Here is a 72,089-nt window from a genome sequence, read left to right as displayed (position 1 = left end):
CCAGGGCAGCAGTCGAACATTTTCTGTATCCAGAAAGGCCCATACAGGACCTGCAACATGCGGAGGTGCATTATCCTGCTGAAATGTAGGGTTTCGCAGGAATCGAATGAAGGGTAGAGCCACGGGTCGTAACACATCTGAAATGTAACGTCCACTGTTCAAAGTGCCGTCAGTGCGAACAAGAGGTGACCAAGACGTGTAACCAATGGCACCCCATACCATCACGCCCGGTAATACGCCAGTATGGCGATGACGAATACACGCTTCCAATTTGCGTTCACCGCAATGTTGTCAAACACGGGTGCGATCATCATGATGCTGTAAACAGAACCTGGATTCATCCGAAAAAATGACGTTTTGCCATTCGTGCACCCAGGTTCGTCGTTGAGTACACCATCGCAGGCGCTCCTGTCTGTGATGCAGCGTCAAGGGTAACCGCAGCCATGGTATCCGAGCTGATAGTCCATGCTGCTGCAAACGTAGTCGAACTATTCGTGCAGATGGTTATTGTTTTGCAACGTCCCCATCTGTTGACTCAGGGATCGAGACGTGGCTGCACGATCCGTTACAGCCATGCGGATAAGATGCCTGTCATGTCGACTGCTAGTAATAGAGGCCGTTGGAATCCAGCATGGCGTTCCTTATTACCCTCCTGAACCCACCGATTCCATGTTCTGCTAACAGTCATTGGATCTCGACCAACGCGAGCAGCAATGTCGCGATACGACAAACCGCAATCCCAATAGGCTACAATCCGACCTTTATCAAAGTCGGAAACGTAATGGTACGCATTTGTCCTCCTTCCACAATGCCACGAGGCATCACAACAATGTTTCACCAGGCAACGCCGGTCAACTGCTGTTAGTGTATGAGAAATCGGTTGGAAACCTTCTTCATGTCAGCACGTTGTAGGTGTCGCCACCGTTGCCAACCTTGTGTGAATGCTCTGAAAAGCTAATCATTTGCATATTAGAGCATCTTCTTCCTGTTGGTTAAATTTCGCGTCTGTAGGACGTCGTCTTCGTGGTGTAGCAATTTTAATGGCCAGTAGTGTATGATGCAATGTTTCCTTTTCCTTGGGCATGCATGCGTGTCGAAAGGAACTGTCGCTGCGGGAATGGGCTACACTCAGCTGTATAATGGAATGACGTAAATGAAAATTTGTGCCACACGGGGACCCAGACGCCGATTTCCCGCTTATCGCGAGCGGTCGCCTTATTATTAGGCTATCCGAGCACACTTCACGGCCAGACCTAAACTTCCGTATGTCGTCTACCTTGGGTCTACAACTTGCGCTCCTACACCCATTACGTTTATTCCCATGCAGGCGAGACATTTTAATTGAAAGTCGCTTGCCCGGTCTCAGCAGATAAATACGTTATTTCAGTGCCTTGTTCAGAACTACGGCGCCATGTTCCTTGTGTCGACACCGGAAAGACAACTTTCTCCACTGTATGGCAAAATGCACATCGGATATACGGGTGCAGGTTGTAGGCACATGGTAAACAACATTTGGAAAATTTGGTCTGGCCATTAAATGTGCTCGGATAGCCCAATGGTAAGACGTCCGCAAGCGATAAGCGGAAAATCGGAGTTCGAAGTCCAGTTCACACAAATTTTCATTGTTGTCATTCCACTACGCAGTCTATGCTTGTCCATATTCGCAACTGCGAATAAATTTTACGTATTTCGTAATGGCTGTAGCCGCCGCAGTCCTTGTTCCTTCAGACATGTATACATGTCCAAAGGAACTTTGCTCGTACTTCTCAACAAGGCACTGCACTATAGTATTTAACCGCCAACATCGGGCAAGCAACCTTCAACTACAATGTCTCTTCTGTACAGAAATATAATTAATGGACGTAAGAGTACAGGTTTTAGACACGTAGTAGATGACATCTCGAAGTTGTGGCCGTGAAGCGTGCTACGACAGCTTACTGCTAAGGCAAGGATCATTTTCAAGCATATATCTTAAGCTCCACATCAGATTAGGAAAGGATTTTGTAAGGCAATCCCAGTGAATTTCTTTGAAGAAAGTGAGTAACAGCGCTACTAACATATAATTCTAACACTCGGTCTAGTCATTAACTTCATTTATTGTTACCTGGACTACGATCCTGTAACTTTCATACTGTACTATAACCGAGCATCGTTTATGAATTTCTCATTTACCACTTATGATGGTATGGCAGATTAGTTTCGTTTGAAAACGATTTAAATTGCTCATTAATAAAATTTCAGTTAGTCAGCTTCTTGACTCAGTATTTATATCAGAGATAGCGCAGACCGTTACAGTTTGAATAAAACCGCTTTTTGAATAAAACTGCTTCTAAAGTAACAATAAAATGTTTTAAAAACAATAATATTGACAAACTAAAATCATAATTTCTTGAAGTTTTTTTTTTGTTTATTTCATGTGATTCTGTGAAAGTGTTTTCGATTGTTTTTAGTGATTTTTCTTTCGGCGTTGAAACTGATTCTAAATTTTTGTTATTATTAATTGATTCAAATGTTTCTAATTATTGAAAATTGGGAAAATTCTATCATTTTTATTTTGAAAAATGTTTTGTTTTGCCTGTGAGGGTAAAAGTCGCTGTGACGTAACGTAATTTTCTCTGCATTAGAGAGAGCACACTAACTATGTGATGACTATTTGCATCTTTCCTGAACTGATTAACGTGTTTTCTTAGGTAATTTCAAACCGTAATTAAAAAACCTGTTTCTTATTTGTAAAGCGTATAATCATCCTAGTGTTTTTAAAAACCCTCTTCTGAACCTTGGTTGGAAAGTATGCGTGGGTGACTTACTGTTATAAATTTTTCAATTTATGCAATAGTCACCCACACTATCAGCTCATTTTTATCGTTTTATTACTATATTAAGTAAACAGATGATAGGGAAAATTAGATTCAAGGAAAGTAGAGTAAGTTTAAACTTTCATATTTATTTTAAAATTCATCAATGTTCAATAAAACGGGTAACACAGGCTAAGTCTCTCTCAAAGCTGGTGCGTTATTTACTGTTGTAAATTAATTAAGAAAAGTGTTACTCAGAGGGGGTTCAATTAGCATAAAATGTGATTTCCAAAGAATAGGAAACCGATAGACTAGGAATCCGGATAGAATACCGCTTTCAAACAAGCCTACACAAAAAAGGAACTGAACCATAACCAATCCATTCTACTCAGGGAAAGAAATTCCGCCCCTAGCGTAGTAGTTTTCCCAATGGATAACCACAGACTGGTATTGGAAGTTAAGACAAAGATCACATGGTTCGATATAATCACAATCTTACGAAAATGTTCTATAAAAATCTTCCTAGAAATTGTGAAATAGGGAAACTGCTTGCGATAGTGATTAATTAAGTTTGAATACGCGAAATATTATGCAAGAGAGTAGCTGAGGGCTAGGTTTGTTACTACAACACATGTTCCATAAGTACAAGTACATTTATAGAAAATATGGAATTCCACAACGATTTTTATGAAGAAATCAAATCCAAACACATTACTTATAGAAAACTTCCAAACTGCGTTAATAACACAGTAGTATTGACCTGATGACTCGTTAAACAATTTTTACGAGCACGTGGTACTGTTACTACAAAGCACACACCACGTGGGTTGAACACAAAGAGAAATTATTAATTTGAAGAATTTCAACGAGAGAAAACCTTACAATCAAACGCACATTCACACTAAAGAACGGTGATTTTAATCAGAATTACGTCTCATGACTTAACATACTTCCACTTTCCTTTGTTAGTGTGGAAGCAAAGCAACTACCGCAATACACTCCAAAACCAACACCGAAATCGCACTGCACCGAAATTTAAAATAATATAAAAAACATTTTCGATATAAATCTGTATGAAAAATAATTAATATTTCAGTTAGGCAGAAAACTTAAGAACTTCATTGCGCTTCGGACTCACCAAACATGAGCTTACCCGACGATGTTATCACGTGAGAAACTGCCCGCAGACTAGCTAGCGTGGGCCCCGTCCAAGGATATCCCACAGATACAATAGGAAGTGGCTAGAGCGTAGCTTCCTTTACCAACTTGACAAGGGACGGACAGAATGACACCAAGGAGATAAAACTCTTCGCCTTATGAATCATATCTACCTACTCAGACGTTGGTACTGCTGTTCTCTAGTAGACAGAACTTCTCTGCTACTACCGAGCATACAACTACAAAAACTCACACTCGTTCATGCTTTCTCACCAAAAGGAAAGGAGATGCCAATATCTTAAGAACATCACATACACTACGTAAAGGAAGCGGATGTGGGTTTCATAGGAAACACTGTATCATGAGAATTACATATAAAAATGTATTTGAAAGTGTTGTATGACAAGTTGTTCGTGTTTATATGCAAATATAACATATTCCATTGCTCAGTCTCTTCCCAGATAAATTTATAAATACTACAGTAAATTTAAAGGTGTAAATGTAAACAACAATAAATCGAGCAAAATAGCATGAAAGAAATCTAACAGAGACCTTTCAAGTGATTCTGTTGATTTTGTGTGTGAACTGTTTTCATCAGGACATATTTTCTTGGATAAATTACATAATAACCATCGTTCTGGCAACCAACAGCTTGCTCGGATAAATTGCAAAATATATGGTGTTCCAGTAACCAACAGGTTAACGAACAGAGTTTGTCCAACTAGATTGGTGACCGACTTTAAAAGTAACTTCATTGGTTTACTGTGGGTTACTCATTATTTAACTCTACTTTTTCCTTGACTTGTATGTGATGTGGACTTCTTTATAACGACCATTTAAAATTTACATAAGAAGAAGGTAGAGTAATTCGTCTATAAAAATAACTTGTCATACACTTTTTCCACTAGTCAGTTATTACTTCGGATACCATCTCCTTAATTTTCTGATCCGAATAGGGTCAAGGGAACACGGTCATCTGCATAGCCGATTAGAGAGCGGAAAGATTACAATATGACCAGATTTGTGACTGGATTCACTGACTTCCTCCCAGGTAAAACTCAACAAGTCGTTCCTAACGGAACGAAGTCCACGGTTGTAAAAGTAGCTACGGGAATGGCCAAACAATGTTTTCTAAGATTGCTCCGTTTAAAACACGTATAAATGATGACTGTTTTGGTGAAAGCGCTAACACGGCAGTATATATAGACTAAATTATAGGCACTCTCTTCCGTCTGTATTCTAAAAACCACGTGAAATGCATAGCAGAGGGTACTTCCCATTGTGCCACTTATTTGGGCTTCTCCTTGTTTCATTTGCATATGGAGCGCGGTGAGAATGACTGCTTAAAATAAGCTACGCACTCTGTAACTAGTTTAGCCTTCATAACCCGTACGGGAGCCCCACTAAGGGGATGTAGTATATTCCATGATTCCTCAGTATTAATTCTTGTTTTAAGCAGGCTTCCGCTGGATGGTTGGCATTTGTCCTCAAGTGTTTGCCAGTTCACGATTTTCAGTACATTCCTTACAATCTCAGGTGTGTCAAACTAACCCGTGACCATACGTGCCTTCTTTCTTTGTACATGCTAATACCACCTCTTAGTCCCATAAAGCGAAGCAATGTTGAAGGATGGGTCACACAAGTGTTTTGTAAGTAATCTCCTGTATAGATTCATTGCATTTTCTATGGAATCTAACAATGAATCGAAGCCTGTTACCACCTATTTGACCTACAACTGTTACACACAGATATTCATATGAGTTGATTGATTCCAGTTAGGAATTATTGATATTATTCTCACAGGATACCACTTTTTTCGTCTGGTGGACACAGTTTTACTTGTCTCAATATTTAAAGGTAGTTGTAATTTTACACCGCTTTGAAATGATATCGATATCTCGCTTAACGTTTCTTTAGCTTTATTTTCAGACGGTATTTCATTGTAGATAACTGCAGCACCATCAACAGGTCGAGTCAGAAGTTTCGTTTGATAATCCACACAACAGCACTTTTATTAATTAATAAGCATTGTTATGGTAAGAAAGGAATGGTTTTCGGAATTTGAGGAATACTGCGGCGACTTCATTGCCTCTGTCCATGGTTTTCCGGATGTCATGTGAGAAAAGCCCTCAGACAAAGAAAGTAAGAATTAATAATTCTTTTTATCTAACAGATAATGCGGGAAACGACCCTCCAAAGAAATATCATGTTTTAGTGATTCTGTATTTAACGGAAATTGTGTGGTTTTAAAGGACTTTTTTTTAATCCAGCAGAGTACGACCGCAACGTAAGACTGAAAAACTGAAATAACTCTGCATAATCAGACCTGCACCTCTCTATTTATATTTTATGAGACGTCCGCGAATTTCTGCTGTCAGACTGCTTGTTTTAATCCCAGTGCAACTCATGGAAACATGTACAAAAACTTGTTTGATGCTCTCGATCTCACGAATACGATATGATAAAATATCTACAGCAGTACCAGACGCATGAAATCTGTTCTAGGTTTATTTATCAGTTGAATAGTAATCTCATTAGTACAGTATACTGTAACGTCGTTCTGTTACTAGTTCTTGTAATCGCTCACTCACAATTTATTCAGTATCTTACCATTTAGAATGCGTTTCGGACATCAAGTTCTCTTCATCAGATAATATAAATTTTAAAATTATGTGCGCACATACACAAAGGAAAATCTCCGTTGATGCTTTGTGGTTGTGAGACAATCGGAAAAGCATTTATCAGATTGTCTTCCATGCTGTAGGTACATGTAATTCTAGAACTGGATGTTAAGCACACATAGGTGCACGGTAAAAATTATTATGTCATGCACGCAGAGAAGTATAATGTATTCCGATTAATTGTTGACCGTGTACTTCCACGAGGACACTACCACTTCTTCGGAAACTCAATTTTCTGATCGTATATCATTAATTCAGCAATAGCTTGCAGCTTCTCTTGAGGCAGAGCAGGGCGAGAAAGAAAAAATGTTCCTTGTTATAATCATCACCAGAATTCATCGTAATATAGTTGTTAATTCGGTTTGTCGGCTAGACAGCTACCGATAATATTTAATCTGGCGCTCAGCTGATTTCGGCGAATCACTCACTGGTTTTAGCGTTGTCAGTCAAACATAAAATTAGATATTTTTCAATTGCATGTGCTTTGTGGCTACTTTCAGTTAATCGGAGTAAAATATTTTTCCACTCATATTCAATTAATATCTCACTGCGACTATAGAGAACAGAAGTAACTACTTTTGAAATGTATCTCGGCGAACTGTATAAAAAGCAGAGATCTCACTTCTTACTTTCCATGGTATTCACCCTTTAACGACTTATTTCAATTCAAGTAATAATTTTACTGGACATTCAAGAGGACGCCGTTGAAAATAAGCTTGTACGCACATTCATACAAGACTAAATGACTCCTTTTTATCTTTACAGTATTCTCAGTTGGGTTTACACCGAGCCAAAGAATAAAATACGAGAACCATGCCACATATTGAAATGTTTCAAGCTATGTAACAACACATAGTGGCCTTCATCCTGGCCAGAATTAGAACTGATCACAGTGTCAACATTCGGTCACTCAGACATTATTCATTTCTTTGCTTCCTTCGAAGGGCGCTCAATAAATAATGCAACACATTTTTTTCTTGGCAAATTTCGGTTGGGAAAATAAGCAATTTGTTGTGGAACATCGTGAAATACTACCGTTTCAGCCCCTATAGTTTCATGAACTTCCGATAGGTGACGCCGTTGTTGTAGCCCTCGAAATGGCGTCTGTAACGTAGATTCGTTCCAAGTAGAGAGCAGCCATTGAGTTTCTTTTGGTGGAAAATCGGAGCATCGCAGTTATTCCTAGGCACGTGCAGAATGCTACGGGACCTGGCAGTGAACAAGGTTGGCGCCGGTGGCGACACCTACAACGTGCTGACAAGGGGAAAGTTTCCAACCGATTTCTCATACACAAACAGCAGGTAACAGGCGTTGCCTGGTGAAACGTTATTGTGATGCCTCATGTAAGGAGGAGAAATGCGTACCATCACGTTTAAGACTTTGATAAAGGTCGGATTGTAGCCTATCGCGATTGCGGCTTATCGCATCGCGACATTGCTGCTCGCGTTGGTCGAGATCCAATGATTGTTAGCAGAATATGGAATCGGTGGGTTCAGGACGGTAATACGGAACGCCGTGCTGGATCCCAGGGAACTTGTATCACTAGCAGTCGAGATGACAGACATCTTATCCGCGTGGCTGTAACGGATCGTGCAGCCACGTCTCGATTCACGAGTCAACAGATGTGGACGTTTGCAAGACAACAACCATCTGCACGAACAGTTCGACGACGTTTGCAGCAGCATGGACTATCAGCTCGGAGGCCATGGCTACGGTTACCCTTGACGCTGCATCACAGACAGGAGCGCCTGCGATGGTGCACTCAACGACGAACCTGGGTGCACGAATGGCAAAACGTCATTTTTTTCGAATGAATCCAGGTTCTGTTTACAGCATCATGATGGTCGCATCCGTGTTTGGGACATCGCGGTGAACACACATTGGAAGCGGGTATTTGTCATCGCCATACTGGCGTATCATCCGGCGTGATGGTATGGAGTGCCATTGGTTACACGTCTCGGTCACCTCTTGTTCGTACTGACGGCACTTTGAACGGTGGACGTTACATTTCAGATGTGTTACGACCCGTGGCTCTACCCTTCATTCGATCCCTGCGAAATCCTACATTTCAGCAGGATAATGCAAGACCGCATGTTGCAGGTCCTGTACGGGCCCTTCTGGATACAGAAAATGTTCGACTGCTGCCCTGGCCAGAACATTCTCCAGACCTCTCACCAACTGAAAACGTCTGCTCAATGGTGGCCGAGCAACTGGCTCGTCACAATACGCCAGTCACTACTCTTGACGATTTTGTGGTATGGTGTTGAAGCTGGATGGGCAGCTGTACCTGTACACGCCATCCAAGCTGTGTTTGACTCAATGCCCAGGCGTATCAAGGCCGTTATTACGGCCAGAGGTGGTTGTTGTGGGTACTGATTTCTCAGGATCTATGCACCCAAATTCCGTGAAAATGTAATCACATGTCAGTTCTAATATAATATATTTGTCTAATGAATACCCGTTTATCATCTGGATTTCTTCTTGGAGTAGCAATTTAAATGTCCAGTAGTGTAGGTGACAGTTCGTGACTGCATCGTAGACTTCAGTTGGAGGAGCTCTTGGGACGACAAGATATCCGGCGGATGGACTGCCCCGTTCGTTTCTCCGACATAATTCTTAAGAAGTGCAAGACTTCCGGTCGAGACTGTGTAACACTCAGGATCATTTCAGAGTACGCTGATACAATATTCCCTACTCGGCGATCATGTACAGCTGCTCGGTTGTAGAAAGATCCGTACCCAAAGACTGGAAAGTTGCACAAGTCGCACTAGAACTCAAGAAAGATAATAGGGGTAATCCGCTTAATTATAGACCCATATCACTAACGTCGATTTGCAATAGGATTTTGGAACATATACTGAGCTCTAAGATTGTGAGTTATTGACAAATCGCCAACACGGATTCAGAAAATACCGTTATTGTGTTTATTCACACGTGGTAATGAGTGCTATCGACACGGGATGTCAGTTTGCTTTCATATTTTTAGATTTCCAGAATGCTTCTCACACCGTTCCTCAAAAGCGATTTCTGATTAAATAGCTTGTCTGTGGACTATCGTCTCGGTTTTGTGACAAGGTTCGTGATTTCCAGTCAGAAATTCCAGGTTTCGAAATAATTGACGAAAAGTAAAACAGAAGTAATATCTAGCGTTCCCCACGGGAGTGTTGTAGACCCTCTGTTGTTCCTGCAGTACCTAAACGATTTACAAGACTGTCTGAGCAGCGCTCTTAGACCGTTTGCAGATGATGCTGTCATTTACCATCAAGTTACGTCATCACATGATCATAATGGACTTCAAAAAGATTTAGACAAGATATCTGTTTTGGTGCAAAAAGTGGCAATTGACTCTAAATCATGAAAAGTGTGAAGTCGTCCATATGTGCACTAAAGAGAATCCTCTAAATTTCGTTAAACGATAAATCACACAAGTCTAAAGGCTGTAAATTAAACTGAATACTTAGGGATTACAGTTACGAATACCTTAAATTGGAACGCTCACAGAGATAATTTTGTGGGAGAGCAAGCCAACGACTGTGATTTATTGGCAGCACACTTAGAAAAGAGAAATCAGAGTACGCAGGGAAAGTTTTGTGTCTGTCTTTCCAACGAACTGTTCGAGAGCGAAACGGTAGAGAAGTAACTTGGAAGTGGTTCGATGAACCCTCTGCCAGCCACTTAATTGTGAATTGCAGACTAATCATGTAGACGTAGATATAGAGAGCACGTATCGATTGCGTTGGAGTCCACGTGCGCCAACGACCATCCAATTTGCTAACCGGGCGGGTAGACTGATAGAGCGCTTCAGCTTAAGAACGCCTTACCGAACTTGTGTGCAACATGAGAGCGTGCTGCAGCTCATGCAGTGCCGGCCATTATGATCTCACATCAAATTTAAAATGATGTGTTGTCTTTTTTAACGTCCAGGGGACCATCATAAATAGCGGTGACTTCAGTGCAGTTATTGTCTTGGAATGAAAGTGTCTTGCAGTATACTATGTTGTATCAGCTCTTTCTATGTATGGTGCAAGTTTCATAACGTTATGTTGCTTGTCAGTGAGACATAGCCGAAAACTACCTTCGTCCTTAAGTTTTGGACAGCAGTGTAGAAACTCCGTTTTTTTTTTTGTTACTGTTTTTAATTCTAATCACGAAAAATGATAGATACTTTAGCAGTAGTTCATCTTACACTCTTCAAACCTCCGTGAAGTGGATGGTATGCAGTAGTGGAAATCGATATAAAGACAGGGCGCCTATGTCTGAAACATACATGTATCTAATTTATCATGAAAGTAATAGATTCCTAAATATGATAAATAATCATCAGAGAATTACATATTTTCTTCCATTATACGAGAAACAAACAATGGACTTCCTATTTTCTTGATGGAAATTAGTATCACTCACTGTTCTGTTATGTTATTGTATTCTTAGTACTCGTACTTTGTCGAACTTCCGTTCTTTCTAATTACCTCAAAAAATCTATTCTGCATTTATTTTGTTAGGGATTTTTATTCTTGCAGTGAAATTGTCCACTGTTCTCGTATTGCTCTTTCCAGCTCACATACGGCGTCAAACTGTATTCCCGAAACTTTTTGCACTGTTCAAATCCAGGCTAAGTGCAAGCTAGGGCATGATATGGACATCTTTATCTTCAAACTACTTTGTGGTTGCAGACGGAACATGCACAACGCATTATATTACATTGTAACATTAGACTTACGTCCCCTAATTTCTCTTACATTCTAACCAATTTTATCCCTAGTGTCTCAGGGTATCCGATAAGAGTTCATTCTAGTATTCAGCCAAGAAAAGCGCGATTTACCATCGGCACAGACATCTGCCCAAATCATAGCACTTCCACCACAAAAATTTCTGCTGACTCTTGCCTGCGGCTTTGTTCTAGGATGATGCCAACAACACGGAAATCCATTTGGCCCATCTAAATTAAAGTTCTTCCCATAACTGAAAATCACTCTATCCTGCTGTGAAGTCCACGATGTATGTTGTTGTTTTTTTTTTTAGCAAACTCCAGTCTTAGGTGTGGTTGTAAGAGGAGGTTTCTGCAGTCATTTCTTGAATACAAGATGTTTATCATTTACCAAAATTCATCTTGCACGTTTGGCATTTACGGTAACAGTAAATCAGCAACAAGTTGAGAAGAATAACTGTTTCTCACACTAGCTTTGCGCAAAAGCGACCATTCCGACGTCTCAGGTAAATTTCTGCACTTTCCATTCTATCCACATCATGCGCCCAATATAACCATATTATAACCATATTGTCAATCACTGTACTAGAACGGTTCAGCTTCCTGGCGATTTGACGATTTGAGAGTCCCGTTACGTTGTACGAACAGATTTTTCCTTCTTCATCTCATGATATCTATTTTCCGCGTGGCATTGTCACACCTGTGGTTTATGTGTACAAAACGCCTTGTCACTAATTGTGTCTATTTTCTATCTGCAGTAAAGAATCGTACGCACACACTAACACCGCACATGGAGACCGTCCCGCACCTGAATCATCGAAGTCTTGTTATACACTGTACTACTGATATCAAATGCGATACCATTTGAATACATTTGTCTGTGTACTGGATCTGACACTATTGCGTATGTACTGCGTTACTTTTCCTACAAATATCTACGTCTTTATACTGATTCCCGCTGCTGTAGAGCGCTATCCAATGTATCAGTTATTCCCGTTCCATTCACATACTGATTGTGGGTGGAATGGACGCTCGTACACTTTTGTGCGTGCTGTAATAAGTTGAGTCTTATCTTCTCGATCCGATTAGTAGCAATACGCAGGGAGTTGTAGTATATTCCTAGTTTCTTCACTTACAGCTGGTTCTTGGCTCGTAAGCATTACGTTTTACTATACAATAATTAGTTTGTCGTAAACAAGTTGGCTCCTTTACTTTGAAGAGCTCTTCATTCCCGTTTTAAAGCGTGCTGAGAACGGGAAAGACAGAGGAACGAGAGAGGAGAAGGAGCGGAGGCCGCAACGTGTGGTCAGGGACCAGTGGCGCGACGGCGGGGACCAGGGGGCCGGGCGCGCGGCTAATTAAACGGCCAGCTGCGGCCCCCTGTGTCCGCCAAAAAGTTACCCCGCCACACTCGCCGCCTAATCCGGTTCTCCTCCGCTTTCATAACAACTTACAGCCTACACTGGGCGTAACAAAAGCTGTTATTGTTCCGCTGCCGAGCACCAAAATTTTGTCGTTAATTTCAGCTTGCGTTACCTCTCCGAAACAAAAACGTTATTTTAACTTTGGGGCTTCTACAGCTCTGACTGGCGACGGGCGACCGCTGTAGTCACACCGGCTGAAGCGAAGTGGATCTTCTGAGTAAAGACGTTTACTTGAGTGCTGTTTCAAATAAACTCATGGGCTACGAGACTGGTAAGTGAAGACAGGATGTCTAAGAGCATCGTGACCACTTGCAATGTAAGACTGTTTACGTTTATTAAGATTACTAGTTTCGACCTTTAGTACAGGTCATCGTATGGATCTGAAGGTGGCATGCAACAAAGGTGGAATCCTGCAATCTGAATAAACATAACGTATTCCGTCGTCAGGCCACGAGTGGCCTACAGGGACCATCCGACCGTCGTGTCATCCTCGGTGGAGGATGCGGATAGGAGGGGCGTGGGGTCAGCAAACCGCTATCCCGGTCGTAAGATGGTATTCTTGACCGAAGCCGCTATTATTCGGTCGAGTAGCTCCGCAATTGGCATCACGAGGCTGACAGCACCCCGAAAAATGGCAACAGCGCGTGGCGGCCCGGATGGTCACCCATCCAAGTGCCGACCACGCCCGACGGCACTTAAATTAGGTGATCTCACGGGAAGCGGTGTATCCACTGCGGCAAGGCCGTTGCCGAATAAACATAAACAATATCTATTTTTTCAGTGTGATGCGAGTTTCAAAAATGATGTGCAAAACCGCTTGCGTGTAAATATGTTTACTCTGATTCAGAAAGTTAATTAAATTCTTCAAAACAACTGCCGCTTTTGCCCCGTATCTGTAACGTCATAAACGTTTTTACCAGTCACAAACTATCTTATGTTCTGGATATCCACAGCTGTTGAAAGGCATGATGCCAGGAAGAATACCGCCAACAGCTCGTAAAATTATTGTTTATTAAGACAAAACCGGTTTCGCGGTCTACAACCGCATCATCAGGAGCAACAAAGTTAAAAGATCATAGGCACGCCCTTGCTCCTAGTCAAAATTTACTATTAAGAGAACATTGTCACTGCTATGGCGAGCGAAAGGTAACGAAGACGCGCTCCATTTATTTAGGACAAATTGCTGATAGGTGAAACCTGCGGTTACAGAGCCATGTTTTAAAATTTAAATGCACTGGTGTGACGGCACGGCAACCTGGTGTTGGGCAACGGAAAAATGTCCCGGACGTACTACTGGAGTCTCTCTTAGTCGTTCGTCAAGTTGTATCATAAATTTCCAATTCGGTTTAGTACGTTATCATTAATTGTACGATGCACCCACCCAATCTCCAGCGTTATTTTGTCGCACATTCCAAAATCCTTTATTCTCTTCTTTTCTGAATTTCACTTGCATACAAGGCTACACTCGGACAAATACCTTCAGAAAGGACTGTATCACATTGGCATTTATAACTAATTTGGAGTCCATTAGAGTTAAAATTTATTGTTCAGTCGGAGCGAGTTTATATCCACTCTGCTTCAGCCATCGTCATTTATTTTGCTACCACAGATAGCAAATACCACATGCGACTTTTAGTGACACGTTTCCTAATATAATTCTCTCAACATCGCCCGATTTACTTCGACTACATTTCTTTACCCTCGTGCTATTACCTCTTTCGGAGTTCTGGAGTAAGTGATCTTCCGAGACCAACGAGACTATTTCTCCATCTCGGAAAGCACACAGAAAGTATGAAAGTTGGTTCCCTTATGCAGGTGCCGAATTCTGCTCTTAGGATTTGCAGACGATCGACGCTTGGAGCAGGAAATGGCAATTCTCCTTCAACATAAAGCAATGTAACGTACTGCGAATGTGTACACAGGAAGAACCCTTTATTCCATGAGCACACAACTACGGAAAAATCGTTGAAAGGAGTTACTTCCATAAAATATATAACAGCACGCTGTAAGTAGGCTGTTTAGGTTTTCTTATTGTAACGCCACGTAGCGCTCTGTATGAAAATCACTGGCTGTGCTGTGTGCAGTCTGTGGCTAGTTTGCATTGTTGTTTGCCATTGTAGTGTTGGGCAGCTGGATGTTAACAGCGCGTAGCGTTGCGCAGTTGGAGGTGAGCCGCCAGCAGTGGTGGATGTGGGGAGAGAAATGGCGCAGTGTTGAGAGCGGATGATCTGGACGTGTGTCCATCAGAGACAGTACATTTGTAAGAATGGATGTCATGAACTGCTACATATATTATGACTGTTGAACACTATTAAGGTAAATGCATTGTTTGTTCTCTATCTAAATCTTTCATTTGCTATCTATGCCTATTAATAGTTAGTGCCTTCAGTAGTTTGAATCTTTTATTTAGCTGGCAGTAGTGGCGCTCGCTGTATTGCAGTAGCTTGAGTAACGAAGATTTTTGTGAGGTAAGTGATTTGTGAAAGGTATAGGTTAATGTTAGTCAGGGCCATTCTTTTGTAGGGATTATTAAAAGTCAGATTGCGTTGCGCTAAAAATATTGTGTGTCAGTTTAAACACAGTCATGTATAATTGTTCTAAGGGGACGTTTCATATGTCGACCCTTAGCTGAGGAGCCGGCCGAAGTGGCCGTGCGGTTAAAGGCGCTGCAGTCTGGAACCGCAGGACCGCTACGGTCGCAGGTTCGAATCCTGCCTCGGGCATGGATGTTTGTGATGTCCTTAGGTTAGTTAGGTTTAACTAGTTCTAAGTTCTAGGGGACTAATGACCTCAGCAGTTGAGTCCCATAGTGCTCAGAGCCATTTTTGAACCTTAGCTGAGGATACCTGAGGATACCTCACTGGAATCTTCTGATTTTTTCTTGTAGTTTGTGTAATTAGTGTAGCTATTGTTTATTGCTAGCGCGTAACTATAGAGAGAATTTCCTTTATAGCTGTAGTTTTTCATTGTTGTGCAGTAAAACACTTGTGGCATGCATGTAGATTTACACCAAGTATTTCGCAGCTGCGCTTGCAATTAACTAGATATTATTTTCAGTGCTATGTTAATGTGTTTTCTTATTTTGCAATTCAAATTGTGCTTTTCCGTGTTGTCGTGTGAAATATTGTGACAATAATGGCGTGTGAAAAGCGTAATACTAGGCTCCAAAATAAACTGAGAAAGCTGGCCGAAGTGGTCGTGCGGTTAAAGGCGCTGCAGTCTGGAACCGCAAGACCGCTACGGTCGCAGGTTCGAATCCTACCTCGGGCTTGGATGTTTGTGATGTCCTTAGGGTAGTTAGGTTTAACTAGTTCTAAGTTCTAGGGGACTAATGACCTCAGCAGTTGAGTCCCATAGTGCTCAGAGCCATTTGAACCAACCATTTTTAAACTGAGAAATGACAGTGAAGACGAAAGCAGTGTGTTAGCGCCACCGTGTAATGAATTAACTAATGTGCAAACTAGTGATTTGGTAATTGTGCATAGGGAAATGGAGCGGGCGGCAAATAATGGTGTAGACAGTGAAACAATTTGTGAACAGGGAAGCATTATTGATCGATCGGTCGGTAATAGTTCGCCTCAGGAATCCGAAATGACAGGACACAATCTTGCAAATACTGTAGATTCAGGTTTTGCGACCTCACCGTTTTCTCAAATAAGTCAAGACACATTTTCTGCTCATCAAAATGTGAATGTTGCCGGGGCAAAGGCTCTGCCGAAAAGCATAGAGAAACAGATTCCAGACACAAATATATTATTATTGCAATTAATGCAACAAATGAAACAAAATCAGACACAAACACAGCAACAAATGGAAAAAAATCACAAACAAATTAAAGAAACACTTCAACAAACACGTGAAGATTTAACTACTGAGTTACATAAAATCGAATTAAAATGTCAAAAAGTCTGTAATGATGTAAAAACACAAATTTGTGAGCATTTCCAACCTATTTTTTCTTGTCATGAAAATGCATTACAGAATCACGAAGCAGCTATAAAAGAACTGCAAACTATTGTTCATGAAAATCTTGAGACCTTGCAAGCTATGATTGACTCAGTTGCATCTACCGATTCGGTTACGCAACTTGCAAAAACTCAGGAAAACTTAAAGGACACAGTAGATACGATTTCAACGCAAATGGACACTCTCAAACGTGGTTAAGAAAAACACACTGAGGAAATAAGTTCACTATCGGAGAAAGTAGCCGAACTTTCGGATCAGTTCACTATCTACAAAGGTGGATGATGATCTGAATGACACAAGACCTGTAGCCTTCACTAACACAGAAGAGTATGAACAAATCAGAAAATTCAAACAAAATCAAAATGAAATTAACACGCAACACCAAAGAGAAATCCGGGAAGTACAAGATCAGTTGACACAGGTAATACAAGAATTACGTATTTCAGAGGACACTCGCGCTCCAATACGGGAAGAGGGACATAGAAATACGGAAAAGCCACAAAATAACAACACAGGGCACTTAGGAAATTATGAAAGAAATTGGCAAGGTACACCGAATTTTGAGATGGAACCGCCGAAACGACGTAATAATGACCGACATGCGACTCGCCGACATGATGATTTTGACTATAAGCTGTTTATTACTACACGTAAATTCAAAACATTCAAGAATTCTGGCAACGACATTCATCCATAAGTGTGGCTCCATCAATTCTCTCATTGTTTTCCTCCCAACTGGTGATTAGAGCACAGATTAGAATTTATGTGTGGCTATTTAGAGAATGAACCAGCTGTAAGAATGCAATCGGTCATTCACGATTGTCACAGTGAAGGAGAATTTAACATGCCTTCCTCTCAGCATATTGGTCTCAAGCTACACAAGACCGAGTAAAACATAGCATCATAATGATGAAACATTTCGAACAATCTGAATTTTCCAGTCTTGTGAAATATTTTGAAGACATGTTGCACAAGAATCAGTACCTGTCAAACCCATACAGCCCCTCAGAACTCATCCGCATTTGCTTAATCAAATTGCCTGAACATTTACAACACATTATTTTGGCAGGACGTTGCAAAGACGACATTGAAGCTTATCAGGGACTGTTACAAGAATTGAAAATTGACACTGACAATCGCGGAACGTGAAAACAGGAGCACAACAACTACAGGTCACATCCGTCACAATTCCGCGATGACAGAAATAATAAATGGACACGACAAGGCTATTCTTACAACGTAAATCGTGACCAAAACAGACACCACCCATATGACAACCGTTGGCAGAGTAGTAATAATTACAGGGAAAGATCACCTTTCCGTGGTAATGACTATCATAGAGACAATCAAACAGACAATATGGGAATCAAAACAATTATTATCAAGGGAGACAGAATAACTTCAGACGCAATGGTCCAGGGCGCAGTTACGATTCAGGGAGAAATTCTCCATCACGTGACCGACAAGAAAGAAACTATGCAATCTACCGGCATGACGACAGACGATATGATCGTAACGACAAACCTGAATTGCATCAGAACTGGCGGGATTTAAACAGAGCAGGGCCCTGTCGACAAGGTGAATTTGTAGAAGTTAGGTCTCCTAATCCCAATAACGACGCGCGCCAACAAAGAGACAGACAATGACTCGCACTGCAGGCAGCCTCGTGTGCCGGCTGGCTCAGTGAAAAATAACATAGACGCTAACCTTGAAAAAAATTTTAGCATTCTTTACCGACATATACCGCATAATTGCGTTCAAGTTGATTTACTGCGTACTGAGGAAAGGTAAAGGATTGCTCCACATTTCACATGTAAAACGTTTATTGAGAGATAATTTGCTTTTTAACTTTGTCTTTGCCATAAAACTTTTCACTTCACGTTACTAGTATGCTTTGTCAGACTTAGAATCTGTTAACATGCAACAGTGTTTGAAGTTAAATATCCAGTCAAGAACCAAGAGAACTTATTTAAACAGAAATTATGAATGCATTGTTATAGTGAACAGAGGACTCAGTGTTATTGTGTGTGTACACTCTTGCTTGTTAGTTGCACGATTACATAACGACTATAAGGCTTACATACTTAGAACATATACTGCTAATGAGACTTTAATGCAACATTTTGGTTTACTTGAAAAGACATTCTTTATTTGAAGTACTTTCTGTGACATTAAAGATGACTTAGTATTTGGTTTCTTTGACAGCTACACGATTATATCACGATGCTACTAATGTGTGACACAATTTACATAGTTGTTTTTGCGGTGTTTCTGTTTTATATCTGCACAGTTTTTCTGAATTATTCTGGAAAGTAAAACATGTTTTAGTAGTAACTTTTGTGGTAATGCTATAATGAGACAGCATTTTCCGTAGCACAACAATACATTACAGCACAGTACTTCCTTCATCACGGCAATAAGCGTAATAAGTGAGATATCTATAAACAAAGCATTTCACTTTTGTTTATCATGAGGTAAATACATTGACTTCTGCAGAACTTAGCTTTTGGAGGGCGATAACTACGACACTTCCACAGAGATTATCTTACAAGACGCACAGTTTAGCGCTACAGTACACGTATTTGAATGATTAATTTTGTACTTAAAACATTTATTTTTAAGGATTTTTGAATTAAAAAGATACAAAGGTTTTCCGTGACACATTTCATTCCATTGCTGTAATCTGTAACATCTGAGGGTATAATTACATTAATCCTCAGGGGGGTGCATGCTTACTTTGTGTACTATGTGTGTGGCAAACACAAGGAGCCCTACCTAATATGGTATTTGCTTATACAACTTTACACATCGGTACCATATTTCTCTAACACATAAATTACATAGCTGTTCGATCATTTAACTGAGAGAGACAAACATTTTTTTTTACTATGTCAGTGACAGATGTTTACGCAATTACACAGCTGGATAACTTCACACTTATGAAATTGTATTTTGTCGGTACTGTGTGAACCCTTCACATTTTTCGGAGCTTTAAATGATGTATTTGGTATGGTATCATGATTTTTAAGGTACGTTTGAGGTAGATGATACTATTGAAATGAGCAGAGAACTTTTTTTTTTAGGTTTTGAAATTACTGGAGGAAGCTACAACGATTTTGAGAATTGACTGAGATGTTATGACATTATTACGACGACAATGTCTATTATGCTGTTGAGATATGTTTATGATCAATAACATGATGCTACCGTATATGAAGAATTTGTTTATGCTACGTATTTCTTATGATGAAATATTGAAGAAGTGTCAATGAATATGTATATGTATAATAAGGTAAGGAATAATGAGTAGTGGTTAGGGACACTGATTTGCGGGAAAGGATGTTGGAAACCAAGAATCGTAGTTTAAAAATTATGAAAAGTGTGAACATGCGTGAATATATTACAATGCTGTCGAAAATTTTTTGGACACTCTTATATTTATAGGATTTTATTTTCTACACATTTGTAACGCAAATTCTCAACCTGTGAAAATATTTTTATATGAGACTGACACTGTAGCAGAAGCTGCTGTCGTAAATGTTTCAGTAAGAAAGGTAAGTGACCTTGACGTAATGCGTTTTGGGCGCCCAGCTGAGAGATAGTCATCTGACAAAAGAAAGACATTAGGTGGAGAAAAAAAAGAGGCCATTATCCTCGCTATTGACATTTCTTTGTCGAAAGCATCGCAAATACGACACGCTCAAACTTGAAAACATATGATTACACTGTGGAGCTCTTAATTTATGATATTTACTAAAATGCCTAATGAAATGATGAGAAACATTTTACATCTATTGTCTTTGCAGTTGAGGGATTGCTCATTTTGTTTAATATCTAGCTTCTAGCTGCACTTCAGCATTGGTTAAAATAAAATTTTATAGATGTACTAATATCAATAAATAAATAAATAAAATAAAATTTTATAGATGTACTAATATAAATATTTTATGCCTAAAGATCCAGTAAATAATAACTTTATAATCTACTTCAAAAAAGCGAGGGAGTACAAAAAGACATTTCCCTTCACAGGCATTGCATACATAATTTTTGTCAATGCCTGGGTAACTTATTTAGTAGTGCAAGTTAAGGTGATGCATCACCCTAGTGTTAAGATGTGACATAGGTATTAAACATGGCCATTTTTACTGTAATATTTTTTCTGCTTGAGCTTTGTCATGTTTAGAAATAAGTTATAGCATTTGCTGCTGTTGTTTGCCAAGTTTAGTTCTACTGAATTTTGCGTTGTATTAAGCCAGTTTTACTACTCATTTATTTTTCTTTTTGGTGCACATTGCCTCATATTAGTTGTAATATCGCGATTGCTTTGCTAATTTAGATATACTTCTGCTTGCTTTGCCAATTTGCATTTTTTGTCATTGCTGTTTGTGTTAATTTGTTATGTGCTGCTGCATTGCCTCATTCCTTAGTATATATATCTGAGCTTGGTAGATTTAAGTTAGCTTAAGAGGGGGTCGACTATATAAGAAACTAACTATGCAGAATAGAGAAAGAATGCATAGAGAAGTTATATGAAAAAGATTTTGGCAAAAATAAGTATTGACAATGAGAAATATTTATTTTAAAAGAGGATGAATAGAATACAGAAAGCAGGTTTAGATAGGACTTTTTGGGAATAATGATGAACGAAGGGAGATCTCCAAGAAAAAGAAAGTTTTGTTTGCAAAATACTGCAGTAAAACAAACCCTGTCCTTTCCATTTGTGTTATTCCCCTATGTGTTTGTGTACCCTTGTGTATTTATGTTCTTCCTGTTTTTATGTGTTCATCTAATGAGAGTTATGTTGTAGATTTTTTCTAATACTATGTTATTTACTTTGTAAAGATGTTTAGACATTATTTTCGAAGGCTATTATGATGGTTTATGTATTTACTTATGTCATAATTACCGTAACACTGATGTATCTGTTTATTTCTATTCTTTTGTAGAGCCTGAACTACTACAAATGTTATCTGTGTTGTTATGTTCTTTAATGATGTATTTTGTACCTTTGTTATTGTACCCTCATTTTATAAAATTGTAATTGACACTAGTTCATCAAATTAAGTAACTTGTAAGTTACATTTCACTGCACACGATTCTGTTGGTCATAGAATATGGACAATATGTCAGAAGTAGGGACTGTTAGTGTTTGTACATGTGTTGATAATTCAGCAAGGGACTGGTTAACAGCATTGCAATTCCAAAAACTTTGTGAGTGCACAAGTGATGGTTTATGGACTTGTTATATTATCTGCAAGACTTCGAAGGACAATTCCAAAAACTTTGTGAGTGCACAAGTGGTGGTTTATGAACTTGCTATATAGTCTGCAAGACTTCTAAGGACAATTCCAAAAACTTTGTGCGTGCACAAGTGGTGGTTTATGAACTTGCTATATTCTCCGCAAGACTCCTCGATGGTGATTGTGCACCTGCACAGTCGCAATAGATGGCTGCTGGCCGTCTCTACAAGGACTATAGTGGGTCTGCATCTTTGATGGCCCACCAATGCCATTATCTCTACAAGGACTACAGTGGGTCTGCATCTTTGATGGCCCACCAATACCATTATTTCTACAAAGACTGCACTGGGTCTGCACCTCTGGTGGCCCACCAATACCGTAATCTCTACCAGGACTACAGTGGGTCTACTCTGTGATGACCTACCTACCTATATTCTTCAAAACTTCGACTGACTCTGCAGTGAGTTTGCTCTGTTGTGGCCCATTACCTGTCTGCATGTCGAGAGTCAGCACTGTCTTTCCGTTGGAACGACAACACTACTTCTTCAAGACTGCATGGAAATCCACTACTTCCGTGTGCATTTTCTTTTACTGCTCAGACTTTGAGAAAAACACACTATTTTATTGCGATGAACGATCAGGACTGTCTTTATGGACTGTGAAAAAAGTTTTAGCTTTTGACCAACATTGTATCGATAAGTGTGTGTATTTGATTTCTTTGTTATTGTAATTATGAAAAATTTTTTCAAATATGTATTGGCCATGGCCAAAAACAATTTGTAAAATTTTTTGTGGGTGTCATGGGGGCTATGTAAGTAGGTTTTCTTATTGGTAACGCCACGTAGCGCTCTGTATGAAAATCACTGGCTGTGCTGTGTGCAGTCTGTGGCTAGTTTGCATTGTTGTCTGCCATTGTAGTGTTGGGCAGCTGGATGTTAACAGCGCGTAGCGTTGCGCAGTTGTAGGTGAGCCGCCAGCAGTGGTGGATGTGGGGAGAGAAATGGCGCAGTGTTGAGAGCGGATGATCTGGACGTGTGTCTATCAGAGACAGTACATTTGTAAGAATGGATGTCATGAACTGCTACATATATTATGACTTTTGAACACTATTAAGGTAAATGCATTGTTTGTTCTCTATCTAAATCTTTCATTTGCTAACTATGCCTATTAATAGTTAGTGCCTTCAGTAGTTTGAATCTTTTATTTAGCTGGCAGTAGTGGCGCTCGCTGTACTGCAGTAGCTTGAATAACGAAGATTTTTGTGAGGTAAGTGATTTGTGAAAGGTATAGGTTAATGTTAGTCAGGGCCATTCTTTTGTAGGGATTATTAAAAGTCAGATTGCGTTGCGCTAAAAATATTGTGTGTCAGTTTAAACACAGTCATGTATAATTGTTCAAAGGGAACGTTTCAACGCGTACAGAGCGACTTTAATTGGAACCAACAAGTAAAATTTATCGTGAGTGGGCAGATGCTAGTCTGTGATTCATTGAAAGAATCCTCAGGAAATGTAGTACATCAACAAAGGAAGCAGCTTACAAAATTCTCGTTCGGTCAATACGTAAATGTTGCTCGTCAGTATGGGATCCAAACCAGATAGGACTGTCAGACGATATAGACAAGATACAAATGAAACAAATAGATGAACTTCACTCGGAAATCAACAAAGCACATCAGAACATAAATTTCACATTTGAAAAAGGAAAAGAAAATTAAATAAATTTCCTTCACATAACAATAATGAAAGGTAATGGCAAACATATATTTAACTTCTATAGAAAACCAACAGCCACAGACACAATAATACATTCCACATACAATCATCCAGAAAACCAGAAGCTTGCAGCACTAAGACCTATGTTACATAGGTTAAACAGGATCCTACTCAACAAGAGAAACTATGAAAAAGAAATGAGTACAATCATACAAATAGCTAGGAACAGTGCGTATGACACACATGTAGTTCACAGACTCAATCAAAATATAAAAACAGAAATTCAAAACAAACACAGCGCTTCCAGAATACAAGATAACTCACAAGCCGCAAACTCACAAACAACTCAACAAACACACACTACGACAACATCACACAGACAAGAAGCAGACGGTACACTATGACCTACACAGATGAATTAACACGCAGAGTGGCAAACGTACTAAAGAGACAGGGCTTCCAAATGGCATGTGAGACTGTGCAAACCATCCAATCACACTTAAGCCAACCAACTGCAGGGAGCAGGAATATATATAAACTCGAGTGTCAAAGTTGTGATGCAGTATACATAGGCATGACATGCGGGCATTTTAAAACATGGTACGAAGAACATATTAGGTGTTGGAAGTACCAAACAAAGTATTCCACATTTGCAGAACGTTTAAAACACCATAACCACCATCCTACAAACATGGAACAAGAAATGAAAATAATGAGAATAAAGACTCATGACAAATACCTGATACAAATGCAAGAAAATTTACACATTTAGAAAGCTATTGCTGAAAACAAACATGTGATAAATGTGACTTCTGCATTTTTCCTGGCGTATTTCTTCTTCCAGTAATTTTCGGGTTTGCAGCCGGGTCCCAGCAACATTCTGCCACGATATTTCGTCCCAGAGACGTCCCGCCATCCTCAGGTAGTAGGCGAAGTACTGAAGAGACCTCATGCAGTCATGGTATTTATAGCGAATTCCGAGCATGCGAATCGTACTGGCGGCTTACGGTGAATGCGTTAGGAGGTGACATGCGCGAGGCAGCTAAGTTGTGTGTGCTGCCCTCAGTGGTGATTAAGAACAAACTAATCGCTGGGAATCAACTGAGCATGGTGATTCCGTTGTGACCGCATAATTTTAATAATTTGATTCCAATTTTTATCCAACTGAAAGCCGCTATCCCGATTCATTAAATTATCAGCAAGACGTATTTCCACGGATTCTTTAATTACACAGTCCCAGAAGCTGGAAACGGTACTAAAATTTTTATATTATTGTACTTCATTGAATGACCTATGGAAATGCAGTGTTGTGTCACTGCTGATTTTAAAGGTTGCCGCAGACGCGTGTGTCTTTCGTGTTCTACACAGCGTTTCTGGACCGTTCCTGTCGTCTGACCTATATATGCAGAGCCACACTCACAGAGAATTTTATAAAATAAATACCATAATTGCATCAGGTATCTTCAGTACTTTGTCTTCTCACCTGAGGATGGCCGGACGCCTCTGGGCCGAAATACCGTGGCAGAATGTTGATGGGATCCGGCTGCAAACCCGAAAATTGCTGGAAAATGGAATAATGGGCAAACACACATCAGGTCAGACTCCCTACTACACTTAATAAAAGAAATGGTAAGAAAAGAACCATCCCTCTCGCACATGCTGCCACAAAGAAAAAAAATAACATCTCTCTCTCTCTCCCCTCCCCCCCCCCCCCCCCCTTCACCTTCTGGTCACGTACACACACACACAAAGTTAATAATAAAAAGAACCTCAGCAAAACAAATACTGTTACACAAGAAAAATACGCACAAACATACACACACATGCACACACGAACAGATCACAGATATCGCAAAAATTACACTTGGAAGTTGGCGATAACATTCGATCTTTGGCAATAACACTCGACAGTCGGCAGCAAAAACCAAGAAACTGTATCAAAACAAGTGTTCAGTTCCTAGTGTTGCAAAATGTGGAAAACAGCCGGCCGGAGTGGCCGTGCGGTTTTAGGCGCTACCCTCGGGCATGGATGTGTGTGATGTCCTTAGGTTAATTAGGTTTAAGTAGTTCTAAGTTCTAGGGGATTGATGATCACAGCAGTTAAGTCCCACAGCGCTCAGAGTCATTTGAACCAATCTGTGGAAAACAGAAGCCCCAAGTGGCAATTATAAGAAGAGGAACAGCAGCAAAAATGGAACAGAAACATAACGTGTAGAAAAGCGTTCATGCAATCCGTAAGCAGAATTTAATATTACTGCATGACAGAAAAAAATCAACCACTAGAACTGTTTATAATCTTAGGTACATTGCCCCAAAATGTAAACTAAATAGTAAAAATATGTACGTATTCCAGGCCACTGACGGTGCCTTGCAAAGAAGACCAGTACGTTTCGATACAAACTCATTTATTGAGAGCGTAAGCGTCACGAAGATGCTCAGCCGTCTCCTGTGGCAGACGCTATTGACGAGGCCTTCTGCATCACTGCATGGTCTACTGTTAGAGTTCAGAGAGCGTACGTTTCTAGTAGGATTAATCAACATACTGCTTTCACCACCGTGTATCTGTCTAAGAAAACATCAAGATAAAATTAGATTCGAGCCCACATGAAGGCTTACCAGCAGTTGTTCTTCCCTCTAATCGTACGCGACTGGAACAGGAAAAAGCGAAAGTGACACTGGCACATAAAGTACCCTCCGCTACACACCGTAACATGGCTTGTGGAGTATAATTTTAGATGTAGGTGTAGAACTTGCTCGGTAAAAGGGAGGTCGGAACAGACCGTGGGGACTTTAGCTAGCTGGAAGTGTTGTAGGTTAAAAGCGATAGCTTTCTGTAAGATTCACTGATAAAAAAGAAATTTCCGTGCAGATTTGAGCATTGTGGTTCTGGGTGACCTTTTCCATCTTTTGTAGCTAAGGCAGTTAGCACGGCAATATTGGTAGTAGCCATTGAAGGTGGTGTGTTGAAGCACTGAACGGTTAGCGGTGAACCTTTCCTGTCTAACGGGCGGATCTCGGAATCTTTCCTGTCAGTAGTTACGAGGGCTGCTCGGAAAGTTAGGTTCAATCGGTCACGGTCTGGAAACCACTGTTAAAATCAAAACATTTTCATTTGTAACATAGTCGCAGCTCCAACTTAGATATCTATCGTAGCGTTGGGCCAACTTTCCGATATCCTCGTCGCAGAAGGCAGCCACCTGTGCTCTTCGCCAATTCTCTACGCTGGTCTGCAGCTCGTTGTCTGTGCCAAAATGTCGTCTTCACAGCCAACGGTTCACGTGAGAAGAGATGAAATTCAAGGGGAGCCAATTATGGGCTGTGCCGTGGGTAATCGGACACTTCCCATCGAAAACGCTGAAGGAGCGTCTTCACTGGCCCTGCAGAGTGCGGTCGAGAATTGGTATGAAGAATGAAACATATGACAGTTGCGTTATGTGGGCTGCATGACATCAGGCGAAATCGCTCACCAGGCTCTCACACTGGAAGGGAGACGCTACTCTCTAGATGTCTTTACTTGCGTACTGTGCGCTCAGAGCTGAAAAAGGCGATGGGACACGATCGACGGGCATACTAGAGACACTGCCCAACTCATTAGTGCAAAGCTTCATCGGATTTTCACTGTGGTTTCCATATCGCGCCTGGTCGGACCTTACTTTCCAAATAGCCCACGTACGTAGCTACGGGCTCTTAATTATTGACTTTTGTGGTTAACCTTGTGACACGGGTCAAAGCAAACCTAGCGACCCTCATTTAGACTGAATTTACATGTTTGTGGTGCTGGAAATCAACTGCCGGGAATTCTTCCGGGTCTGAAAATCGGTTGAACGTTATGTTTCCTTAAAATCTTGCCGATTAAGGAAGCAATAACGTTCAACGGATTTTCAGACCAACTAAGAAAATAGGCCAAGCACTTCGTTCCGTTAAGGATAAACGTCCCACTCTACCTGCAAGTGGTATATACAAGATTCCGTGTACATGTGGTAGGGTCTACATTGGAACTACAAAGCGAAATGTGAATACACGGTTGAAGGAACATAAAAGTCTCTGCCGACTAGGGAAAACAGAAAAGTCAGCCGTGGCGGAATATGTTCTTCAATCGGGTGATCACGTAGTGAAATGTTCGGAAACTGAAGTTTTATGTATTATGACAAAGAAGCCATCGAAATATATATACATGGTGATAATTTTAACAGAAAAGAAGCTATGAAACTCAGCTATATATGGACAGTGGCGCTACAGAATCAATGAGAAGCTTGTATCTTTGGCGTACTATGATCGATAGTTATATTTTATCATGCTGAAGATTAGATTGGTAGATCACATAACTAATTAGGAGGTACTGAATAGAATAGGGCAGAAGAGGAGTTTGTGGCACAACTTGACAAGAAGAAGGGACCGGTTGGTAGGGCATGTTCTGAGGCATCAAGGGATCACGAATTTAGCATTGGAGGGCAGCGTGGAGGGCAAAAATCGTAGAGGGAGACCAAGAGATGAATACATTAAGCAGATTCAGAAGGATGTAGGTTGCAGTAAGTACTGGGAGATGAAGAAGCTTGCACAGGATAGAGTAGCACGGAGAGCTGCATCAAACCAGTCTCAGAACTGGAGACCACAACAACAACAACAATTATTGACAAGATTTATCCGTGCTGTCGCGTGAAATCCAGACCAGCCCCACTTTCCATGGTGTTTAGGCCGTTCTTCGACGTCCGACTCGTCAGTCGGCAAGACTCATCACAACCAGGAGCGCCCCCCAAGATGTCCAACGTAGTTTTGAACGAAACGCCAAGGTTTGAAGAGTTCCATGGACCACAGCCATCCAACCCGGAAGAATTCTCGGCAGCTGAAACATCCGGTCGTGAAAGCCTTCACTGTATGACAGGAAATCAAGCCACGCCCACTCACGAACGTCTCCGATTAAATCTGTGGAGCAGTACGTCGTGTGACTTGTCTCGCGCGCCGCACACCGTCAAGAGGGCGTCGATTCCGCCCGCCACCACCCGTCTAGAACACGACGGATGCTTCGAGAACGGACGAAACGCACGTATCATATTCAATAACTGAACAGTGCACAAAATCTGCTTGCTTCGGGTCACGATTTGAGACGTAGGGCGCTCTATCGAATTACTGCGGTGAAAATAAATTTTGATAAAAGGGTTTCCGATTAAAAAAACACAGGCTACGCAAATCGTGAAGGCAGTGCGCAAGCATAGTTTTGAAATTACAATTATATATATTAATACCTTCAGCTGCTAACTGGCGTTGATACATATCAACGGGGACAGGTGAAAATGTGTGCCCGTAGCAGCTAAAGGTATTAACATATAATTCTAATTTCGTTCTAGACGGCTGCAGGTCATCAATGGTGTCTGTTCTTTCGGACACCATATCTATATAAGTACACAGGGTGGTCCATTAATAGTGACCGGGCCAAATATCTCTCGAAATAGGCATCAAACGAAAAAATTACAAAGAACGAAACTCGTCTAGCTTGAAGGGGGAAACTAGATGGCGCTATGGTTGGCCCTCTACATGACGCTGCCGTAGGTCAAACGGATATCAACTGCGTTTTTTTAAATAGGAACACCCATTTTTATTAGAAATTCTTCCAATCCATATGTGGCATACAGCAAACCAGTGCTTAACAGTATTGGTTAAAAACAGTCTTGGTTGCAATTTGAGTATTTTTATTTTTCAACGACGCGTTTCGCCTTATTTAGGCATCTGCAAGCTATCTTCTCTAGGTGGCCGCGAGAGGCACCAAGATCTACATAACGCGTTCCCGTTCACAGGAGCGAGTAACAGAGTCAGATGGAGGCACAGGGGGTAAGCATTATGCCTCTCGTGTCCATCTAGAAAAGATAACCTGAAGATGCCTAAATAAGGCGAAAGACGTCGTCGAAAAGTAAAAAAAACTAAAATTGCAACCAATATGTTTTTATTACATATTCGTGTAGTACATAAAGAAATAAGAATGGCCGGCCGAAGTGGCCGTGCGGTTAAAGACGCTGCAGTCTGAAACCGCAAGACCGCTACGGTCGCAGGTTCGAATCCTGCCTCGGGCATGGTTGTTTGTGATGTCCTTAGGTTAGTTAGGTTTAACTAGTTCTAAGTTCTAGGGGACTAATGACCTCAGCAGTTGAGTCCCATAGTGCTCAGAGCCATTTGAACCATTTTGAAATAAGAATGTTTTAGTTGGACCACTTTTTTCGCTTTGTCATAGATGGCGCTGTAACAGTCACAAACGTACAAGTACGTGGTATCACGTAACATTCCGCCAGTGTGGATGGTATTTGCTTCGTGATGCAGTACCCGTGTTAAAATGGACCGTTTACCAATTGCGGAAAAGGTCGATATCGTGTTGATGTATGGCTATTGCGATCAAAATGCCCACCGGGCGTGTTCCATGTATGCTGCTCGGTATCCTGGACGACATCATCCAAGTGTCCGGACCGTTCGCCGGATAGTTACGTTACTTAAGGAAGCAGGAAGTGTTCAGCCACATGTGAAACGTCAACCACGACCTGCCCAAGTAGGTGTTTTAGCTGCTGTCGCGGCTAATCCGCACATCAGTAGCAAACAAATTGCGCGAGAATCGGGAATCTCAAAAACGTCGGTGTTGAGAATACTACATCAACATCGATTGCACCCGTACCATATATCTATGCACCATGAATTGGATGGCGACGACTCTGAACGTCGTGTACAGTTCTGCCTCTCAACAGCGAGTAGTTCGCCTTCCGTAATGTTCGCACATGCATTGACAATGCGCTGACGCATGTTGTCAAGCGTTGTCGGTGAATCACGAAAGCAAATATCCTTCAACTTTCCCCACGGAAAGAAATCTGGATACGTCACATCCGGTGATCGTGCGTGCTTCGACGACCAATCCACCTGTCATGAAATATGCTATTCAATACAGCTTCAACAGCACGCGAACTATGTGCCGGACATCCATCATGTTGGAAGTACATCGCCATTCTGTCATGCAGTGAAACATCTTGTAGTAACGTCGGTAGAACATTACGTAGGAAATCAGCATACATTGCACCATTTAGATTGCCATCGATAAAATGAGGGCTAATTATCCTTCCTTCCATAATGTCGCACCATACATTAACCCGCCAAGGTCGCTGATGTTCCACTTGTCGCAGCCATCGTTTTCCGTTGCCCAATAGTGCCTATTATGCTGGTTTACGTTACCGCTACTGGTGAATGACACTTCGTCGCTAAATGGAACGCGTGCAAAAAATCTGTCATCGTCCCGTAACTTCTCTTGTGCCCAGTGACACGTATTGCCAAATGTATTGTGGGTGACGGACATCATTTTGAGCATTTACTGCATTGATGTGGTATTTATGGGTAATCACGCTGTAACAGCATGCGTTCTCAGAAATGATAAGTTCACAAAGGTACATGTGTCACATTGGAACAACTGGAGTAAAATATACAAACGTACCTACGTTCTGTACTTTAATTTAAAAAACCTACCTGTTACCAACTGTTCGTCTAAAATTGTTTGCCATATGTTTGTGACTATTACAGCGCCATCAGTCACAAAGCGAAAAAAGTGGTCCAGCTAAAACATTCGTATTGCTTTGCGTACTACACGAATATGCAATAAAAATAGGGGTTCCTACTTAAAAAAATGCAGTTGATATCCGTTTGACCTATGGCAGCGCCATATCTAGCGGGCCAACCATAGCGACATCTGATTTCCCCCTTCAAGCTAGACAAGTTTCGTTCTTTGTAGTTTTGTCGTTTGACGCTTATTTAGTGAGATATTTGACCCTGTATAGTCTTGAAAACTTATTTCACACTATCTCCGCCATTTTTATCACTGACAAATGCAAGTGACGTGTTTACGCAGCCTATTTTTTGCGCGATTCACTTCGTGGCTCAACAGCACAGGTCAGAGATCCCCGCAGGAAGGATAAACCTCGCGCCGTCGAGAGGACGAGGCCGCCAACAGTCGCAGGAGCGACGCTACGCGACGTAAGCTGGCTGCGAAAGACGTCCCGACGACTCTCGAGCGCCTGCGGGGGAAACACAATCCCACAAGTACCGGCGGAGGGCAGAGGGCGGCCAGTTTGCGGAAAGGCTCCCGGCTGCGCACGTGGCCGTTCCCAGGGCTGGTCAAGTGGTAACGCTAGCGCTGCGCAAACACCCACATCCATTTAACAGCGGGCCGCCCCTGCCGACCTGCCGCGTCCCCTGCCGCTGCCCGCTGCTCACGTGTAGTACCGCGACACGAGGCACAGAGTTTCACGCATTCTTTATCGTGATAAAGATCTAACAGGTCTTGTTGTTGCAAAAGACCGTCATACCTCCTTATATTAATTGAACTTAGCGATTGAGTTGCAGAGATGAACAAAATTCGTGAGCCATGGCCGCTAAACAATTGAACCAAGTTAGTACTGCTTAATAAAAACAGGTAAAATATCCAGCAAAGTGTCTTTAGATGGCACTTCGTAGTTGCTATCAGCTGACGAAGCGCTCTTCTGGATAACTTATTTATTTACTCATCAGAGTTAAAAAAACATATCAAAGCAATAGTAACGATATCATATCGACTGTGTAATATTAACAACCAAATGTAGCACACCCCACTGCACATAGTTAAAGGCACACTTTTCATTTCATCCTTCTATTTCCATATACTGGATGTCAGGAACAGTCTGAAAAGCTTGTAAGGGTAAGGCGTGCTGAGAAATAATTGTTAAGAAAAAAACTCGATGCGTTGCTCCGTTTCAGAGTTAATTAGTGCTGACGTTGTCCATTCAGGCCGTTGCACACGAAAACTCGTGTCCCGCCGAAGAGAGTGCGGCCAAATCTGTTCTTCGTTTGGTTTCCCAACACCGGACAAGAGAGCGATACAAAAATTTGACACGGGAAGATAGCAAGGATCGATCCCGAGCCAAAGGCTGAGCAGTCTGGTGCGCTATCATGTATGCGCTATCATGTACGTTATAAGAGCCGTTCATACCAATTGTAAGTGGTCAGCCACTTGAATTTTCGCCTCCAACGGCGTGGTTGGCCAACGGCCTTGCCGCAGTGGTGAAACCGGTTCCCGTCAGATCCACGAAGTTAAGCGCTGTCGGACTGGGCTAGCGCTTTGATGGGTGACCATCCGGTCTGCCAAGTGCTGTTGGCAAACGGAGTGACCTCAACTCATGTGAGGCAAACTGAGGAGCTCCTTGATTGAGAAGTAGCGGCTCCGTTCTCGTAAACTGACATACGGCCGGGAGAGCTCCATATCCGTATCGTGTGCTGAGGGTGACACGGCGACCGGACGGTACCGTTGGTGCTATCAAGACCTGTTTGCACGAAGTTAAGTTAATGGCCTGATTGGTTAACTTCAGTGTTAATTATCTCGTAAATGGCGTGACGTGTCGATTTTTGTTTCATAACAGTTATTTACCAGCACAACCTACTTTACGACACCACTACAAGCTTTTCAGACTGTCTTTGCCCACCTGTATTCGCAAATATTCAGAGCTACGTTTTAACTTGGATTATCCTAATGTAGTAAGAAGCAAATATAGCAGCAACATTTTCTTAGCAGCGCACAATACGTATATAATTTTACATTTAGACTTCAATTCATTTCGTGTGCTGCTAAGAAAATGATACTGCAATATTAGCTGTTTTATATATAGTTCCTATTTCAAACATCCATGACATGTAGAGGCGATTCAGTACATAAAATTTTGATAGGAAACGCATGCCTGAAGTTTTATCGTTTCAATATAAAATAAATTTGAAGATCGGATCTTTTTCAAATCTTCCGCTTTGCGGTATGGTATGTAATAACACTGCTGCACAACGCATGTATGGAGAAAATTTTCCGGATCATCTCAGTGGATCACATACCGTTTCCGACAGACTCAAAAACGTCTGATAAGTCCCCAACAGAGAGGGTTGACTGTACCTCTCCATAGACGGCACCAAGGTCTGTGAACCGTGCGTTCAGCATGCATCGCAGATACACCTTGTGCAGCAAAACAGCAAGGTCGTACGTGGAATAGCTCCTGTAGAACACACAGGTCAGAGCTCACTGTCTCAGGTCTGTGCGTACCGTGAATCTGGAGGTTGAAAGGGATCAACTTATTTTATATCCAAACGTAACTTTCCCGCACATGGGTTCCTCATCAGAATTTTACCTAGTAAGAAATTTCTGAGAATGTACGTCTGGAGCACAGCATTGTAGTATGGTAGAGAAACATGGACTGTGGGAAATTGGAACAGAAGAGAATCGAAGCATTTTAGATGTGGTACTACAGGTGAATGTTGAAAATTATGTGGACTGCTGAGGTAAGGAATGAGAAGGTTCGGCGCAGAATCGGAGAGGAAAGGAATATGTGGGAAATACTGACAAGTAGAAGGGACAGGATGATGGGACTTCTTTTAAGATATCACGGAACGACTTCCATGATACTAGAGGGAGCTGTAGAGGGCAAAAACGTTAGAGGATAAAGAATACTGGAATACATCGAATAAATAATTGAGGACGTGGGTTGCAAGCGCTACTCTGAGATGAAGAGGTTGGCAAAGAAGAGAAATTCGTGGCGGGCCGCAAAAATGGTTCAAATGGCTCTGAGCACTATGGGACTCAACGGCTGAGGTCATTAGTCCCCTAGAACTTAGAACTAGTTAAACCTAACTAACCTAAGGACATCACAAACATCCATGCCCGAGGCAGGATTCGAACCTGCGACCGTAGCGGTCTTGCGGGCGGGCCGCATCAAACCAGTCAGAAGACGGATGATCCCGCCAAAAAAGTCCCATCTACAGCACCTAGAAGCTGACATTAGGAGCTATGAAGTACCCTGTACATTTGTAAGACAATTTTTGTAAGAAATTACATCAGTGATCCATTCTGCGAAAAACTGTAAGTACTAAATATACCGTTCCATCAATAAGAACTGTGCCATGTTTAATATCAAAATGCTCAGTGCACTGACTCAAGTTTAATGATTTATTTTAATTTTAAATAGAGTACTCATTTGATACTAGTGTCTTCATGTAACTTGTAACAACTGACGTCACAAATGGTGACAGTGGGTAGGAGGCGAGCAATGGAATTTGCATCCAATGGGAAGCGAGTGCACATAGTGTGGGACTTGCGTCTGGGCCGCAGCGAATGAAGGCTTCGGTTTGGTCAAGGGAAGGAAGGACTTTCCTCTACATCAGGGCAAAGTGATCACCTTTTAGTCATACAATACATAAATTTTCAGTTTGGTTTTTTCTTTTCACTTACAAACATTTTCATATTTCCTTCTCCTGTCGTTAAACAAACAGAATCGTATTATTCTATAAGATAAAGACCATGAGTTATTACTAATGATGTTAGGCAAAACATCAAAACCAGTTACACAAACCTCAGATACACAAAATTATAACTTTATGTTCCTTTTGATTATAACAATTCGTTTCTTGGTCACATACTCCCTTATTCGTCCACCCCGATAGCTGAGTGGTCAGCGCGGCGGTCTGTCACGCCGAGGGGCCCGGGCTCGATTCCCGGCTGTGTCGGAGATTTTCTCCACTCAGGCACTGGGTGTTGTGTAGTCCTCATTATCATTTCATCATCACCAGTGGAAGGCAGTGGATAACCACCATTGGAATCACTTCCCTAGACGCTCATGCGGCGGACCTCTCTGCCGAAGTTTCCCCATAACAAGACCTACCATAAGGCAGAACACAAAGTTAGTTACTCCCTTATTAAAGCTGAGTGGGCTTGGCTTTGCAGCCATCATCAGACTTAAAAATGAGAAAACTAAAAAACGGGCATATCAGTAGATTTACAAAACTACAAAACTCACATTAAATGTGCGAACAAAGTGACCAACTTACCTAAAAATTACAGCAGCGACTTGTAGGCGGGTAGACGGTACACAGAAGAAGAAGAACAGCTAGTGCATATGCGACGGTATTAGTCGTCACAACAAGCGCATTGATTTGAAAATCCCACGTGGTGTCAGAAAGCACGCATCTGGAGCCATCGCCTCAACCACTGAAACGCCTGGGGGAGCTGCGGCGCCTGAGGAGCGGCCTAGCTGTGGCAGTGGACACCATTAGTGAACAGCAGCGAATGAGAAAACATCGCCGCCGAAGACAGAGGTCGCGAGAGGCAGCTCGGCAGGCAGCGACATGGTGGTGATGTAATCGGCTGTGTATAGATACTAAATTTAATATATGTGAAAGTTATAGATCATCTCGTTTTAGGTGTGATAATTGTGCGTAATATATTATGTAAGGTAGAAGCTTAGATAATAATAATATTTTAAAATGAGCTTGATGGCCGTATCTGTGCAGTTAGATCACAAAGGCATTACATAACATGTGGTGATCGCTTCCATGCCTTCTTTTGCAAGTCGCCTCCCATTTTCATCCATTTTAGTAATAAATGATAAGTAATTAAACTCTCAGCTGCCGACAGGTGTTGTTGATATACCTCGATGGGGACAGTTGAAAATGTGTGCCCCGACTGGGACTCGAACCCGAGATCTCCTGCTTACATGGCAGACGCTCTATCCATCTGAGCCACTGAGATAACAGATGAACAGCGCAATTGCAGGGACTTATCCGTTGCACGCTTCCCGTGAGACTCACATTCCAAACTGTCCACAATCTATATACGTAATGTACCTAATAGATATTTTCGTGTCCCAGTCGGGGCACACATTTTCAGTTGTCCCCATCGAGGTATATCAACAACACCTGTCGGCAGTTGAGGGTTTCAATTAATTGTCATTTATTCTAGAGAAGCTGCACCATCATCGATGGTATCTGTTCTTTCGACAACAGTTGCTATCTTCATATATATAATTTTATTAATGTTTTATATCAATTCACGGTGGGAAAGGGCCGAACGAATAAGGAAATTCTGATGAGAGAATTTTTATGAGAACTAAAATTACTTTTCACTTGATTGCTATGCGTGTTAGGAACTGTATGTGGTCTTGCTTTTAGTTTTCTGTGTTACTTTCCTGGGTGCCTTGCTGCGAGGCCAGCACCGGAGAACGCGACACACTGCGTTTTCGTGGGGTCTGCACTTCCGCGAATACGGAGAGGGTCGTACGTCACTGGGCTTGAGCGCCTGGCGGGGCGACTGACCTCTGTCGAGTTGCGCCTATTGTATGGATGGCGAAACGACCTGCGAGCCGTCTGAGTTTCGCCACAGTTTATCTTGCGACTTAGTCGCAATTTTTCGGTATCATTGAGGAGCATGACTTCAGTTTCATTCTGAGACTTAAGACCCACATTCTTATTGTGCGTTTTAGCACCGGTGCGTGTGGAATGAAGACTGCTGGCGCCGACTGATTGTATTTTCTTCATGATTCTGAGAATTCTTGTGGACGGTGCCTGCCGGGTGCGACAGTGGTCTCAGCATGCTGTTTTCGTAGCCAGTCAAACGGCAAGTTCAGTGCCCCCAGCTAATAGCGGATGCATGACTGGTCAACTTAAACTGAGGCTAGTTGACGTCATAAAGCTCAGCACAAAATTGGAGGGAACGATCGCTATTGGCGCTGGTGGTGTTCTGAGACAGTGTGGAAGAATTTTCGAGGGTAGTGGGGAGTTGAATAACGTTGGCTTCGTACTTGCGTTGTGTGGCCGCAGGGCATTCGGGATCTGATTTTCGTTGGAATCGGACAGACTTCGTCGCACTTTTTCGGAATCGTTGTGGAACATCACTTAGGTCACACTCCAGTTTCATTCTGCGACTTAAGATACAGATTCTTACTCTGCGTTTTCGCACCTGTACCGACAAGGCGAGTTTAGGCAGTTTTGCTGTGTCTTTTCCTGGAGATACATCCTCGTGCATCCAGAAGTTCCTCTGCTGCGGCCACACGGGCAGAATCCCCGGACAGCATTCGAGACCACAGTTTGAAACAGAGTTGCTGCACATCAGGAGTCGGGCGTACATAATCAGAACGCTGCCTACCGACGTCGTGCGGCAGGTTTCAGGACTGGGTATTTTGCTGCTCCGGCATTGTAGCACGTATCATTTTTATACAGAAGTTCTCAGCAGCATGCGCTGTCGCTTTGCTACAAGTCCACCTTGTTTGTTACTCCATGTGTTTCTATTTGAGCGCTCACTACTAATTGCTAAACTGCATTACAGTCGGGGATGTAATATTTGATTCATTAGGACGTCCGGTCATTATCGTCAGTCTATTGCATCACAGAGAGTAGGAGCCCCTTGTTCTCGAGCCAACTCTTATTCTCATAATAGTTCAGTATATCCTGTCCTTTAGCCTACTGTTTGTATTGACAATCAAGTACTTTTGTGTTCTGATTTATAAGAAATCTCATTGTAATATGTAATCTGCATATCATTTTGTAGATAGATACAGGATTCCATTAGCTGTCGTTTATTCTGATAAAATTCCCTTTTTTTACTGAGTAAATTGCAGTTTTTATTAAGTTGTTGTGGGTGTTCACTTCTTACTTTACATACTAGCAGGGTCCACCATCAATTCCTTTCATTACCGTTGTGCACATAATTAATTAGGTGGTAGGGTAGGAGGGTGCCGGCCGGGGTGGCCGAGCGGTTCTAGGCGCCTCAGTCTGGAACCGCGTAACCGCTACGGTCGCAGGTTAGAATCCTGCTTCGGCCATGGATGTGTGTGATGTCGTTAGGTTAGTTAGGTTCAAGTAGTTCTAACTTCTGGGGGACTGATGACCTCATAAGTGAAGTCCTATAGTGTTCAGAGCCATTTGAGCCATTTGAAGGAGGGGGTCGAGTGCATGTCTAGTTCTTATGCAAAATTCACCAGAATTAAAGAGCTACAAACTCTTCACCACCCCGGCCCCTCGCAGTGGGACATTGCATCGCATCTCCTCTGCCACACCACTTCATACGTGACACCATATAGCGTAAGATGACACCATATAGTGTAAGAATTACATAAAAAACAAAGATAAGCTTGAAAAATGAACGCAAGGTGTGTTGAATAAAAACATAGGAAAGCAAATACGGAACTAAAAGTTGATGACTCTAAATGTAGGAGTAGGCGAAGCAGTCTGGGTGACGTAAGCATTCAGACGAACTCAGGCTGATGATCAGCGACGGTAGTGGTAGGTCAGCTGCCTGGTCACTGGTGGTCAGACCAGCCGCCCGATCCGTCGCTGTTGCAGCCAAGGATGATGATGATGACGAAGATGATGAGGAGGAACATTATGATGATGATGAAGTACCATGCCTGAAACAAGTAAACGAATGTTTTCAACATCGGGTCTACAGCTGCAATTTTTTTTTTTTTTTTTTTTTTCGGTCATCAGTCTACTGACTGGTTTGATGCGGCCCGCCACGACTTCCTTTCCTGTGCTAACCTCTTCATCTCAGAGTAGCACTTGCAACCTACGTCCTCAATTATTTGCTTGACGTATTCCAATCTCTGTCTTCCTCTACAGTTTTTGCCCTCTACAGCTCCCTCTAGTACCATGGAAGTCATTCCCTCATGTCTTATCAGATGTCCTATCATCCTGTCCCTTCTCCTTATCAGTGTTTTCCACTGCCCCTTCTCCTTATCAGTGTTTTCCACATATTCCTTTCCTCTCCGATTCTGCGTAGAACCTCCTCATTCCTTACCTTATCAGTCCACCTAATTTTCAACATTCGTCTATAGCACCACATCTCAAATGCTTCGATTCTCTTCTGTTCCTGTTTTCCCGCAGTCCATGTTTCACTACCATACAATGCTGTACTCCAGACGTACATCCTCAGAAATTTCTTCCTCAAATTAAGGCCGGTATTTGATATTAGTAGACTTCTCTTCGCCAGAAATGCCTTTTTTGCCATAGCGAGTCTGCTTTTGATGTCCTCCTTGCTCCGTCCGTCATTGGTTATTTTACTGCCTAGGTAGCAGAATTCCTTAACTTCATTGACTTCGTGACCATCAATCCTGATGTTAAGTTTCTCGCTGTTCTCATTTCTACTACTTCTCATTACCTTCGTCTTTCTTCGATTTACTCTCAAACCATACTGTGTACTCATTAGACTGTTCATTCCGTTCAGCAGATCATTTAATTCTTCTTGACTTTCACTCAGGATAGCAATGTCATCAGCGAATCGTATCATTGATATCCTTTCACCTTGTAGTTTAATTCCACTCCTGAGCCTTTCTTTTATTTCCATCATTGTTTCCTCGATGTACAGATTGAAGAGTAGGGGCAAAAGGCTACAGCCTTGTCTTACACCCTTCTTAATACGAGCACTTCGTTCTTATTATTCCCTCTTGGTTGTTGTAGATATTGTATATGACCCGTCTCTCCCTATAGCTTACCCCTACTTTTTTCAGAATCTCGAACAGCTGGCACCATTTTATATTGTCGACCGCTTTTTCCAGGTCGACAAATCCTATGAAAGTGTCTTGATTTTTCTTTAGCCTTGCTTCCATTATTAGCCGTAACGCCAGAATTGCCTCTCTCGTCCCTTTACTTTTCCTAAAGCCAAACTGATCGTCACCTAGCGCATTCTCAATTTTCTTTTCCATTCTTCTGTATATTATTCTTGTAAGCAGCTTCGATGCATGAGCTGTTAAGCTGATTGTGCGATAATTCTCGCACTTGTCAGCTCTTGCCGTTTTCGGAATTGTGTGGATGATGCTTTTCCCAAAGTCAGATGGTATGTCGCCAGACTCATATATTCTACACACCAACGTGAATAGTCGTTTTGCTGCCACTTCCCCCAACGATTTTAGAAATTCTGATGGAATGTTATCTATCCCTTCTGCCTTATTTGACCGTAAGTCCTCCAAAGCTCTTTTAAATTCAGATTGTAATACTGGATCCCCTATCTATTCTAAATCGACTCCTGTTTCTTCTTCTATCACATCAGACAAATCTTCACCGTCATAGAGGCTTTCAATGTATTCTTTCCACCTATCTGATCTCTCCTCTGCATTTAACAGTGGAATTCCCGTTGCACTCTTAATGTTACGACCGTTGCTTTTAATGTCACCAAAGGTTGTTTTGACTTTCCTGTATGCTGGGTCTGTCCTCCCGACAATCATATCTTTTTCGATGTCTTCACATTTTTCCTGCAGCCATTTCGTCTTAGCTTCGCTGCACTTCCTATTTATTTCATTCCTCAGCGACTTGTATTTCTGTATTCCTGATTTTCCCGGAACATGTTTGTACTTCCTCCTTTCATCAATCAACTGAAGTATTTCTTCTGTTACCCATGGTTTCTTCGCCGCTACCCTCTTTGTACCTATGTTTTCCTTTCCAACTTCCGTGATGGCCCTTTTTAGAGATGTCCATTCCTCTTCAACTGTACTGCCTACTGCGCTATTCCTTATTGCTGTATCTATGGCGTTATAGAACTTCAAACGTATCTCGTCATTCCTTAGTACTTCCGTATCCCACTTCTTTGCGTATTGATTCTTCCTGACTAATGTCTTGAACTTCAGCCTACTCTTCATCACTACTATATTATGATCTAGATTTGCTCCTGGGTACGCCTTACAATCCAGTATCTGATTTCGGAATCTCTGTCTGACCATGATGTAATCTAATTGAAATCTTCCCGTATCTCCCGGCCTTTTCCAAGTATACCTCCTCCTCTTGTGATTCTTGAACAGGATATTCGCTATTACTAGCTGAAACTTGTTACAGAACTCAATTAGTCTTTCTCCTCCTTCATTCCTTGTGCCAAGCCCATATTGTCCTGTAACCTTTTCTTCTACTCCTTCCCCTACACAGCATTCCAGTCGCCCATGACTATTAGATTTTCGTCCCCCTTTACATACTGCATTACCCTTTCAATATCCTCATACACTTTCTCTATCTGTTCATCTTCAGCTTTCGACGTCGGCATGTATACCTGAACTATCGTTGTCGGTGTTGGTCTGCTGTCGATACTGATTAGAACAACCCGGTCACTGAACTGTTCACAGTAACACACCCTCTGCCCTACCTTCCTATTCATAACGATTCCTACACCTGTTATACCATTTTCTACTGCTGTTGATATTACCCGATACTCATCCGACCAGAAATCCTTGTCTTCCTTCCACTTCACTTCACTGACCCCTACTATATCTAGATTGAGCCTTTGCATTTCCCTTTTCAGATTTTCTAGTTTCCCTACCACGTTCAAGCTTCTGATATTCCACGCCCCGACTCGTAGAGCGTTATCCTTTCGTTGATTATTCAATCTTTTTCTCATGGTAACCTCCCCCTCGGCAGTCCCCTCCCGGAGATCCTAATGGGGGACTATTCCGGAATATTTTGCCAATGTAGAGATCATCATGATACTTCTTCAATTACAGGCCACATGTCCTGCGGATACACGTTACGTGTCTTTAATCCAGTGGTTTTCATTGCCTTCTGCATCCTCATGTCGTTGATCATTGCTGATTCTTCCGCCTTTAGGGGCAATTTCCCACCCCTAGGACAAGAGAGTGCCCTGAACCTCTATCAGCTCCTCCGCCCTCTTTGACAAGGCCGTTGGCAGAATGAGGCTGACTTCTTATGCCGGAAGTCTTCGGCCGCCAATGCTGATTATTTATCAAAATTTAGGCAGAGGCGGGGATCGAACCCGGGACCGAAAACGTTTTGACGCTATCCCTAGACCAAATAAAGCGGAGAAGAGAAGGAATATTAGCGATTTAAGTCCTGTCGTGACAATGAAGTTATTAGAGACAGAGCACAAGCTAGTATTAAGGAAGGTGGGGAAGGAAATCGGTCGTGCCCTTTAAAAGAACTTTCCTGGCATTTATCTTAAGTGGTGTAGGGAAATCATAGAAAGTCTACCATCATGGCCGGACGTACTCCCGAATGTAAGTTCTGAGTACTAACCACTGCGTTACCTCGCTCGCTCAGTGAAAAAGAAAAAAAAAAGCTCGCTCAGCACTTAGTACTGTGGGCTCAGTTATTAATACAGGGTGTGTCAGATACAAGTGTAGATATCTCTGTACGTGACACGACGGTGTACGAAACAACTTTACATCAATTTTTACTTCATTTGCAGACTAATAATTATACCTATTATTAGTCGGATGTTTTTCTAGATTGCATACTACCTCCTAGTACAAGTGACAAGAGCAAGCTATTAACGCTTCCTTTCTCTCGGGCAGCACGTCAGGTGTTCCACTGTGGACGCATGGACGCTTAACAGTGAGTCTATAATGATAGGCATGTAATGTGTCCCAGGTACGGCCATGCAGAAAACATCAGATCATAAATTTTGTGACATGCTTATGGGAAAATTGTTGATACGGAGAAAAACAACCAGCACACTGATGTGTGTAATTATTAAGATACCACACACAAAAATATCTGCATCTATGCCCATTACCACTTGTATGTTTTTAATCACGATCAATCGATTCAAACAATATCACCATTGCATCAACATCATTTCCTCTGGCAGATGTGATGAAGACGAAAATCTAAACCGCATTTCTTTCGCTGCATATACCGGAAGTACTTCTCAACAGATCCCTAAGAAACATTAATTGGCTGAAACATCGGTTATCAACCTCACAATATTCTGAGGGGATCGAATTTTAAATAATTTCCGCAAAAATAACTCTGTACAACATAACATAGTACACAACTGCAAAACCACCAACTTATGACTTAAAAAATCAGCAATTTACAAGACTGTTTGTGACGACTGGCTCAGCTTTCATCCTGCTCAGACGGGCAGAAGCTTTCATGTAAGATACTGTGCAAAAGTGGATGCCTTCAGACTAAAAAAGTTAAGCACATCTGAAAGTGTCACTCGCATGGATCAACATGGACACTATTTCTAACATTGAAGATTGCCGTTTTTAATGGCATAAAGTATCTGTAAGTTATCTTCAATGTTAGAAGTAGTGTCCACGTTAATCCATGCGAGTGACAATTTCAGATGTGCTTAACTTTTTTAGTCTGAAGTCATCCACTTTTTCCCAGTATCTTACATGAAAGCTTCTGCCCGTCTGAACAGGATGAAAGCTGTTAACAGTCGTCACAAACAGTCTTGTAAGTTGGTGACTTCATGCGTCCAGCTACTATAGAATTCAGCATTACAACTACTGTCAGTCGCTGCTAATAACGTCAGTGACCATAGAGCGTGTGATTATAAGCTCGACTGAGCCAATAAAGTGGAAAAAAAGGACCTCCTCTCCTTCATCCGCTTCAATTAATCGAGATCACAGGGAAGCCTGAAGTCGATAGTTTATAGTATCGAGAGAAAAAGAGAAAGCTTATCTTGTTGCTTTCAGGTTTACTTCGTTAGATGGTTTAATGCATTTGACAGAACTTCAGTCAAGTAGAGAGCAGTCAACCGAAAGTCAAACATTTTTTACATTTTATCGATTCCTACGCACTGACTGACAGCTTAAAACACCATCTAAGAATTTTTGGATGGTCAGATGCGTTAATGCGTGTTGTTGTTAGTACATTCAAAAAAAATGTTAAATGTGTGTGAAATCTTATGGCACTTAACTGCTAAGGTCATCAGTCCCTAAGCTTACACTCTACTTAACCTAAATTATCCTAAGGACAAACACACACACACACCCATGCCCGAGGGAGGACTCGAACCTCCGCCGGGATCAGCCCCATAGTGCATGACTGCAGCGTCTCAGACCGCTCGGCTAAACCCACGCGGCTTTTAGTACATTATTTGACTAGATAAGTGTGTCGGATATACAAAGCACAGCATCGACAAATACACGCTCGCTGCATAAGCAAAATAACATTGTCAAAGGTGGATGTAGAGATTGTCTGTGATTTCTGTGCATGGTAGTAACATAATAACAACCGTATACTACGCCGGCACACAGCAGCCTATAGTGTCACGTGTTGTGATGCACGCCACACGCCTCGCATATCTCGCTGGCGCCGGTGTTGGGGGCACGGACGTCATGTCGCCTCTTCGGTCATACGAGCGAATGGACAATCTTGCCGCAAATTTGAGTTTGGGGTGCGTTGAACCCGTTTCTACCAGGATTTCACGAAGACAAATAGACTTCAGTAGCCAACGACCGACTTCACATCCAGTGCCTTCGCATCACTTTCAGATGATATATGTAAAAAGCAATAGTACCAGTATGGGATTTTCACTCTGCAGTGAAGTGTGCGCTGATATGAAACTTCCTGGGAGATTAAAACTGTGTGCCGGACCAGGACTCGAAATCTGGACCTTTGCCTTTCGTGGGCAATTGCTCTACCAACTGAGCTACCCAAGCACAACTCACGACCCCTCGTCACAGCTGTACTTCCGCCAGTACCTCGTCTCCTACCTTCCAAACTTTACAGAAGCTCTCCTGCGCAGGAGAGCTTCTGTCTCCTTCCGTCTCGGTGACGCAACCCGCCCGACGCGTACAGGCTAACTCCCGCCTGCTGGTGCCTGCAGAGTCAAAGTCCGTTATCAGCGCGTTTTGTAATCGAGGTCAGCAGCTCTCTATATAAGCGGGCAGTGCACACCAGCGGAACCGATTCGAGGGTTGGATTCCCTCACTTCCTCATCGAGGACTCGCACTGCCTGGGCTACTCTCAGGGTGTATCTTCGACGTGGAAGAGCCCCAACCGTGCCTGTCGCGTTGTTGCACGTCTGCACGCCGTCACTGCTGCACCCCGCCGCCGTTGTCCGTTCGCCGCCGCCCGGTGCTTGCCGCCGCCGCCGCCGCCGCCGCCGTCTCTCGGTGTTCGCCGCTTCTTCTGCCGCCGCCGCAGCCTGGTCGCCGCTTCTTCTGCCGCCGCCGCCGCTGTCGCCGTCTCTTGGTGCTCGCCGCTTCTCATCTACACCTCTCCTTCACCTGCCCCCACTGTAGCGTCATGGAGTGCTTCCTCTGGGATTCAGCCGTCTCATGCACCTCCCCTACTCACAGTCTCCTCCCCATCTATCTCCTCTCCATCGCTGTATCCCCACCTGTACGTCACTCCTGCTCCTACCCCTGCTACTGCCCCTGCTGCTGCTCCCGCTCCTGCCTCTGTCCCTGCTCCCAACCCCCCTCCCGCTCCTGTGGCCCGCCGAGACGACTTTCCCCCTCTCCTCCCTGCAACTACCACTGCTTCCCCTGCCAGAGTCTCCGCCCGCCGCGCCAAAGTCGCCGCCACAGAGCGCCCTACCGTCTCATCTGGTGCTACTGCCTCACAGGAGGGCCCTGCCTCCCATCCCATCCATCCAGTCCCTCATCCCTCCTCCCAGGCCACACCCGCCAAAAAATCTTCCAAACGGCCCAGTGGCGACCTCTCTTCTACTCGCTCATCCACAAAGCCACTGCCCGCCCCACCTCCCACTGACCCCGCTATGGATACCACCCCACCTCCCTCCTCTCCAGCCCCCTCCCTGTATACCTTCGTCCTAGCCAACCCTGATCCGAAATTCCTGGATGCCCGCACCCTCACCCTTGTAATCCGGAAGTACATATCCAGTGCACCCATCACCCAACTTATCCCTCGCAGAGACTCTGTTCTCATCAAGTCTCCCTCTCCGTCCTTCCATACTGATCTCCTCCGGCGCCTTCCCCACATCACCTTTGGGCCCCATGCATCCCTCACCCCATTCCTTACAGCCTCCTCTCCTCATCAACCCCAACCGCCTCATCGTCCGCCAACCCTCACTGCCGTCATCACAAAACTCAGCCCTGTGGTCAGGGAGGCTGAGGTGTTGGCGGAACTGAATGCCCACCCCTCCCTGGAAGTCCGCTCTGCCCGCCGTATTTACAACTCCTCTGGCCCTACTTTCCTCATGCGTATCTTTACAGAGTCCGCCTCCTCCATCGACCACCTCCTCATGTAGGGAGCCCTGATTTTCAACCGCCGCCACCCTGTTGACCTGTCCTGTTCCCCTCCTCAATCCTACCGCTGCCAGCGTTGTCTTCTGTACAATGACAACCTCACCCAACACTGCAAGAACCCACCCACCTGCCCCCATTGTAAAGCCTCCCACTTCCTCAAACAGTGTCCCAGCCTCGCCTCCCCCCATCCTGCAACACCTGCAATGAACCTCACCCCACCTATTCCTCCAAATGCAAAGCCAAGCCCCCTCCCACCAACCCTGAACTCACTGTCCCCGTTCACCCCATTGACCCACCCATCCACCCTAACAATTCCCTCCACCCTCCCCCTACAGCAGAAGACATCATTCGGTTCCTCACCGTTGTCCTGCAGAACATCCACCCCTTCCAGCGCCCCCACACACTCCAGCAGATTTCCCTTGCTGCCCGCTCAGTTTTCCACTTAAACACCTACGCCACATACTCCCACAACCAGGCCCACTTTACCTTCACCCGCCTAGACACCCTCGTTTAAGCCCCTCTCTCCCTTTCCCAAACCCTTCCCACCCCCAACCTCATGGCTCGTCAACAGTATTGTCTTCTCTATCCCAACATTCGCTCCCTCCCTGCAAACAAATACCTCTTCGTGCATACCCTCTCCCAGCACCAGGTTGACTCCTTCATCCTTAATGAAACCTTCCTCTGACCCCACCATGTCGTCCGCATCTTCCCTTATCTCCTTCACCGCACTGACAATCCCCTTCCCCTAGCTCGAGGTGGGGTCGCTATAGGCCACCTCAGGCATCTCCCTGTCTGGCCACAACCCCTCCTCAATGACCCGACCAAACACCTTCTCCTCAGCCTTTTTTTTCCTTCCCTCACCGTCACCTGTGCCACTATCTATATCCCCCCCCCCCCCCCCCGCAGCTCCTCTCCCCTTTGACTTCATTTCCCATGTTGACCGTACCTTCTCCACCTATGTGATCGCTGCTGACCTCAACATCCACAGCCCTGATCCTGCCACCCTTCGGTGGTCGCATCAGTTCCTTGCCACCCTCCATGGTGACCGTGTTCCTCTCCCACAGCACACCCGTCCAGAAAGTAACTCCACCCCCGATGTTATCCTCGCTTCCCCCAACCTCCTTGGTCGCATTGCCGTTGATGTCCTCGATCCCATCGGTAGTGACCATCTCTCTGCCCTTCTCACCATCTCCTCTACCCGTCCTGCCACTGCAGCCACCCGCTCAGCTGCCCCTCCAAAGTCTGTCCATGACTACCACTGTGCCAATTGGGATGCCTACCGGGAATCCATTGCCTTCCAGGTCGAAAGCCACCCCCCCACTTTCCACAACCCTGATGACATCACCCATGCCTCTTCCTTCCTGCAGAAGACCATCACTGACGCTGTGGAGGCTCATGTCCCTACAAAACTCATCCACCCTCACTGCCCTACACTTCCTCCACAGGCCGTCCTTCTCCTGCATGAATCCCGCAGGCTCTACCACTCCTTCCTCCACACTTGTGACCGGGATACTCTCACCCACCACCGGCAATTACAGCGATATATCCGGAACCTCCTTACAGACATGCACACGCCTCAACTCCACCCTCCCTGTCAACTCCTCCAAGTACTGGTCAGCCTTCCACTGCCTTACTGGTAGCCATCCCACCCCGCATTACCCCATCCTCCATGACGATCGACCCTTTCCTGACAACCTCAATAAGGCTAACCATTTTGCTTCCCACCTATCCGAGGTCTTCTCCATTCCTGATGATCCCCATTTTGATTACTCCCTCTTCCCCACCATCCTTGACTGCACTGACACCTCTGTCCCTCAACTCGCCCCTAGCTTCCAGTACTTGGATCGGCTACCCCCCTCAGACATCAACACTCCCATCACCATGCAAGACATCACACTCGTCCTCCGCTCCAAACGCAACACCCCCCCTGGTCATGATGGCGTCACCTACCGTCACCTCAAGGAATCCCCTCCATCCTTCCTGTCTGTCCTTGCTACCCTGTACAATATCCTCCTCTCCACTGGATTTTACCCTGACCTGTGGAAGACTTCCCGTGTCCTGCTGTTCCCTAAGCCTAACAAACCCCCCTCTGCTACCTCTTCCTATCGTCCCATCTGCCTCACCTCCGTGTTCAGTAAGGTCTTTGAGGCCATCCTCTCTCGCCATATCCACCGCCACCTTAACCAGCACTGCCTCCTTCCTCTTACCCAATGTGGCTTCTGGCCTTCCTTCTCTGCCGACGACCAGCTCCTTAACCTTACCAATCTCCTTTCCCTCCAACTTAACTCCCGTCGCTCTGCTATCTTTGTTTCCCTTGATCTCCAGAACGCCTATGACCGTGTCTGGCATCCCGGGATCCTTTTCAAACTCCAGACCTATGCTCTCCCCATCAACTTCGTCCGTCTCGTTGCCTCCTTCCTCTCCCATCGTCCCTCCTATGTGACTATCCACAATTCCAACTCCCGTACTTTCTACCCCTCTGCCGGCGTGCCCCAAGGTTCTGTCCTTTCCCCTCTCCTCTATCTCCTGTACACTGCTGATATGCCCAAACCTCCCCCTCCTGTTCATCTTCTCCAGTTCACTGATGACACCGCCTTCCTAGCCCTTTATCCTACCCTTCATCTGTCCCAACGTACCCTCCAAACCCACCTTGACCAATTCACCGCTTGGTGCAACCAGTGGTTCCTCCGTGTTAATCCCTCCAAGACCCAGGCGATCATCGTCGGCCACACCACCCGCTCCTTCCGCCTCCATGATTTCTACCTCGCCATTTATGGCCGTCCTATCCACCTCACTCCTACCCTCACACTCGACCGCCACCTCACCTGGATTCTCCATCTCCTTACCATCCAAAACAAAGCTCACAACTGCCTCCACCTCCTCAAACTCCTGTCCGGCCAGACATGGGGTCTGCATCCTTCCACCATCCTTCACACCTACAAATCCATGATCCACCCCATCCTTTGTTATGCCAGCATCGCTTGGATTTCCGCCCCTCCCCGGTTCTATAACGCCCTCCAAATCCTCGAACGCCATGCACTCCGCCTAGCCTTCTGCATCCGCCTTCCGTCCCCCACGCGCATCCTCTATGACCTCATCCCCTTCCCCCACCTTCTCCTTTTCCTTGAACACATCCGCACACTATATATTGTCCGCTGCCTTGATCCCCCTCACCCCTTGGTGTCCCCCTTCCTCTCCAATCCCAACCAGTTGCCGCGCCTTTACCGTTGTGTCCCTCCCTCTCTCCATCTCCACACCCTCCACCTCCTTTCCCAACACAACTTCCACCGTCTACCCCTCCCAGATGATGAGCTTCGCCCTGACATCTACCCTTCCTACCAACTCTAACCCCCTCTTCCTGCCTCCTCCTCCGGGCTCCCCCTCCTCCCCCTCCCTCCTTCTGAGCGGATTCCCCTCCTACTCCCCCTCCATCTCTTGTGCCTTCTTTCAGTGTCTCTGCGCTCTCTCCTGCCCTGTCTTCCCTTTTCCTCTCCCGCCCCATGTGTCTCCTGCCTCTTCGTGAACCCACGGTTGCCCCTCCTCTCTTCATCCCGCCGCTTCCCCAGCTGCCCCATGCTCTCCCCTCCTTTTCCATCCTCTCTGACCTTTCCCTCGGCAGGTCCCACCTGGTAGTTTTATTCTTCGTCGTGTGCTCCAAGTGGATTTTAAGTGTGTTGCTTCGGAGTGTTTTTAATACTGTGGCCAACTTTTAACCTGTGCATGCACATTCAGTGTCTTCTCTGTGTTTTAAGAATCGCCAACTGTGTTTTTTAACTTTCTGGTGACTTTTTTAACTGTCCCCCATGAACGTCTACATGTCAGTGTATTTTTACCTCCATTTTCTCCCCTTACTCTGTTTTATGTTCCCCTTTTTTATCTCCTTATGTATGTATCATTTTATTCTTGTTTTAGCTGTCGTGTCACTCGGCTGAAGAGCGGCGGATTGTTCCGTTGACAGCCCTCCCCTGCCCATATGGGACAGGGGAATGAAATCACAATTAAAAAAAAAAAAAAAACCAGCGGAACCATTCCGCTGTGAGCTCTATCTGCAACAGCATTGAAGCACTGTGCCCCGTCGACGTGTGTATCGTCAACGCCGTCACCACACGCCTGTCTATAAACACATTATTAGCCTCGAGAATAAACTGTGCAGGAGAGCTTCTGTAAAGTTTGGAAGGTAGGAGACGAGGTACTGGCGCCGCCGGCACGGTAACTCAGCGTGTTCGGTCAGAGCGTTAGCTGCCCTCTGTAATAAAAAAAAAACTGAGTTATTGGATCAACAACGAACTGAAAAAGGTGTCTTGCGACGTTCGCCTCGAGCAGATACAACTAACGGAAACGAACAAAATGAGACTAAAAAAAAAAGTTGGTACAGCACATGCCCGCGAAAGGCAAAGGTCCCGAGTTCGAGTCTCGGTCCGGCACACAGTTTTAATCTACCAGGAAGTTTCTATAGTACCAGTGTTGAAAATTGCAATCAAAGTCGCTACAGTTCTGTACTGATTGTAAGTTAATAACTATATTTCCTTCAGGTCTATTATGAACGTAGGTGGTTGCGTAGGGTCACTCTAAAGACAATAAAACGATGAAAAAGATATTGAACATCGAAGGAAATCGTGGTACATCTGAACAGATGTACGAGTACTCATATTGTCGCTGTTAAAGATAACAGCAGACAAATAGTGTGGCATGTCATATATGAGACAAACATTGCGAACAGTAGAAGAACGTTGCACTGAACATCAGCGCTGTACTCGCCTTTTGCAACCTAGCAAGTCTGCAATTGCTGAGCACTGCATTTCCACTGGACCTTCAGTGGAGTATGACAACAATTTTGGCCACAGCAACATATTTTTGGGACTCCGTCATGAAAGAATCAGTGGAAATTCGCATGACAGACAATCTTATCAACCGTGAGAATGGCTATCAGCTAGATATTGCGTGGAACCCCGTCATCTCTAAGATCTGCTCCAGACGAAGACGGCAGAGTACTCCGATGGCCGCGGCAATTGACAACGCCGAAGACAACTGAGTTCTGCAGTTCCACCAGCGAGGGCGCTGCTGGCGGGCGGCGTGGTTCGTCTCTCCATATGATTTTGACGCATGTGCGGAATACTGGCTGTACGCTACATATTACGAAACGGAGGGCGTCTTCGTCAGTCTTCGATGGCTCACCTGAGGATGGCTGCCAGGTGTCCAGTCGAAATATCGTGGATGGAAGCTAACGACGACCGGCTGCTAGCCCGAAATCTTTTTCAGTATTCAGTTCGCCGGAAAATTTTAAATTTCACAGCAGACAAATATCCATATGGATGCTCTACCTCAGACAGACCCTGACAAAGAAAGAAAAATATCTACGTGCAAAGACAAAAAATTTGATAATTCCAAGGTAAATGACTCCAGCACGTAATACGAATCTGTCAAAATACTGTATGAAAATTACAAACACGTTGGCGTCCTCAGCAAGCTAGCATACGGAACTGTTACAACTGATAAGCTTGATGAGGAGCAGTTTCAACAATAACACATACGATTAGTGTGCAGCAGGGCTATTCCGTAGTTTAAGTGTTACAGACCAAAGAGGTAAGGACTGATCTGTCGCAATGGCGCAGTTGCCATTCGGAGGAACGAGATAAAATGTAGGTCCGGAATTTGAGTGCAAGGTGAAAGTAAGCGGTGCGCGTAATGTTACGGGCGCTCAGGCGGAAGGAGACGGATTTCTGTGTCGGCTACGTGTGTGGGGGCGGGGCAGGGTGTGTGGCGGCGAGCGCGCCTAATGGAGCGTTATAACGGTCGCGATAATCCGCGTCCATTCATTAGGGCGACACGCTCCGCCGGACACCAAAACGGCCGCCGGTGGCGCCTGTCCCGGCGTGGCGCGGCCTGCTGCGGACGCTATTGATCCCGGCCGATAGCCGCCACCAAAACGCGGGCCACGGCCGCTGATCAAAGGCCGCGCCGCCGCGCCGCCGCGTCCCAGGCACGCACAAACGCCGCCGCCGCCGCCGCCGGCCGCCGGGGTCCCGCTCCCTTCCCCAGTCCAGCGCCGCGTCTTCCTGCAAAGTGCCGTGTGCGTGAGCGCCGTCGTTCCCGCTACACGTGCAGAATTATATGATTAATGAATTCTCCGCTCACTCATCGCCGAATTTGTCATTCCTTATCCCTTTTCATTTCTGATGTACGTGACATTTCCCCGTATTCAAATATCGGAGAAGTACACTACTGGTCATTAAAATTGCTACACCAACAAATGCACATGATAAACCGGTATTCATTGGACAAATATATTATACTAGAACTGACAAGTGATTACATTTTCGTGCAATTTGGGTGCATAGATCCTGAGGAATCAGTACCCAGAACAACCACCTCTGGCCGTAATAACGGCCTTAATACGCCTGGGCATTGAGTCAAAGCGCTTGGATGGCGTGTATAGGTACAGCTGCCCATGCAGCTTCAACACGATACCACAGTTCATCAAGAGTAGTGACTGGCGTATTGTGACGAGCCAGTTGCTCGGCCACCATTGGCCAGACGTTTTCAATTGGTGAGAGATCTGGAGAATGTGCTGTCCAGGGCAGCAGTCGAACATTTTCTGTATCCAGAAAGGCCTGTACAGGACCTACAACATGCAGTCGTGCATTATCCTGCTGAAACGTAGGGTTTCGCAGGGATCGAATGAAGGATAGAGCCACGGGTCGTAACAAATCTGAAATGTAACGTTCACTGTTCAAAGTGCCGTCAGTACGAATAAGAGGTGACCGAGACGTGTAACCAATGGCACCCCATACCATCAAGCCGGGTGATACGCCAGTACGGCGATGACGAATATACGCTTCCAATGTCCGTTCACTGCGATGTCGCCGAACACGGATGCGAGCATCATGATGCTGTAAACAGATTCTGGATTCATCCGAATAAAAAAATGTTTTGCCATTCGTTCACCCAGGTTCCCCATTGAGTAAACCATCGCAGGCGCTCCTGTCTGTGATGCAGCGTCAAGTGTAACCGCAGCCATGGTCTCCGAGCTGACAGTCCATTCTGTTGCAAACGTCGTCGAACTGTTCCTGCAGATGGTTGTTGTCTTGCAAACGTCCCCATGTCTTGACTCAGGGACCGAGACGTGGCTGCACGATCCGTTGCAGCCATGCGGATAAGATGCCTGTCATCTCGACTGCTAGTGATACGAGGCCGTTGGGATCCAGCACAGCGTTCCGTATTACCCTCCTGAACCCACCGATTCCATATTCTTCTACCAGTCATTGGATCTCGACCAACGCGAGCAGCAACGTCGCGATACGATAAACCGCAATAGCGATAGGCTACAATCCGACCTTTATCGAAGTAGGAAACGTGATGATTCGCATTTGTCCTCCTTACACGAGGCATCAAAACAACGTTTCACCAGGCAACGCCGGTCAACTACTGTTTGTGTATGAGAAATCGGTTGGAATCTTTCCTCATGTCAGCACGTTGTAGGTGTCGCCACCGTTGCCAACCTTGTATGAATGCTCTGAAAAACTAATCATTTGCATGTCATAGCACCTTCTTCCTGTCGGTTAAATTTCGCCTCTGTAGGACGTCATCTTCGTGGTGTAGCAATTTTAATGGCCAGTGGTGTATTAAGCTGCAATACAGTGTCCATTCAACCTAATCGTATAACAAGAAACGTTTTTACTTTTTTTTCGTCTCAATTACACATTTTCTGACCGTATGATTAGCTTATGTCACACTTGAGTATCTTCAGTTCAGTGTTGTACTCAGGTGTGTAGTTTCTGCATAGAAATGATGGGTTTCTTACGCGTCTGCATAGATCTGAAGATGGTCAAGGGTGATCGAAACTATAGCTGAGTCGACTAAGTTGTTCCCTGACAGTTTCAGTGGGCTGGATCCTGCAGCTTCGCGGGCCCTTCCTCAACCAATAACGAAAGGTGATTTTGGAAACGTCACTACGTCAAGGCCTCACTGTCGTCAGAGCTCTATAGACTCCTACGGGCTGCGTCTGCAGCCGTTAGCACTTGTGAGCTGAAAGCTGGCAACAGCGCTACCAGCTGTCAGGGATCACCTTACGCCGTTTCGCTATCACACCATAAGAAAGTGTGCAACTGAGACGAAAAAATTGACAATATAATTTTTAAAAATATTATCACAGGTGCTGAATTCTCTTGCGACAAATATGTCGACCAATATGTCGGCAACATCTAATCCTGACAATTCAATCCTGCAAATTTCACTGGAATCGACAATGAAGCTGATAAAGTTACTAATTACTTACTATTACTTATTTATTTAACCTTGTTAGTTCAGGGTCTTCAGGCCATCATTTTACATCGGGCCAACATCTTTCATGCCATAGTATCTTCAGAAATAGCAATTATTTTTATATTATAAATTGTAATAAAATGTTATTAATAGAATAAAATATTACATAAATGTATCTAGTTACAATGTCAATAAGTGTATTAGCTAACAACTAATGAGGCTGACACTAGCAGTACTACTACTGTTGCTGCTTCTCTCGCTAATAATGATCATAATAATAATGACAGTATGTGACACAGTTTCGTAGTCGGTTATAATGACAATACGGAAACTGAGTCAATAATTGATTCACTGAAAACTAAGCACACTCATGAATACGATGAGCTATTAGAAGAATACTAAAGAGCTGTGCTGTATATATTAGCCTAGTAATTTTTACTTTGGGGATATCACTTTCTTCAAGATTAAAGCACTCAATAGCGGAACCGCTTTACAAAAGAGAAGAAATCATAATCTACACAATTTTAGATCTATTCGTACGCTATCGGTGTCACCTAAAGTTATTGAAAGAGTATTTGCTCGTTTCAGTTCACATGATATCCTGTCAAACGTACAGTCTGGTTTAAAGTGGTTAATAACTGAAAATGCTGTATTGACTTTTTCTCTGTGAGGCACTGGAGAGATGAAACAAAAGGTTACGAACATTATGTGTGGTCTTTGCTTTAACTACGCGCGTTTGAATCTGTAGGTCGCAAAATAGTACAGCAAAAGTTGTTCCTTTATGGAGTAACAGAAGTAACTCACAACTGATTCCTCTCATACTTTAAGAACAGGCAGCAAAACTTCATAATCCGCAGTAATGAGAACGGCTATGATGTGGAGTCTGATTGCGGTACGTGGGGGTTGTCGCAGGGGTCAATGCTGCGACCATTACCGCTTCCTATATCTATAAATGATACCCGTTCTAATACGGCAAGTGATTCTAAAATACTTTTCTTTGCTGATGACACTAGCTTCGAAGTGAGGGATGTTGGGTCCAACATACGCAGTACATCAAATAGTTCAATTCAAGACATAACTTCATGGCCTGTAAAAAGTAAGCCGGCCGGAGTGGTCGAGCGGTTCTAGGCGCTTCAGTCTGGAACCCCGCGACCGCAACGGTCGCGGGTTCGAATCCTGCCTCGGGCATGGATGTGTGTGACGTCCTTAGGTTAGTTAGGTTTAAGTAGTTCTAAGCTCTAAGAGACTGATGACCTCAGATGTTAAGTCCCATAGTGCTCAGAGCCATTTGTAAAAAGTAAATAGAATACTAAAACAGAGCAACACTCAGTTTTTACAGTTTCTATCACGCAAATCAACTAAAACTGATATTTTCATTTCACAGAATGGACACACAGTTAGTGAGTCTGAACAATCCAAAGTCCTATGTGTTGAGATACATGTTACGCTGTCATGGAAAGACCATGTTCAGGATCTTATCCAAAAGATCCTGCTATATTTACCATTTGAGAAGTATCCGCAACAAGTGATAGACTAATAAGAAAATCAGCCTCTTTTGTTTCTTTTCTTTCGCTTACGACATACGGCATTATATTCAGGGCAACTCTTTCCATTCACAAAGGATATTTTTCGATCAGAGACGGATAGTTCGAGCAATATTTTGTGTATATTCGCGAATCTCTTGTTGATTCCTATTCAAGAGTCTGGGAATTATGGTATTGGTCTCTCTACACAGCCGGCCGAGGTGGCCGAGCGATTCTAGGCGCTACAGTCTGGAACCGCGCGACCGCTCCGGTCGCAGGTTCGAGTCCTGCCTCGGGCATGGATGTGTGTGATGTCCTTAGGTTGGTTAGGTTTAAGTAGTTCTAAGTTCTAGGGGACTGATGACCTCAGAAGTTAAGTACCATAGAGCTCATAGCCATTTGAACCATCTCTCTACACAGATGTCCTTTAATGTCGACTGTTGTTAACAGCATGAGCTTATTCCCAAAAATTAGCAGCTTTCACCAAGTCAATACCGGGCAGAAATCGGGCATTTGGAGCGCACCTCTTTAACTCTTGTTGAAGAAGGCGTGCAATATTTTGCTGCATACTTTTTCAGTAAGTTACCACAAGAATTAAAATATCTTAGCCTAAACTGAAGAATTTCCTCCATGGTTCACTTTTTCTACTCTTTTGGGGAGTTCCGCGAAAAAAAAACTAAGCAAATTTCTGTGTGATCTTTTTATTATGCAAGTATATACTCAGCAGCTCAGTAAGTGACGGTGATTTCATTTTTCTTAGAGGAACTCAATATCCAATTAGATAATTTGTGTTTTCAGTTATTTGGATGTAAATCCAATACGACGTGCTATCGCTTCTGTGATGTGTCCTTCCGACGGCACACCTATAATTCATGCATTGCATGCTGTTGAACAGATTCGTTTACCTTTATCATTTTCATAATTGCTCACTGCTGCTCTATAAGGGGCATTCAAATGAAACCCGGTCACTAGTGTAAAGTAATGGTAACTATTTTATGAACTCAAAAATGTAGTTATACACAGTACACAAACTCAAAAATAGTTGCCAAAACTGTTGGCACATTTACCCTATTGCGACACTAGCTGGGCAATTCCCAACCATGAAGAAGCTAGTAGGCTGCTGTCGGATCCAGGCCTGGACCTACTCAGTCGTCCGTTGCGAATAGATGTCCGCGATTAGCTTATTTTAGAGGTCCATATACATGAAAGTCACACGGTGAAAGGTCAGGACCGTACGGTCGATGTTCCAGCGTTCCCCACCGAAACTGCTACAATGTCGTCTTCACCGCATTTTGCGTGTGTGGGCGGGCGTTATCATGCAGGAGGATGACACCATTGGACAACACGCCCACGCTAATACCCAGTAACCGATGGATCTCGTCCACGGTGATTCTGAGGTTGTCCAAGACTAAAGCACTCACTTCCGTAACCGTTCCCGGTGTGATGACACGAGGAGCCCGCCGAGGACGAGCATCGCCTTCCAGTGACTCGCACCCCTCAAGGAATCGTTTGCGTCATTACACAACACTTTAACGACTCAGACTGTACTCACCACGCACAGCCTTCATCCGTCGATAGATTTCACTGCCTCCTATTCCCTCCACCGCCAAAACTCGAATCACTCCTCGTTGTTCCTGCTTACTCGCCTGCATGTTCGGTGGTGGACGATAACTTGTGTGACCACCTTCTCTTGGGCGTGAAATCACACTGGCAGTATGCAACATCAAACGGTGCCCACGCTTCTAACAATAGATGCCACCACCATACGCGCAGTTACGTGGTGCCACATTACCTGTAAGGGAAAGATAGACACACTGACCAGGTTTCATTTGAATGAACCTCATACATTACACGTGCTTTTACCAGAGCACGTGGTACGTTGGTTTACAGGTGGATTATCTTGAAATGACAGTCTGTAACACATATTTTCAGTGTCTTCCCCCAACGAATAATACCCATGTACACTGATAAGCCAAAAAACTTATGACCACTGCCGACTGCGACGTTGGGTGCCGCCCGGTGGCGTTGCGGGTAACCAAAGTATGTCAACGTAGTAGACAAGAAGAGGGGGTCATCCTAGCAAAGATATGGGCTGCAAAAGGGGAATTCACTGAGATAAGCTACTTTGACAAAGGGCTGATTATTATTACGCAATACCTGTGAACGATTACTTCGCAAACGCTGAAGCTGGTCAATTGTTCACGCGCTTAGCTGGGTGGTAACGTGCTTTCCTCCCGTGCAGCGGGCCCGGATTCGATTACCGGCCAGGTTGGAGATTTTCTCCACTTGTGGGCTGGCTATTGTGTTGTTCTCATCATCATTCATCCTCATCACGAGCGAGCAAGTCGCACAGTGTGGCGTCGACTGAAATGAGACTTGCACGTGGTGGCCGAACTTCCCCGGATGGGGCTTCCCGAACAACGATGCTATACGCTCATTCCTTGTTCAAGCGCTACTGCCGTATCTGCGGAAAGTGGTAGAAGGACAGTGAAACTACCACTAGGCGCTATATGGAGGACGTCCACGACTCTTCACAGAATGTGAAGTTCGGAGGCTTGTGAGCTCTTTAAGGTAGGATAGGTTGTGATCTATGGCATCTATGCCGAAAGGGCACAATGCTGTTGCACGCACAAGTGTTCCGGAGAACACCGTTCATCGTATATTGCTGAACATGGAGATCCGCAGCAGACCACTCCTACGTGTTCACATGTTGACCCAACGACATCATCAACCACGATTGCTCGTATAATGAACTCACGTTGATGTCTCGGTGACCAAATTCGCCTGATGTAAATCCTATGGACCCATCTCGGTTGTTACCGGGCGCCATTACTGCGTACGCAAAGAAGAGGCCCATTTTTTACGCGAATTACGTGACCTGTACGTAGACATCTAATGCCACATACCTTCACAAACCTACCAACGAACTGTCGGATCTCTGATACGCAGAATTCAGTGGTGTGTTTCGTTCGAAAGAAGCAAACAAGCTGTTAAGCAGGTGGTCATAATGTTTTGGCTCATCAGTGTGCGTGGTAACACGAAGAACAACATGAGTGATATTCTTTGGAGAAAAGCGATGAAAACAAATATATCGGATGTTGTCTTACAACCGATCGATGCTTCCCCGAACCCTTGGTTAGAACGGAGTCGGCGCCGGACACTTATACTAGAGGTGCCGCCCTACACAACTTTCGTCTACATTCGCGCTACTGGCCATATTACAAAATGCACAGAGGCGCTCATTAGATTCCACAGTTCTAATAAATTTGTGTGACAACTGAGAAGTGGGACTTAGGGAAAGACAGGATTCGGTGTAGACGGACCTCACTCAGTTACCGTTGATTGCTCAGTTTCTTTTTTTAATCACGTACACTTTATTTGGAACCAATTGCAAACAATGTTTACAATAAGGGACAATTATCAAATTTGACTGTTAAGATACAATGTCTAATAAAAAATTCTTAAGCAAGTTGCTCTCACGGCTGAAGGCCTTATTGACCAGAAATTCAAATTATTTGTCTGCTGAAGGCCCCAACAGTATTAACTCAAAAACATTTTGCCGGCTGAAGGCCTGGATAGCAAATTCTTAAAAACAGTAAAACTTCTCCGAGAGATACTAAAATATTTAAAAAAAACACAATCTTCAAGTTTCACTATCAAGACACAATATCTAATTAAAAATTCTTTAGACAAATTGTATTCATGGCTGAAGGCCTTATCGCTAAGAAATTCAAATTATTTGTTCTCTGAAGGCCCTAATAGTAATAACTCAAAATTAAAAATTAAAAAAAAAATCTGTCTTCACAATCTGAGCAAACCAAGAGAGAAGTAGCCTCAGACAGTGCTCCAAGAATCGGCCTGGGTAAGTCGCTCAACTTCGTGACCAATGAGACAGGCAGCCAAGAGTTGTGTTCACTTAACTGGATCGCAAGTCAAACTAGTGACAGTTTAAACACAGACCAACACTCTTGCAGAATCTACCTAACGTCTGACAACCAATATAACGATGGAATAAGCCAGCAAAGAGGAACCGGCGGACAGTACTGCGTCTTGAGAATCCAGTGTTTAGAACATTCAGAAGCAGAAGAAACCACTACGACCAAAAAAAAAATTTGTCCAAAGGAAACAATATACCCGGACTGCACTCAAGGAGGCTGTCTGTCGAACTACACGCCTTACCGGACAGTAGCGGCAAGGCGAGGAAAGGTACACCGCCGCGAAAATCCGCAAACTTCCAGGGCAGGTAACGGGGGCGTCAGCGGCCACTAGGCAGAAAAATGCCGCTGGTTGAACTTCACCAATAAACACAAGGAATTCAATGATTAATAATAAGAAGCGGGGGATGGCTAACTAATTTCGCCAACTCCAAATACTCCACTCGTCTCACCGACCCTGCGAGCAGCAACGTGCGAACATACAGTGTGATCTCAAAATAGTGGAGGTTTCACTACTGGGATAATGTTCACTCAACTCAAACGTCCTGGGTTCAGTGGACAACAAGGTCTCTCGATCTGGCGGTTCCTGCATGCCACCAGCGGTCCCGGCATGGCCCCGCGCTGCTGGACCTCACTGCTGCTCTGTCCCAACTGAACTACCCGACACTCTCTGATCCGGAAAACACCTGACGCCCTTCCATATATAGTACTAGGGTACTAGATATCGATAACCACTGCTGCTGCCACTCGCGAACAGACAACGCTAGCAAACGTAGTGGCGCCAGTAAACAAGAGAAGAAAACGAGATGCCACTATCCCTATTACACGATGCCAACCTACCAACGGCACCAACGCGAGCCGGAAGACGGCTCAAGAAGCAATGCTGTTTCTCCGGTGATTCTCAAGCTGTGATGAGTAACAAAATGTGAACAGCCTTGAACACCAGCAACACAAAGGACTTTTCAAGAACACCAATAAAAGGAACAACTGAGCTTAAAATTGGCATTAGAGACGTATCCATACAGCCATCTCAACAGTGGAATGTCAGTTATGACGGTATGAACATAAGGACAACACAATACCCAGTCGTTGGGTGCACTAAATCTCCGAGGTGGCCGGGAACCAAACTCAGATCCCTTCGGTTAGCAATCTACTGAGCTGACCTATCAGCGCAGACATGCAAGAACTTTGTGAAAGCCGTGAATAAGATTTAGGAAAGCAGAATAATTGGCTATCAAAGATCCTCAGAACTCACAAGTTCAATAACAACAACAATCTTAAAATCTTGGGGGGGGGGGGGGGGGGGACCAACATTCTTAGTCACAGAATTGACAATATAAGGAAGAATAAATTAAAAGAAGTTTTTAAACATACAAATATATAACGTAGCTCCTAAAACTTTGAGCAACAAACAAGGCACAGAAAATTCTAGATCTCAGAATTGCATTACCACACAACGATTGCAAAATATATCCACAAAGATCCTCCCCTAAACTTGCGAACACAAGGAGCCAAGCTAACTGACGTAGCCATAAGCTTACTTCCCAGAACACACAGATGTTGTGGGCGAATGTTCAGAAAGATGCTCACCAAATTCCCTATCTCCCTATATCCGACTGGGTTAAGCAAGGTGGATCCTGCACGCTACCACCCCCTGTGCACCAGTATATCGAACGACTGCTTGTGGCCGGCCGGAGTAGCCGAGCGGTTGTAGGCGCGACAGTCTGGAACCGCGCGACCGCTACGGTCGCAGGTTCGAATCCTGCCTCGGGCATGGATGTGTGTGATGTCCTTAGGTTAGTTAGGTTTAAGTAGTTCTAAGTTTTAGGGGACTGATGACCTCAGAAGTTAAGTCCCATAGTGCTCAGAGCCATTTGAACCATTTTTGACTGCTTGTGGCCAATCGTCGCACTTAGCCCATTGCGTGCTGCTGCCAGAAGGTCTCCAGGTAACACACACACTTTCTCTTGTAGTTCGGTATCCCCCACAGTACAACTCTCTCAGTGGACTCTTGGCCAGGTTTGATTCTTCCATGTGCTCCAATACGAGGCCGAAATCAGGCTGAATCCAACTGGGAGGGCAAGCGTCTTCAAGCTTTACAGGCGGACAGGCCGCGCCCTCTCAGGAGACGCTTCCGAACATGTTGGCGAGCAACCAGCTTGAATAAGTTGTAGAGTAATATCGATATGAGCCAGTCTACGTCGTAAATCGCAGTCGACGAGTGAAAGAGCACTACCGCCCATGCACAACTAATATCGAAAGAGCTAATTAAGTAGCGTTAGAGTCTGTTATTGAAGAAGAGAAAAGAAAAGTACAGATGGTAGTTAGTCTTCTGCAGCAGCAGGTTACACAATGCTGCATACCAAAAATGAAGAGCATGTTCAGTGCAAAGAGCTGATGAAACAATTCGCACAGTGTGATGAGAGTTCAGAGAATACCTAAATTATATTGGCCAGAACGGCTTTCGCAGACCTCGGCAATTCGTTATATTCTGAGGTGACAAATGTCGTGGGATACCTCCTTATATCGTGTCTGACCTCCTTTTTCCCACCATACTTTAGCAACTCGATATGGCATTGACTCAACAAGTCGTTGTAGGTCCACTGCAGAAATACTGACCTATGCTGCCTCTATAGATGTCCGTAATTGAGAAAGTGTTGCTGGTGCATGATTTTGTGCACGAACTGGCCTCTAGATTATGTCCCAATGTTTGATGAGATTCATATCGGGTGATCTGGGTGACAAAATCATTCGCTGCAAATGTCGAGAATGTTCTTCAAACCAATGGCGAGCAATTTAGGTCAGGTTACATGGTGCATTGCCATCAGTAAAATTTCCATCGTTGTTTGGGAACATGAAGTCCATGAACAGCTACAAATTACCTCCAGGTATTCGAAAATAACCGTTTAGTCAATAATGGTTCAGCTGGACCAGAGGACCCAGTCTGTTCCATATAAACACAACGGACACCATTATGGAGCTACCAACAGCTTGCACAGTGCCTTGTTGACAACCTGGTCCGTGCCTTGGTGGAATCTGCGTCTGCACCACACTCGAATCATACCATCAGCTCTTACCGACTCAGATTGGGACTGATCTCACCAGGCAATGGTTTTCCAATTGTCAAGGGTCCAACCGATATGGTCGCTAACAGAGGCCCTGCAAGCGATGTCGTGTAAGGCACTCGCATCGGTCGTCTGCTGCCGTAGCCAATTTACGCCAAATTTCGCCGCACTGTCCTAACTAATACATTCGTGATACGTCCCACATTCATTGCTGCGGTTTTTTCAAGCAGTGTTGCTTGTCTGTTAGCACTGGCAACTTTACGCAAATGCCGCTGGACTCGGTCAACCACTGCTTTGTCCGTGGTGAGAGGTAATGCCTGAAATTTGGTATTCTCGACAGACTCTTGAGACTGTGGATCTCGGAGTATTAAATTTTCTAATGATTTCCGAAACTGAACGTCTCATGTCGAAATACCATTTCGCGTTCAAAGCCTGCTAGTTCCCATCGTGCGGCCATAATCGAGTCGGAAACCTTTCCACATCAATCACCTGTGTACAAATGTCAGCTCCGCCAATGCACTGCCCTTTCGTACCTTGTATACACGGTACTACCGCCATCTGTATACGTGCATACCGCTATCAAAAGACTTCCATCACGTCAGTGTATTGTGGTTAGTGCTAACGGCACACCCGTTTCTCACGTAGCGCTAAGTAAAAGAGGTGCGGCAGGCTAAGCGCATTTGATAGAACGACTACCGTCACGAGACGGCGAGGCAGGTTTCTGGCGCGGCACAAAGTGTTCCATTTTGTTCGGTCTGCATGCCGCAGCTGCGACTATAGATTAGTTCGCTAATGGAGGCAGTGAGGCTCTGCCCGAAGACAGCCTACTCGGTTTTTCGTACATGAAAACAATCTCATACATCAAAGTGGACAGTAATAGCAGAAGAGGTTTCACCATGGTTTTTCTGAGGTCAGCAACAATTCCTAGGTTAAATAAAAATTTCACTTGAGTAATAGTGTTGGCAGCGATTCATCGACAGAACGGGGCGTTAAAGTTTGTGGTACCCTTGGTGCTGATCCAGAGGAGGAGTCTGTGCCAGCATTGCGTTTCATGCTTGTACTGCGTGGGTAGAATAAAACTCTACTGTACAATGAACATTGCAAGACATCGCTCCTGTAATGGTATATGTACGTTCGTAATGTGCAGTATGAGAGGATTTACAGTACTCGCATTTTTTTCACTCAAAGCAGAACATAGAACCACTTTTTTTGCATCCCAGTTTCATTTATTTCAGTAGTATTTGAAATATAATTGTAGCAAAGACCGATGCTAGTCTACACAAAAAAGTATGCCTGACCATGGAGGCAGTGAACATTGTATTCGCAGAACAAAATGGAAAGACTGCTACAGGGAGAACTCCACCAAAGAGTTATTACCTTCCTCACAGGGCTGTGAGTTATGCGTTTGAATGATGTGTAATTTAATCTACCAAAGCCAACTCGTTTGTTATTTGCAGTTATTCAGTTTGCGTTACCATTTGCTATTGATGAGACCTGAGTTACCGGATCGACCACGCAAGTCGGCGGGGGAAGGAGACATGAAATGAGATTTGGTGGCGGTCGTTGTAGCTGAGCGGTTCTGGGCGCTACAGTTTGGAACCGCGCGACCGCTACGGTCGCAGGTTCGAATCCTGCCTCGGACATGGATTTGTGTGATGTCCTTAGGTTTGTTAGGTTTAAGTAGTTCTAAGTTCTAGGGGACTGATGACCTCAGATGTTCAGTCCCATAGTGCTCAGAGCCATTTGAACCATTTGAGATTTGGTAATGTTTACAAGCAGAGGTTGTCAAACACAAAACTGCACCATCGCAGCACTGTCGCTCTTTACCAGATTGACATGGCGCCTTCGTCCTGAGTACGCTGGCTGCGCAAGCCGAGATGCGAGAATAATTTACGTATTACTGTTACAGCTGATTCCATCTTCTTGTGACTTTAAAGAGGAACGTTGTATTCAATAAATTCTATATTTCTTTCAGCATGGTATTGAACATACAATGTCAAACATTTGCAGCTCTGTTACAGCCTTCTTCACAGAAAAAAGGTAGAAATGAAAGAAATCAAGGAAAATAGAGGTGAAATAAAAAAGCACCATCATAGGACTCCCTGATCCTATTCTGTCTCAATGGTAATTGGTAATTACCAATATTGCAATTGCTCAAGACTGCTGGCCATTTTGTTCTCGACACCTATGTGTACCCTATACTAAACTACTGCCAATTTATTTGACAACACCAGCTTAAAAGATTTATTGAAATCTTTGATCACTGTTTCGGTATATCGAAACATACCTTCATCAGAAGCAAAAATACACCCGAAGAGGAAGACACCGTCATTAGCAGGAAACTTAGCAATGTAACTGAGAGAAAACACTTATAAGTCGAAACCATCTGTAAGCTTCTTCGTTTATCTTTCTTCTTACAAAGGTAGTAGACGGAACCTTGTCGCACTGTTTCACATTAATTAATGCCTTCACGTAATTCGGTGGTGTCAAATGGCGTCTATCACACTGTTTAGCGAAGGGCAGGTTTCAATAGTCGCTGCTTCAGCCACATTTAAAATTTTGAAACATGTACCTGCCCAGGCTTCAACGGCTGCTTAGAAATATATGGACATCTCATTTAAAATCCTGAAAACAGGTATGGCTATTGACTTCACTAAACAATGTGGCAGACGCCATTTGACACCGAATTACTTGAAGGCATTTATTAACGTGAAACAGTGCGACAAGATTCCGTCTACTACCTTTATAAGAAGAAAGATAAACTAAATGAAGAAGCTTACTGACGGTTTAGATTTATAAGTGTTCTATCTCAGTTATTTTGCTAAGTTTTTTGCTAATGAAGGTGTCTTCCTGTTCAGGTATATTTTTGCTTCTGATGAAGGTATATTTAGATATACCGAAACCGTGGCAAAGGATTTCAATAAGTCTTTATTCTGCAACTGGTTGGCTGTATGAAACGTCCCCTTTGAACAGTTTATACATGACTGTGCTTAAACTGACACACAATATTTTTAGCGCAACGCAATCTGACTTTCAGAAATCCCTACAAAAGAATGGCCCTAACTAACATTAAACTATACCTTTCACAAATCACTTACCTCACAAAAATCTTCGCTGCTCAAGCTACTGCAATACAGCGAGCGCCACTACTGCCAGCTAAATAAAAGATTCAAACTACTGAAGGCACTAACTACTGACAGGGATAGTTAGCAAATGAAAGATATTAATAGAGAACAAACAATGTATTTACCTTGATATCATCATATATAAATATAGCAGTTCATGACAAATTTCAAAACTCCGCCATCTCTCTCCCCACATCCACCACTGCTGGCGGCTCACCTCCAACTGCGCAACGCTACGCGCTGTTCACAGCCAGCTGCCGGAATCGAAATTTCAAAAAGTCTGTAATGACGTAAAAACTCAAATTTGTGAGCATTTTCAACCTATTTTTTCGCGGCATGAAAATGCATTACAGAATCACGAAGCAGCCATAAAAGAACTGCAAATTATTGTTCATGAAAATCATGAGACCTTGCAAGCTAAATTTGACTCAGTTGCATCCACCGATTCGGTTACGCAACTTGCAAAAACTCAGGAAAACTTTAAGGACACAGTAGATACTCTGAAACTTGGTTCAGAAAAACACACTGAAGAAATAAGTACACTATCGGAGAAAGTAGCCGAACTTTCGGATCAGGTCACTAACTTATCTACAAAGGTAGATGATGATCTGAATGACACAAGACCCGTAGCCTTCACTGACACAGAAGAGTATGAACAAATAAGAAAACTCAAACAAAATCAGAATCAAATTAATACACAACACCAAAGAGAAATCCGGGAAGTACAAGATCAGCTGACACAGGTAATACAAGAATTACGTATTTCAGAGGACACTCGCGCTCCAACACGGGAAGAGGGACTTAGAAACACGGAAAAGCCGCAAAATAATAACACAGGGCATTTCGGAAGTTATGAAAGAAATTGGCAATGTGCACCGAATTTTGAGATGGAACGGCCGACACGACCTAACAATGACCGATATGCGACTCGCCGACATGATGATTTTGACTATAAGCTGTTCATTACTACACGTAAATTCAAAACATTTAAGAATTCTGGCAACGACATTCATCCACAAGCATGGCTCCATCAATTCTCTCATTGTTTTCCTCCCAACTGGTCATTAGAACACAGATTAGAATTTATGTGTGGCTACTTGTAGAATGAACCAGCTGTAAGAATGCGATCGGTCATTCACGATTGCCACAGTGAAGGAGAGTTTTACCATGCCTTCCTCTCAGCATATTGGTCTCAAGCCACACAAGACCGAGTAAAACATGGTATCATAATGATGAAACATTTCGAACAATCTGAATTCTCCAGTCTTGTGAAATATTTTGAAGACATGTTGCACAAGAATCAGTACCTGTCAAACCCATACAGCCCCTCAGAACTCATCCGCATTTACTTAATCAAATTACCTGAACATTTACGACATATTATTTTAGCAGGACGTTGCAAAGACGACATTGAAGCTTTTCAGGGACTGTTACAAGAACTAGAAATTGACACTGATAATTGCGGAACGCGAAAACAAGAACACAACAATTACAGGTCACATCCGTCACAATTCCGTGACGACAGAAACAATAACCGGACACGACTGGTCTATTCTTACAACGCAATCTGACTTTCAGAAATCCCTACAAAAGAATGGCCCTGACTAACATTAAACTATACCTTTCACAAATCACTTACCTCACAAAAATCTTCGCTGCTCAAGCTACTGCAATACAGCGAGCGCCACTACTGCCAGCTAAATAAAAGATTCAAACTACTGAAGGCACTAACTACTGACAGGGATAGTTAGCAAATGAAAGATATTAATAGAGAACAAACAATGTATTTACCTTGATATCATCATATATAAATATAGCAGTTCATGACAAATTTCAAAACTCCGCCATCTCTCTCCCCACATCCACCACTGCTGGCGGCTCACCCCCAACTGCGCAACGCTACGCGCTGTTCACAGCCAGCTGCCGCTGCCCAACACTACAATGGCAGACAGCAATGCAAACTAGCCACAGACTGCACACAGCACAGCCAGTGATTTTCATACAGAGGTGGCATTACCAATAAAAAAAACCTAAACAGCCTACTTACAGCTGTTATCATTTACCGTCAAGATTTTCAACAGTTGCTGCTTTAGCCATGTTTAAAATTTTGACTTATAGGACCACTTTACTGTCCGTCTGTCTGTCCGTTCATCGGTCCATCTGCCCGAATTTTCGAAACCCATTTCCTCAGGAGCGCGTAGACGTATCAAACTGAAATTCAGATCACATATTGAGATGTACGGTCTCTCGGTGATGTAAAAAGTGAAGCTTCTGTGCCAGTTAATCTAAAGATACAGCCATTTTGATACTACCAAACTCACTCATCAAAACCTACAAGATACTTCCCGTTGACCTAGAATCATTAAATTTGCCAAGAAGCAAAGTTTCACAGTACAACCACGGGAAAAAATCCGAAAATTGTTACCCTGTAGTTATATCACATAATTTATCAGATTGTCATTCGTGCGTTAAGATCCCTTTTCCTCAGCAACGAGTTGACATATCAGGTAGAAATTTGTCGCAGATAGTTAGGTTGGTGGTACCTTGGCGATATAATAAAGGTTACCTTCCAAGTCAATGTAGTCAAAGATATGGCCATTTAATCATATATTTTTGTACTCGCAAACTCATTCATCAAAACCTTGTTGAATCCTCATTACCCGCTTTTATGTCCTATCGTTGTCTCTGCAAAACTGTACCATGGGGAGCAAGGAGAGGATGTTGGTTGGTTGGTTAGTGACCGGTATCCTCGTTCTATAACACAAACTGCACACAATTATTAACTGGGTTCTTTATTCATAAACAAAGAGCTACTTAACTTAACCTTCTATGTGCTGTGGTACAAGCACTCCCTTATAGTCCATTTTAGCCTCACTGCTGTTAAAGTACAAAGTCCGCTTGAACACTGCAAGATTGCTATGTGCTGCCTATCTCTATACTAGAGATTAAGACCGCGGCTCCGACTCAGTGACAGGCTCGAACTAACTGAATTAACTGGCCCCCCGGTCCGCGTCTGCAATTATAAAGACAGGCGGCAGAGAGGGCGTTGGCGGCGCGTTTCCAGAGAGTCTGTCATTGGCCTCGATTGGTCTTCTTGTAACCTCTATGTCGCATGGTGTGCCAGCTCCAGCTTACGCCAGCACAAACCTGTAGGATACTTACCATTAGTCTAGAATCATGAAATTTGATAACAAAACAAGGTTTCACTGTGCAATTAGAGGAAAACATCCTAAAATTGTAAAATAGTAATTATTTTTAATCATATTCCAATTTTGTCAATAACTGCTAGATGTATCAAGTTGAAATTTACATCATATATTGAGGTATATAGTGCTTCGGTGTCTTGAAAGGAGGATATAAGATGAACATCCCCAAAAGCAAAATGCGGATAATGGAATGTAGTCGAGTTAAATCGGGTGATGCTGCGGGAATTAGATTAGGAAATGAGACAAAAGTGGTTCAAATGGTTCTTAGCATTATGGGACTTAATATCTGAGGTCATCAGTCTCCTAGCACTTAGAACTACTTAAACCTAACTAACGTAAGGACATCACACACATCCATGCCCGAGGCAGGATTCGAACCTGCAATCATAGTGGTCGCGCGGTTCCAGACTGTAGAAATGAGACACTTGAAGTAGTAAAGGAGTTTTACCATTTGGGGAGCAAAATAACTGATGATGGTCGAAGTAGAGAGGATATAAAATGTAGACTGGCAATGGCAAGGAAAGCATTTCTGAAGAAGAGAAATTTGTTAACATCGAGTATAGATTTAAATGTCAGGAAGTCGTTTGTGAAAGTATTTGTATGGAGTGTAGTCTTGTATGGAAGTAAAACGTGGACGATAAATAGTTTAGACACGAAGAGAATAGAAGCTTTCGAAATGTGGTGCTACAGAAGAATGCTGAAGATTATCACATAACTAATGAGAAGGTATTGAATAGAATTGAGAAATTTGCGCCATAACTTGACTAGAAGAAGGGATCGGTTGGTAGGGCATATTCTGAGGCATCAAGGGATCACCAATTTAGTATTGGAGGGCAGCGTGGAGGGTAAAAATCGCAGAGGGAGACCGTGAGATGAATACACTAAGCAGATTCAGAAAGATTTAGGTTGCAGTAGGTACTAGGAGATGAAGAAGAATGCATAGGATAGAGTAGCATGGAGAGCTGCATCAAACCAGTCTCTGGACTGAAGACCACAACAACAACAACAGTGCTTTGGTGATGTCAAAATGTCAAACTTGTAAGTCAATGCAGTCAAAAGTTACAGCCATAAATGTCACATATTTTGACACACACGAACTTGCTCATTAAAATCTATAGGGTACTTCTGCTTGACGTAGAGTCATGAAATTTGCAAGAAGGAAAGTTTCACAGTAGAAGTGAAGGAAAAAAATCAGAAAATCGTTAATCTGTAACTATATCACAAGAAGCAATAATTCTTTTGTCATTTGTTATCCGTCTTCACACATGCAATTTAAACATTCCCGAAAGACTTGGTATCCCCGGGACCGATATCTTGCCAGTATAAACGTCAATAACATGCAAAAATCTTCGAGTCTCTCGATTCCCGAGATGGATGAAGTCTCAGTGCGCAAGTCTTACTCGCACCTGGACAATTTTTGTTTTATTTTGGCTCGGGACCTTACCACAACCAGATCCAAGCTCTGTAATCTGCAATCTTTTCATTGTGGTTATTAGGAGGGTAATCCCAAAAGTAAAGTCTCCTATTTTTTATAAGTACATAGGCCTGTTTATTTTTACAATGGTTTACATCAGTTTACAGCTTGAACATTTAGCTATCTTTCGACATAACCACCATTTCTGTCGATGGATTTTTGTAGACGCTGTGGCACTTTTTATATGCCCATGTCATACCAGCTCGCCGCCATGCTGTTCAGAAAGTTATGAACCTCTTCTTTCATCTCGTCGTCGAAGCTGAATCGCTTGGACGACAATTAACGTTGACAGGTACTGTGAGACTGAAAAAACTCAAACGGGCAATTCAGAACCGGAGAAGAGGAATGTTGAGCAAGGGCGTACACATACTCCATAACAACGCTCGCCCACACATCGCTCGGCAAACCGTTGCTCTCCTGCAACAGTTTCAGTGGAAAATAATCATCCACCCACCCTATAGTCCTGACTTGGCGCCCAGTGACTGTCACCTATTCCCTAGGTTAAAAGAAGATTTGGCCGGGAAGCGATTCAGCTCTGACGACGATGTGAAAGAAGAGGTTCATAACTTTCTGAACAGCATGACGGCGAGCTGCTATGACATGGACATACAAAAACTCCCACAGCGTCTACAAAAATTCATAGACAGAAATGGTGATTATGTGGAAAAATAGCTAAATGTTCAAGCTGTAAACTGATCTAAACCATTGTAGAAATAAACAAGTCTATGTACTTATAAAAAAATAGGAGGCCTTACTTTTGGTATTACGCTCGTAAAAGACTGTCCATAGTACGTAGACCTTGTTCTACATCTACATCCATACTCCGCAAGCCACCTGACGGTGTGTGGCGGAGGGTACTTTCAGTACCTCTATCGGTTCTCCCTTCTATTCCAGTCTGGTATTGTTCGTGGAAAAAAAGATTGTCGGTATGCTTCTGTGTGGCCTCTAATCTCTCTGATTTTATCCTCATGGTCTCTTCGCGAGATATACGTAGGAGGGAGCAATATACTGCTTGACTCATCGGTGAAGGCATGTTCTCGAAACTTCAACAAAAGCCCGTACCGAGATAC

This window comes from Schistocerca americana, chromosome 1 (genome assembly GCF_021461395.2).
Source record: "Schistocerca americana isolate TAMUIC-IGC-003095 chromosome 1, iqSchAmer2.1, whole genome shotgun sequence".
Classification (NCBI taxonomy): Eukaryota; Metazoa; Arthropoda; class Insecta; order Orthoptera; family Acrididae; genus Schistocerca; species Schistocerca americana.
The sequence above is the reverse complement of the archived record's forward strand: the minus strand, read 5'-3'. Positions refer to the sequence as shown.